This window comes from Heptranchias perlo, chromosome 27, assembly GCF_035084215.1.
Source record: "Heptranchias perlo isolate sHepPer1 chromosome 27, sHepPer1.hap1, whole genome shotgun sequence".
Taxonomy (NCBI): Eukaryota; Metazoa; Chordata; class Chondrichthyes; order Hexanchiformes; family Hexanchidae; genus Heptranchias; species Heptranchias perlo.
In genome coordinates, this window is record NC_090351.1 from 37,097,521 (window position 1) to 37,154,683 (window position 57,163).

General features: G+C 46.8%; 1 protein-coding gene across 1 annotated transcript; it reads left to right on the top strand.

Annotated features, from left to right (window-relative positions):
- The first annotated feature begins 357 nt into the window (after nt 1-357).
- Nucleotides 358-49,524, top strand: LOC137344596 (major facilitator superfamily domain-containing protein 4A-like). The gene is made up of 10 exons (XM_068007672.1): nt 358-828; nt 21,257-21,455; nt 25,777-26,019; nt 30,326-30,485; nt 37,975-38,090; nt 39,550-39,723; nt 41,555-41,702; nt 43,631-43,701; nt 44,538-44,661; nt 45,428-49,524. Exons 1-10 carry the CDS (start codon nt 602-604, stop codon nt 45,478-45,480), a joined length of 1,515 nt encoding a protein of 504 aa, XP_067863773.1. The 5' UTR covers nt 358-601; the 3' UTR covers nt 45,481-49,524.
- Nucleotides 49,525-57,163: the final 7,639 nt, after the last annotated feature.

The following is a 57,163-nucleotide window of genomic DNA, read 5'->3' on the forward strand; positions in this document are numbered from 1 at the left end:
ACTCTGTGTAAAAAAAATCACCCTGGCATCAGTCCTCAACTTGCCCTTTCACCAGTTTTCTGATGTGCAACATGAAGAAACATTAACTATTCCTCTTGCGGTTAACTGAACTTGCAAACATTTTAAGGCAACTTTGAACCCTTGACCAATACTTTACTGAGAAACCCTCTCACTAACTCCCTCCTCCGCGGTTGGTAAACGATTAATTCAACGTTTCTCCCGGGGATATGAAACGACCCAAAGTTCATCCTGAAGCAAGCTCTAGAGGGGGCGGGGGGGTGGAAAGAGTTAATTACCTGCTAAAGGAAGAGTATATAAGTCGAGAATTCGGAACCTCCTTCCTATGTTTTAAGAGGTGGAGCTGGACCTGTGCAGAACAAACCAAGACCGCACTGCACCTTCCTGCTTCCAAGACTCCGTGCCAAGCGGGCACTTGCAAATTCTACCAGAGCGTTGGCGCACAGCCGCCTTGTGTTGAATTGACTTGACTTTAGTTGAGTAAAGTTTACTTGAGTTGAGTTTAGTTGAGTTGAGTTTACTTGAGTTTAGTTTAGTTGAGTTGAGTTGAGTTGCCCTCTGTCGCTCTCCCTTTGGCTCCGAGATGTTGGACGATCGCCGATGGGGCCTCTTTAAGCGCAACCTGCAGCCCACCCTGACCCTCTGGAGCGCTTTCTGCTCCTTCGGGCTGTGCATGGCTTTCCTCGGTCCCACTTTGCTCGACCTCCGCTGCCAGACCCACTCCAGCCTGCAGCAAATCACCTGGGTCTTCTTTGCACAGAACTTCTGCGTCCTTGTCGGAACCATCATTGGTGGGATCTTCAAGAAAACGTGAGGCATTAACTGAATTCACATGGACTTGAACGCACTGTTTAGTTCCTGCTTCTAGCTCTCTCGTGTTTTGATATATTTTCTCATCCTTACTGTTTTCTCTCTCTCTGTGGACTTGGCTTTTTGCCATCTTATGTGCATTCGCTTATAATGTTATGATCTACTCATTCAATCAGCCGAATTGCAGTTCCCGAATCAGTCAAGTTTTTATTACATGGTATTTTACCAACATTGTTGGGTTGGTAAACGTTGTGGGGTTGGTAAATTCTGTAGGACAGTCTGTTTTATACTAAGGGCTTGGGGATTTCTAGTCATTAAGTCAAACACCGTTTTCAATTCTTTTTTTTAACCAGTGTTTTATTTTGGGATCACACTTTGCAATATTCAGTCTTGTTTATTTCCCCCCTAAACCAGTGATACTGGGAGAATGAAGTAATGTAGGTTACCAGGATGGATGTCGTCTTAGGGGACCGCTACAGTCTGTTTAATCTCCTTTGCCACTTCCTCCACTCGTGTTATGGAGACTATTTTGAGTGAGTTCCATAGAAGGCATGTCCTAGAACTCAGATACTGGCAAATGCACACATTCGGCGATGTCGGGAGCACAACTGAACGTAGGACAGGAGCAAGAGAGTTCTACACCTGGTTTGCTGACAGTGTAATTCTCAGGAAACTGAGTCGCACTGAATTTGGTTTATACCTGGGCGGGCGGGTTCAATATTCCGTTAAATTTCAGGGGATTCCCCTTAGTTTCAGTTGTAAAAATCGCAAAGGACAGAATGCCCAATTCTGTAGATGAAAATATTGGATGTTAAAAAGCTCAATAGGTCAAAAACCTTAACAAAAACGGTTTTCACTTTTAATCCTTTTTACTAGTTAAATATCAAGGATTTTCTTTCAACATGAGTTTTTAGCTTTTATTTTATTTAAGGGGTATAAATATTTTTATATTGTTTTGATGTGGGGCTGGCAACGAGCGAGGCAAAGTTTGAGAAGCGACCACAGGTGTTATCTCCACTTTCAGCTGAAGGGGCCACATAAGAGTGAAGAGACACTTATGTAAAGTTCATAGAATTTTACAGCACAGAAGGAGGCCATTCGGCCCATCGTGCCTGTGCTTTAAAGGAGCAGTCCCACTCCCCCTGCTCTTTCCACATAGCCCTGCAAATCTTTCCTTTTCAAGTATTTATCCAATTCCCTTTTGAAAGTTACTATTGAATCTGCTTCCACTATTCTTTCATCCAGTGCATTCCAGATCATAACAACTCGTTGCGTTAAAAAAGGGCTATGAGGAAAGAACAGGGGAGTGGGGCTAATTGGTAGCTCTTTCAGAGAACTGGCACAGACACAATGGGCCGAATGGCCTCCTTCTGTGCTGTATGATTCTAGGATTCCTCATCTCCCCACTGGTTCTTTTGCCAAGAAAGTTAAAGAAAACTTCTTTTCACAAAATAGTTAGGGATGAGGAAGGCCATTTCGCCCCTCTAAATATCTCCGTCCAGAAATACTGTTGTAGTATCTCACTGTTTCTTAAATGATTCTGAGGTTTTCATCTCCACCACTCTATTCAGGAGTCCATTTCATGCTATTTCATGCCTGTATCACTCTCTAATGTGAATAATAACTTTCTGTTATTGGTCCAGAATTTAGCTTTTAGCAGCTTGAACCTGTGACCCCCTTGTCGCAATTTAATTTACCTTGTCCATTCCCATAACCTTATACAATTCTAAACAATTACCTCTCAGACGCCTCCTTTCTCGGCTGATAACCCTAATTTTCTCCCGTCTTTTGCTACACTGCTGCTTCAACCTTTATAGACAAGAGGGAATTGTAGCCCAAGTTTCCTGTGACTTGTATGAATGATGCCAGTTCGGGGTTGTTGGGTGGGTTGATTAGTCTGATGGGGTGAAAAATCAATTTAAAAAAAAACCGATTGGCAATCAGTTTTAAATCCGAGCACAGTTGAAGCATGGTTCAAAACGGAACAAGAAAGAACTTTAGTTGGTTGAGGTTTTGAGGCAGTATTTGACTTAGAAAGTAGGGATTGTCGAGGACGCCCAGTAATGTGCTTGCAGTACTGTGACTGGCTCTGTTTTTTGGCGAGTGCATTTTTCCTCTGAAATGCCTGCAGGTTTTGGAACCCCATGAGTTGCATAGAAAATGTCACAAATCTATTGGAAACATTTAGACAATGTAGAGCTTAAAGGAATTGGCAGATAAAACGTCCACTTTGAGAAAACGCATAACCACAATTTGTTATTGGACTCATAGAACAGCTGAAGAGTTCAGACAAGTGCACAATGAATAGTGTGTACATAATGGGATGGTAGAACAGAGAGGCATTAAAGAGAGGAACTTTTACTTTACAGAGTTGTACTTTATTTGTTAACATAGGAACAGGAGTAGGCCATTCAGCCCCTCAAGCTTACTCCACCATTTAATTAGATCATGGCTGATCTGGACCTCCACTCCATTTACCCGCCTTTGCTCCATGTCCCTTGATACCCTTACCCAACAAAAATCTATCGATGTCGGTCTTGAAACCTCCAATTGACCCCCACCATCCATAGCCTTTTGGGGGGAGAGAGTTCCAGATTTCTACTACTCTTTGTAGTAGAAGTGCCTCCTGATTTCTTGTGCCGGGATTTTTCTGTCCACCGACATTAACGGGCAGCAAATCGCTGGTACTGCGCCAGCGGTTTCCCGATAAGTCATCCAACGCACGCGAAGGCCCACCGGCGGTGCCAGTTCACCGCAAATGTCAAAGATCATCTGAGAAATGACAGTTGTTTACTGGAGACTGATGCGAAAGCTAACGAGAAGTTGAAAAACGTTGCAGAACCCGCCCAATTCAGCCACAATCAGTGCAGTTTTTCACGAGGGACGCCTTTATTTAAGAGCCTTTATGTAAGAACCTGTCGAGCTAGTCTCTTCGCCCTACAGCTCTTGCACTGCACATCTGGACCATTCACCTGACAGCCAGAGTCGTTCCTTTCTGCTATTCGGGTTTGCAATGAGTTACCAGACTGTGTCCTGTTTCATAGAATAGAATCATAGAATGGTTACAGCACGAAAGGAGGCCATTCGGCCTGTCGTGTCCGTGCCAGCTCTCTGCAAGAGCAATCCAGCTAGTTCCACTCCCCTGCCCTATCCCCGTAGCCCTGCAAATTTATCCAGTTCCCTTTTGAAAGTCACGATTGAATCTGCACCCCCTCAGGCAGTGCATTCCAGATCATAACCACTCACTGTGTAAAAAAGATTTTCCTCATGTTGCTTTTGGTTCTTTTGCCAATCATCTTAAGTCAATGTACTCTGGTTCTTAACCCCTCCGCCAATGGGAACAGTTTCTCTCTCTCTACTCCGTCCAGACCCTTCATGATTTTGAACACCTCTATCAAATCTCCTCTCAACCTTCTCTGCTCTAAGGAGAACAACCCCAGCTTCTCCAGTCTATCCACGTAACTGAAGTCCCTCATCCCTGGAATCATTCTAGTAAATCTCTTCTGCACCCTCTCTAAGGCCTTGACATCCTTCCTAAAGTGCAGTGTCCAGAACTGGACACAATACTCCAGTTGTAGCCGAACCAGTGTTTTATAAAGGTTCATCATAACCTCCTTGCCTTTGTACTCTATGCCTCTATTTATAAAGCCCAGAATCCTGTATGCTTTCTTAACCGCTTTCTCAACTTGCCCTGCCACCTTCAACGATTTGTGCACATATACCCCCAGATCTCTCTGTTCCTGCACCCCCTTTTAGAATTGTTTCTTTTTTTCTCGCTTCTAAGGACAGTGCAAACGGATCTTTCTGGGTAGATTATGGTAAGTGGGGATACAACAACAACTTGCATTTATATAGCGCCTTTAACGTAGTAAAACATCACAAGATACTTCACAGGAGCGTAATCAGACTAAAATTTGAGGTTGAGGCATATAAAGAGATATTACAACGGATCTTGGTCAAAGAGGTAAGTTTTAAGGAGCGTCTTAAAAGGAGGAGAGAGAGGTGGAGCGGTTTAGGGAGAAAATTCTAGAACTTAGGGTCTAGGCAGCTGAAGGCACGGCCGCCAATGGTGCGGCGATGAAAATCAGGTTTGCACAAGAAACCAGAATTGGAGAAACGCAGAGATCTCGGAGGGTTATAGGGCTGGAGGAGATTACAGAGATAGGGAGGGGAGAAGCCATTGAGGGATTGGAACACGAGGATGAGAATTTTAAATTTGAGGCGTTCCTGGACCAGGAGCCGTTGTAGATCAGCGAGTAGAGGGGGTGATGGGTGAACGGAACTTGGTGCGAGTTAGGATACGGGCAGCAGAGTTTTGGATGAGCTGAAGTTTACGGAGAGTGGAAGGTGGGAGGCCGGCCAGGTGAGCGTTGGAATAGTTGAGTCTGGAGGTAGTAAAAACATGAATGAGGGTTTTAGCAGCAGACGGGCTGAGGCAGAGGCGGAGACCTGAATACAATCCGTGCATGACGTCTCGCTGCTTTCCCTGCTCCATCTCGAGTTTGAGCTGCAAGGAAGACGTGTGCCAGGAGATAACGCCCTGCTGTGCAAATATTTCACTTTTGACAGAGCTATCTCACTCCCCTGCTCTTTCCCCATAGCTCTGTGTATATCCAATTCCCTTTTAAAGTTACTCTTGAATCTGCTTCCACCACCCTTGCATTGATGTACGACCTTTAATGATCTCAGGATGCCCCGACCAGCTTCACGGCCAATTGAGAATTTGGCTATCATAATGTATCCCCACAGGGGAAAAGGAATATACCTCAGGTTCTCTTTTAATGCCTCGGCTGGTCTCTGCGGAGCTGAGCCATACAGATCGGGAATACGGCAGGTTCAATTCCTCTCCTCTCTGCCCCACCCCCATCCCGGTCTGTGCTGAATTGGCCAATATCACCTGAGACGAGGCCACCTGCGGTGGAATAGCCTGCCCACACTCGCTCTCATAAAGAATGTATTAGGGTGCTGCCAGCACCTGTGGAACTGTACCCCCCTCTCCCCCCACACCATGAGGAGTCGGTCGGTGCCTTCGGGAAAGGAGGGGAGAAAATTGAACATTGTGGGGCAAGATAGAAAAGTTCTCAAATATATTAAGTAGAAAGTTTGCTCCCTGAAACATCCACCTACGCATCTTGGAGCTAACACTACAATTGGCTCAGTGGTGTTTAGTGGAACTGAGGAGGAAGGGGTGATGGGGGGTTGCGGCGGGGGGGGGGAAGTGAGAAAACAAAATGGGGAAAGAATACTAGCTCTAAACAGAACATAGAACCTTTACAGATCAGAAGGAAGCCATTCAGCCCCTTGTAGCGGGCCATTCGGCCCATTGTACCTGTGCCGGCTCTTTGAACAAGCCATCCAATTAGTACCGCTCCTCTGCTCTTTCCCCATGACCCTGCAAATTGTCCCATAGTTCAACCTTAACTGGAATAACTGGAAGTAGAACGATAGGACAATGGGGAGAGAGAGATGAACTCATATGTGGAGCAAACTAAGTGTGGCCAGAATAATAATATTGCCAGAATCATGGATAATGCTGTATCAATTATTTGTTTTGCATTTCTATCTGTCTTTGCAACAAAAAACTTAAATAGAAACATGAATTTTCTGGTGCAGTTATTAAGGTGGTGACTTAACTGATCTGAGCTAGGACAGCTGGGGAGAGGGGGGAAATCGGCTAAGGTTCCTGTTGCCGGTCTGTGCCTGGTAACACCCCTGCCAGAACGTACAATGTGTGTGGAAGTTGGGTGAGGCCAGCATCAGGCTTTGCCGCAGTGCACCCCATAGTCGAATAGCCATCTAATCTCCGCTGCCTAGGTTCACACATGAACAGTGGCCATTGGGTCGAGGTACTGGATGGTGCCCAGTGTTTGTTGGTCCTATTTCCCGGTGTGACTCAGCAACCTCAGGAGAAGATGGGGTTAAAATCGACATAAGAAGTAATTTGATCATTTTTTGTTTGTCACTTTGCGAGTGGTTATCCGACAAGGTGCCCAGCAACTCGTGTTGAAGTTTGTCATGGGATGGAGACATGCCAGAAGGGGCAGATATCATTTATCACTGTGGAATCCACTTGGAGGGCTAGTGGTTGAGGCAGGAACTATGTCAACATTCAAGGATTAGGTTGCACAGGTGGTTGAAGGAAAAGCGCACAATGGGATATGGGAACAGGATGGGTAAATATGATTAGAGCTATTTGCTTGCGTGGGGGGGGTAAACGGCGACACGGACCGGTTGGGCTGAATGGCCTGACCCTGTGTTATAACTCTGGTCTGTGGGGGAGACCAGAACTAGGGGCCATAAATATAAGATAGTCGCTAATAAATCCAATAGGGAATTCAGGAGAAACTTCTTTACCCAGAGAGTGGTTAGAATGTGGAACTCGCTACCACAAGGAGTAGTTGAGGCGACTAGCAGGGGATGCTAGATAAAAACCATGAGGGAGAAAGGAATAGAAGGTATGCTGATAGGGTGAGATGAGCTGGGGAGGGAGGAGACTCGTGTGGAGCATAAACACCAGCTTGGACCAGTTGGGCCGAATGACCTGTTTCTGTCCGTTCATTCTATGCAACTTTTATGTATTTCTATATATCATGGTAACTGCCAATGAAGCAAAGACAACAGTTTAACCAATCTGTTCATTGCACTGTGCTTTTGGCAAACACACTCCACAACCCCAGTGTTCTCACGTGGCATCCTGCTGGACAGGCTGCCCTCATGCCTTTAACAGAACCTGGTGTGTGTTGGAGCATCTATGCCATCACTGGTCCTCAGGCAGCTTTTAACACTGGAAACATAGGAACTTAAGAACAGGAGTAGGCCATTCAGCCCCTCGAGCCTGTTCGCCATTCGACTAGATCATGGCTGATCTGTATCTTAACTCCATCTACCCGCCTTGGTTCTGTAACCCTTAATACCCTCGCCTAACAAAAATCTATCAATCTCAGTTTTGAAATTTTCAATTGACCCCCAGCCTCAACATTTTTTTGGGGGGAGAGAATTCCAGATTTCCACTCCCCTTTGTGTGAAGAAGTGCTTTCTGACATCACCCCTGAACGGCCTAGCTCTAATTTTAAGGTTATGCCCCCTTGTTGTGGACTCCCCCCACCAGAGGAAATAGTTTCTCTCTATCCACCCTATCAAATCCTTTAATCATCTTAAAAACCTCAAATAGATCACCCCTTAATCTTGTATATTCCAGAGAATACAAGCCAAGTCTATGCAACCTGGCCTCATAATTTAACCCTTTTAGCCCCGGTATCATTCTGGTGAATCTGCGCTGCACCCCCTCCAAGGCCAGTAAATCCTTCCTGAGGTGCGGTGCCCAGAACTGAACACTGTACTCCAGTTTATATCTGGAACGGAGTGGGGGACATTTAGAACAGAATGAATTTGCAGACGAAAGCAAAGTAGGAGGGCTATTGGTATCAGAAGAGGCAGTTCAGAAACTGCAGAATGAGTTGGATAAGATGTTCAAGTGGGTGAGATCAAATTTAATGCAGATAAGTGGAGCCGTCACAGGCATGATGGGCCGAATGGCCTCCTTCTGTGCTGTAAGATTCTATGATTCTACGCTAAACATGTCCAAACAATGCAGAGCAGCAATCAACAAAAGCAATAGGATGTCGAGCTATGTGACCAAAACAGTAAGTCAAAGGAGTTAATAATCAAACTTCATAGTGCCCGAGTCAGACTGCATCTTAAATATTATGCCAACAAGAGAGACATTCAAGTGCTGAAGGCAGTGCAGAGATGAGCCACAAATGAGGCTGTGCTAAGCATCAGGGGTCTGTATTACGAATAAAGACTGGGCTTTCATCTTGAAAGGCGATGATTCACCTGTGATCTTATGGATTTTCAAGGGTGCCTCAATGGGGAGGGAGTTGGGGGAGGATGTTGAGTAAGACAACATTACATAGAATTTACAGAACAGGAACAGGCCATTCGGCCCAACTGGTCTATGTCGGTGTACAAGGGGGCAGAAGTTATGCTGCAGCTATACAAAACCCTGGTTAGACCGCACCTGGAGTACTGTGAGCAGTTCTGGGCACCGCACCTTCGGAAGGACATATTGGCCTTGGAGGGAGTGCAGCGTAGGTTTACTAGAATGATACCCGGACTTCAAGGGTTAAGCTTCGAGGAGAGATTACACAAATTGGGGTTGTATTCTCTGGAGTTTCGAAGGTTAAGGGGTGATCTGATCGAAGTTTATAAGCTATTAAGGGGAACAGATAGGGTGGATAGAGAGAAACTATTTCCGCTGGTTGGGGATTTTAGGAGTAGGGGGCACAGTCTAAAAATTAGAGCCAGACCTTTCAGGAGCGAGATTAGAAAACATTTCTACACACAAAGGGCAGTAGAAGTTTGGAACTCTCTTCCGCAAATGGCAATTGATACTAGCTCAATTGCTAAATTTAAATCTGAGATAGATAGCTTTTTGGCAACCAAAGGTATTAAGGGATATGGGCCAAAGGCATGATCTTATCAAATGGCGGAGCAGGCACGAGGGGCTGAATGGCCTACTCCTGTTCCTATGTTTCTATGTTATGCTCCACACAAGCCTCCTTCCACCCTACTTCACCTATCAACATATCTTTCTATTCCTTTCTCCCTCATGTACTTATCTTGCTTCCCCTTAAATGATATTTGCCTCAACTACTCCTTGTGGTAGCAAGTTCCACATTCTAGCCACTCTCTGGGTAAAGAAGTTTCTCCTGAATTCCTTATTGGATTTATTAGTAATTATCTTATATTCGTGTCCCCTCGTTTTGAATTTATCCCCAAGTGGAAACACCATGTACGAATAGCTTACATTGGGAGCACCTCCTCCCCTTAAACACAGATTTGCTTTCTCTGTTAATAAAAAATTAGAGAGCTTAGGCCTGGTAAGAATGTATTTGTTTCAGGTACAGATTCTTGCTCCACATAAGTTTCTGATGCGAGGGAACCTGTTCCTATTGTTTTCTGAATCTAATGCGTTGATTGTTATGGTAAGGAAGTTTGGAATGTTGGACTATGATATCTAACTGTGTCATGATGAACCTTTATAAAACACTGGTTCGGCCACAACTGGAGTATTGTGTCCAGTTCTGGGCACCGCACTTTAGGAAGGATGTGAAGGCCTTAGAGAGAGTGCAGAAGAGATTTACTAGAATGAGTCCTGGAATGAGGGACTTTAGTTACGTGGATAGACTGGAGAAGCTGGGTTTGTTCTTTTTGGAACAGAGACGGTTGCGAGGAGATTTGATAGAGGTATTCAAAATCATGAAGGGTCTAGACAGAGTAGAGAGAGAGAAACTGTTCCCATTGGCAGAAGGGTCAAGAACCAGAGGACATAGATTTAAGGTGATTGGCAAAAGAACCAAAGGTGACATTGGGAAAAATGTTTTTACACAGCGAGTGGTTAGGATCTGGAATGCACTGCCTGAGGCAGATTCAATCATGGCTTTCATAAGGGAACTGGATAAGTACTTGAAGGGAAAAAAATTGCAGGGCTACGAGGAAAGGGCGGGGGAATGGGACTAGCTGGATTGCTCCTGCATAGAGTCGGCGCAGACTCGATGGGCCGAATGACCTCAGTGCGTGCTGTAACCTTTCTATGATTCTTTGACTCTAATTGGTAGCTATGACTTCCAGGAAGCTCTCTGTGCTGTGCAATCCTAGTGTTTCCACACGTGGTTTAGGAAATGGCTCCTTTGTATCTTTTCTAGGATAAATGAACAACGGCTAGGTGAATTTATACTGCCACTTTTTTGTGAACTTTGGTGCTCATCAAGGTGAGTGATGTCAGTGCTAAGGAACGGAACTCTTTTTACGTCAGGCACTCAGTGTCCGTATCAATCGCTCCCAGGTGAAAGAAAGAAAGAATTGCATTTATTTAGCGTCTCTCACGACCTCAGGACGTCCCAAAGTGCTTTACAACCAATGAAGCACTTCTGAAGTGTAGTCACTATTGTAATATAGGAATAATGCAGTTAAACTCACAGTAATGGTCCCTAATCCCTTCCTCAGCAACTTGCAATCTCAGAACAGTGCTCCATACTGTACCAGTTCCTTGTTCTATTTCCTGTACCAGTCATCTTGGAGCGAGATTTGTCACTTAGAGCTGAATTAAGTGGCATTTATTTTTATTGTGGAACTAGGAACTAGATTGTGACTGGTCAAATTCATTTCACATAGAGACCTGCATAGCCAGGAGACAAAGGACACGTTCATCCCTGGGCTGGTTTTGAACGCAGATTCCAGAGGTAAAATTCTGGTCTCTAACCCAGTGAATTACCCCAGTCCTCAAAAAGTTGAGTACTTGAAGGGAGCCATTTGTGACACACAATCAATTTTTTTTCTCTATCCACCCCCGCTTGAATTTTCTCTTAATGGAAATTGATTGTTCCACATTTTCTGGGAAAATTGTTACATTTATTTGCGCACCTACCCACTAATTCTACAGGTAACACTTAGCAAGGGGAAACAATTATCTATTTACTGTTGACCAGTTACTAATTAGTCTATAGCATGCAATGGTTTAATTGCTGTTTTGTTGACCAGATCGAACGAGGCATACTGGTTTTTAAATTAATCCTCCGGATTTGGTGCTTGATAGCAGATGTTCATCAATGCGTCACAAAGGTCTAGGCTTAACATAATCGATATCATGTTCTCATTAGTGAGACTAGCACATGCCAGTGAAATTCTAAAATTGGAAACACAATGAGGGGCTTTATCATTCTGGAAACTGAGCTGCATCTAGCTTTATCCCCGTCACCTCCAATTCTCTCCCCTCTCTTAAAGCGTTAACCCATGCTGGGGTACCTGATGGCATTAGCCTCCCCAGCTATTCATTACATGCGAGCCTCGAGGGTTGGCAGGCTAGTCAATGGTGGCGCAATCACAGCCGACCCCAATCTTTACCCACCCAAAGTCCACACAGCACGGGCCACTGAATCGCAATCAGGAGCAGGAGTTCTTAAGGATTTCCTCTCCCCACCCCCTCCCCCGTTTCCTTAACCCGGGAATGTTCTCTGAAAACCTCTCCCCATATCTCCCTAGCTCAAGGGTGTCGAGGACAATTACAGTGTCACTACTCCCATCCCAGCTGAGATTGGCTTACGCAGCACATTCAGAGGGTGGTTCCTGCTTTACTTGGCCGGATTCCACACTAGATAGTTCACTTGCCAATTGGGCCGAGGAGTATCATTATTTGTGACAGTAATGTTCCCACAAATGAAGTGCTGGCATGTGTTAATCTTCTAGCTGCCCAGCTCCGCATTGTACTCAAGACACAATTCTTTACATTTAATCAGACTAGTACCTGTCACGGTTTACTGACTGCAGGCAACAGGCTAATTCTAACTGTAATAAATCTTGAGTGGTGAAGTGTACATGCCCAGTGTCTATGTTAACTGTTTCCTTGCCAGCCACAGTGTAAGTTAGAAGCAAGGTAATGCTCCCTACACGACCCCCAACAACAACTTGCATTTATATAGCCTCTTTCACGTAGCGAAACATCCCAAGGCGCTTCCCAGGAGCATTAATCAGACAAAATTTGACACCGAGGCACAAAAGGAGATATTAAGACAGGTGACTTGGTCACCGAGGTAGGTTTTTTAAGGAGTGTCTTAAAAAGATTAGGGCCTAGGCAGCTGAAGGAAGGCTGCCAATGGTGGATGAAAATCGGGGATATACAAGAGGCCAGAGTTGGAGGAGCGCAGAGATGTCGGAGGGTTGTAAGGCTGTTGTTGTGCCTCAAACCCCTCCCAACCAACAACATCCCTCCAGTTCCACGTGTAGAACAGCACCAATTACGGCGCCAATGTGTTAGTTCCATTCCCCACCAACGCTCATGGTCTGTCAGTGAGATTGACTATTTAGTGCGAGTTACTGTTGTTTTATGGGCATCACGCTCACCAGGAACGGCATAGAAATACATAGAAGTTCTAACACAAAAACAGGTTATTTGGCCAAACCAGTCCGTGTCGGCATTTACCCTCCTTGCGAGCAAATAGTTCAAAACAACTTCCCCTCCTTATTCCCACATTCCTTCAAGCCCTTTTCCTTCATCCACCTATCCAAATTAATCTTGAATGTTGACATTGTTTCTCCTCATGCTCGTGTTCAAATCCCTCCATGGTCTCGCCCCTCTCTATCTCTGTAACCTCTTCCAGCCATACAAAGAATTCTGTGTCCCTCCAACTCTGGCCTCTTGCGTGTCCCCCACGTCCTTCACCCCACCACTGGCGGCCGTGCCTTCAGCTGTCTAGGCCCTAAGCTCGGGAATTCCCTCCCTAAACCCCTCCACCTCACTACCTCTCTCCTTCTCCTTTAAGGCCCTGCATAAAACCTACCTCCTGTCCTAATATCTCCTTATGTGGCTCGGTGTCAAATATTGGCCGATTACACACTTGTGAAGCGCCTTGGGATGTTTTGCTACGTTAAAGGCACAATATAAATGCAAGTTGTTGTATCTAAGATTGACCCTAAGATCACGCAGCCTCTTAACTATTTCTGCTCAAGCCTTTGTCTGGCACTCACTGGTGTGATCGGGCTCCCCACAGACTGTGTCCTAATGCCAGCTGCATCCTGAAGTAAGTGCTTATGTTGCCTTGTGCCAGAATCTTCTCTTCCAAACAATACCAATGTCACATTGTACAGTACAAGTCAAATTCTATACAAATTCAATACCCATTTAATCTGTTTAGGGAACAGAATAGATGCAGGTTTGAAATTATGTTGTGTCAATTTTTGTTTGTCTCATTCAGAGTCAGACAGTTTCTTTTCTCCACGCTGGCCTACCACCCCCTACCGAAAAAAAAACCTGACTAAATATAACATATCCTTCAATTGTCCTTCAGGTGATGTGTGTGCAGTTCCCAGCTGATAATGGGTTTGTTTTCGATTGTTTATTTAACTGCGCATGACTTAACAAATAAAGTAATAATGTGCTTTCCATTGTATTCCTCATAACCAGCGCTGCTGTTAAGGTTCATGATGTTCAAATGTCACTTCAAACTGTGAATTCAGATTTTAGAAAAAAATTCTGGGAAAATCTTGTTGAATGATGCGATTGTTCGCTGTAATGAGTCACTGTTGTGGAATTTCAATGAACGCTCTAACAATAGCAGGTTTTAAAGTATTTCTGTACTTTGTGAATCTTTCTAACCCAGTAATCCCTTGTGAAATTACAACTCCTTACAGCTGGGATTTTGTGGGAGAGGGGGAACAGTGGATGGTCAGACAATTAAGAGTCAAAAGGTCATGGGTTCAAGTCCCACTCCAGAGACTTGAGCACAAAATCCAGGCTGACACTCCCAGTGCAGTGCTGGGGGAGCGCTGCATTGTTGGGGGGGTTGCCATCTTTCGGATGAGACATTAAACCGAGGCCCCGTCTGCCCTCTCAGGTGGATGCAAAAGATCGCAGAGCACTGTTTCAAAGAAGAGCAGGGGAGTTCTCCCCGGAGTCCTGGCCAATATTTATCCCTCAACCAACATCACTAAAAAAACAGATTATCTGGTCATTACCACATTGCTGTTCGTGGGACCTTGCTGTGCGCAAATTGGCTGCCGCGATTCCCTTCATTACAACAGTGACTGCACTTCCAAAAGTACTTAATTGGCTGTAAAGCACCTTGGGATGCCCAGAGGTCATGAAAGTCGCGATAGAAATGCAAGTTCTTTCTTTAAAAGCGTTCCCAACATCTGATCGCCCAATTTTAACAATTGCTGTTGCCTGGAAGTTCCGTGAGGTTGGGGGGAGGGGTCTCCCAATCTGCCGACGTTTCTCCAGCGTCTCCATCAATTTCCCGCTGAAGTTACGTCAGGAGATGCGGAAATTCTCATCCCCCTCCCTGTGCCTGTGCAAATGGCGTAGCTGAGGAGGAAAATCGAGCCTGTCGCAAATGTCTGAAATTGGCTATTGTTTTACCCACTAGCTCTGGGTTCCTGCCTGCAAAAAGGTTCACCCGTCTACCTTAAGAGTGAATGGGTTCTTTACTGCTCCAGTGTTTTATTACTGGATGTTTCGTATAAATACACAGCCTGAAGCATTGACCTGGTACAAATTGGTTTGCACTTCATTATCTCAAGGGAAAAAACAGTTTCCTTCTGAGTTGTGATTTTATAACACCAGAGGTTATTGATCTCTCGTATTAAGCAATATTACGTAGAACTACATAGAGTTTACAGCCCGGAAACAGGCCGTTCGGCCCAACTGGTCGATGCCGATGTTTATCCTACTCCCACTGCTCTTCATCTAACCCTATCAGCATATCCTTCTATTCCTTTCTCCCTCGTGCTTATCTGGCTTCCCCTTAAATGCATCATAGACTAATTGGAGATTGATTGCTATGATTAGTCAACAATTCTATTATCTTCGTATTATGCAACTACCAGGGGCGAACAAAGTGGATGTGGCTTTTTTTTAATCTAGCAATTCCCATGTTCCTATGTAACGGCTTGATTAGTGTCTAAACATTGCTTAATTTACCTTTGGCAACCATTTCTAATATAATTACATTGCTACTCCATGTCCCACCTGAACGTAATTCACTGAAGAGTAATCTATCAGAGAGGACAGAGTGGATGAAATTCCTTTTTCGGATCCTGTACTGCACACCATCCCAAACCATGGTATTGAGACACTAGTCTCAGGCCTCGATTGAAAGAGGGTGTTGGGTGATAGTAGGACGGAGAAAGGGGTAGATTCTCCTGCTTCTCGGAAAAATTCCAGATTTTGTGCAGAGACCGCAGAAGCTGGGATTGTTCTCCTTGGGGCAGAGAAGGTTAAGGGGAGATTTAATAGAGGTCTTCAAAACTATGAAGGGTTTTGATAGAGTAAATAAGGAGAAACTGCTTCCACTGGCAGAAGGGTCAGTAACCAAAGGACACAGATTTAAGGTAATTGGCAAATGAACCAGAGGGGAGATGAGGAGAATTTTTTTTAACACAGCGAGTTGTTTTGATCTGGAATGCGCTGCCTGAAAGGGCGGTGGAAGCAGATTCAATAATAATTTTCAAAAGGGAATTGGATAAATACTTAATAAGGAAAAATTTTCAGGGCTATGGGGAAAGAGCGGGGGGAATGGGTCTAATTGGATAGTTCTTTCAAAGAGCCAGCACAGGTGCAATGGGCCGAATGGCCTCCTTCTGTGCTGTACGATTCTATGATTTTATGATTGTACTTGTGCGAGTGAAACTTTGCATTTGATATTTTGCTTTGCTTGTTTGCTTTGCAATATATTCTAAATTTGCCGGACTTCGAGCCATTGTAGGTCAGCGAGCACAAGGGAGGTGAGAGAACAGGACTTGGAGAGAGTTAGGATAGGAACAGCAGAGTTTTGGATGAGCTCAAGTTTAGGGAGGGTGGAAGATGGGAGGCCGGCCAGGATCCTCGGCTTGATTGAAGTAGAGAGAGGGTGAGAAACCACAGAGGAGGGAAAAATAAAACAAATGCAACAAATCAGAACACAGAATATTCATTAGAACTTTTAAGATTCATAATGGGAGAGTCAAATTCATCCTGTCACGCTGGCGTTGGTCAAACCATACATGAGTCTGCATCTCGAGGAGATGAGGGAAAGAAATTAGAAGAACAAAGAAGGAAAGCTGAAAAAATCCCCTGTTAACAGCAGCAGGTCGAGCTCCCACAATCACTCGACAGTTCCCTTACATTCCACCTGTATTCCCCGACACTGTTCATCTTTTGATTTCACATCCTCCGACACAAATGATCAGGCTGATGTTACTGCAAAAGAAAATAACAGAGCTGTATGGGGAACAGGAAAAGATTTAGTGTGTGAAGGAGTCGCGCTCGATCACAGACACTCTGCAGTCCACATGGGGCCAGGCCCCTCTGTACACAGCCAGCACACGCAGGGTAAATCAAACTACAGAAATACTGGATCGTGTTCTTAGACATTTTAATCAAACATATATCATCAAAAATGAATTGGACCTTCGAAACATGTTTGTTTTAGTTAATATTCCTGGAAGAGAAAACTGTAATTTTAGTATTGTCACTTGGATTTCTGTACAGTGAGAGATTGTGTGAAATTCTCATACTGTGGACAGTTATATAGATTTAACACTTCCAAACTATATAAAGAAAAGAAAGATAGACTTGCCTTTATATAGCACCTTTCATGGCCTCAAGACATCCCAAAGCACTTTACAGCCAATGAAGTACTTTTGAAGTGTAGTCACTGTTGTAATGTAGCAAATGCAGCAGCCGATTTGCACACAGCAAGATCCCACAAATAGCAATGTGATAATGACCAGATAATCTATTTAAGTGATGTTGATTGAGGGATAAATGTTGGCCAGGAAGAATTCCCCTGCTCTTCTTTGAAATAGTGCCATGGGATTTTTTACATCAAAAGATAGCACCTCTGACATTGCAGCACTCCCTCAGTACTGCACTGGGAGTGTCAGCCTTGATCATGAGCTCAAGTTCTAGAGTGGGACTTGAACCCATGACTTTCTAACTCACAGCCGAGATTGCTACCACTGAGCCAAGACTGACACCTATACATGTCTTTATTTATTTTCTTTTACCCTGCCTTCTCTCCTACACTTTTCAAGGGTGATACAGTCCTGCACTGTGGGTCTCAGCCCTTCCCCCTGGGTTTCTCAACTAATAACGAAGTTAATCACTATATAAATTGAGGGTTTTATTATAATTGGACGTGTACTGAAGATGCAAAAAGGCTTTTATTTGAATAGAGAAATGGCACCAGAATGCAATGCATATATTGAAATAGACCACCAACAACAACAACTTGCATTTATATAGCGCCTTTAATGTAGTAAAACGTCCCAAGACGCTTCACAGGAGCCTCGTCCCATCCTGTCTCTATAACCTCCTCCGGCCCTACAACCCTCTGAGATCTCTGCGCTCCTCCAATTCTGGCCTCTTGCACATCCCCGATTCTCATCGCTCCACCATTGGCGGCCGTGCCTTCAGCTGTCTGGACTCTAAGCTCAGGAATTCCCTCCCTAAAACTCTCCGCCTCTCTACCTCTCTCTCCTCCTTTTAAGACGCTTCTTAAAACCTGCCTCATTGACCAACCTTTTGGTCACCTTATGCGATGCGGTGTCAAATTTTGTCCTGTGAAGCGCCCTGGGACGTTTTACTACATTAAAGGCGCTGTATAAATGCGAGTTGTTGTTGTATGGCTGCAGATAGGTTGACAAAAAAGTCCAGCCATTGTTTTCTCAGCCAGTACGAATTCAAGATGGCGCGTCTGGTGGAGTGAAAGCCCTGATCTGATTGGATATAGACTACGGCAAATCTTCCAACGTATAGAAAGAAAAAAAATGAAAGAACTTGGATTTATATAGTGCCTTTCACAAGCTCAGGTGCTTTACAGCCAGTGAAGTAGTTTTTTTGAAGTGTAGTCACTGTTGTAATGTAGGAAAGGCCTCAGCCAATTCGCACACAGCAAGGTCCCACAAACGGTAATGCAATGATGACCAGATCACCTATCAACTATGTGGCTTAAGTGAAGGTGAATGTCTGTGATTCATCTGAGAGTTCCGTGGGAACATGATAAGCACACCTACGCTATCACTAGGAACAAGTAGATAAGTGAATTGGGGACTTCCCATTGAAAAGCACCTACAAAATTCAAATTCATAGGTTTACCATGCTCAATAAAACCATGAATAATGTTGCATAATTTATCTGATATCAGCCTCCCACACATTGCATGCTTTTTACATACTGGTTAAGCCATTTAGAGTACTGCGTCCAGTACTGGGCAACGCACCTCAGGAAGGATATATTGGCCTTGGAGGGGGTGCAGCGCAGATTCACCAGCTACCTGGACTGAAAAGGTTACATTGTGAGGACAGGTTGCATAGACTAGGCTTCTATTTCCATGAATATAGATCGACAGGTGGTCTAATTAAGGTGTTTAAGATGATTAAAGGATTTGATAGGGTAGATAGAGAGAAACTATTTCCTCTGGTGGGGAGAGTCCAGAACAAGGGGGCATAACCTTAAAATTAGAGCCAGGCCGTTCAGGGGTGATGTCAGGAAGCATTTCTTCACACAAAAGGGAGTGGAAATCTGGAACTCTCTCCCCTAAAAAGCTGTTGAGGCTGGGGGTCAATTGAAAATTTCAAAACTGAGATTGATAGATTTTTGTTAGGCGAGGGTATTAAGGGTTATGGAACCAAAGGCAAGTAGATGGAGTTAAGTTACAGATCAGCCATGATCTATTGGATAGTGGATCAGGCTCGAGGGGCTGAATGGCCTACTACTGTTCCTATGTTCCTCCGCGCAGGCGGGTAGAGATCCGAGATGCTGTATGGGATCGATAATATTCCACATCAACTTGTTCGGACGGAATGCTCCTGTGGAATATTAGTGATGAGACCTCTCTCGATGCCTTCCAGAGAGCGCTGTCTTCTGGGGCTCTGTTCCTTGTGTGTAGACAATCAAAGATCCATCTGAACATCACTGGCAGAATCAGGGTTGTTTAGTCCTACAGTGAGTCAGTGCTAGGCTTTGACCCAAGATACTCCTCATACATTCTCAATGCCTTCCTGTTCTTTCAGTAATCACATAGGGAACACAACAACAACGACTTGCATTTATATAGCGCCTTTAAAATAGTAACACGTCCCAAGGCGCTTCACAGGAGCGATTATCAAACAAAATTTGACACCGAGCCACATATGGAGATATTAGGACAGGTGACCAAAAGCTTGGTCAAAGAGGTAGGGTTTAAAGGAGCATCTTAAAGGAGGAGAGAGAGGCGGAGAGGTTTAAGGAGGGAATTCCTGAGCTCAGGGCCTAGGCAGCTGAAGGCACGGCCGCCAATGGTGGAGCGATTAAAATCAGGGATGCGCAAGAGGCCAGAATTGGAGGAGCGCAGAGATCTCGGAGGGTTGTAGGGCTGGAGGAGGTTACAGAGATAGGGAGGGGCGAGGCCATGGAGGGATTTGAAAACAACGATGAAAATTTTAAAACTGAGGCATTCCCAGACCGGGAGCCAATGTAGGTCAGCGAGCACAGGGGTGATGGGTGAACGGGACTTGGTGCGAGTTAGGATACGGGCAGCAGAGTTTTGGATGAGCTCAAGTTTATGGAGGGTGGAAAATGGGATGTCGGCCAGGAGAGGAATGGACACATATCCTTGTTACAGTTGACTGTAGCGTGTCAGCACTCTTTCATATATTTTCAACTTAAATATATAAAAGATACCTGCGCTTATTGCAGTATGCTTTTAAATTTGGCTATTGATATTTAATTTACATTTTTATCTTTAGGGTATGGATCACTTGTGTCAGCTACTGGCCCATCTTTGATATGTATTAATGACCTGGACTTGGGTATAGAGGGTATAATTTCAAAGTTTGCAGATGACATGAAACTCGGAAATGTAGTAAACAATGTGGAGGATAGTAACAGACTTTAGGAGGACATAGACAGACTAGTGAAATGGGTAGACACATGGAAGATGAAATTTAACAGAGAAGTGTGAAATAATACATTTTTGTATGAAGAATGAGGATAGGCAATACAAACTAAATGGTACAATTTTAAAGGGTGTGCAGGAACAGAGAGACCTGGGGGTGCACGTACACAAGTCTTTGAAGGTGGCAGGACAAGTTGAGACGGCTGTTAAAAAGGCATATCGGATCCTGGGCTTTATTAATAGAGGCATAGAGTACAAAAGTAAGGAAATTATGCTAAACCTTTATAAAACACTGGTTAGGCCTCAGCTGGAGTATTGTGATCAGTTCTGGGCACTACACTTTAGGAAGGATGTCAAGGCCTTAGAGAGGGTGCAGAAGAGATTTACTAGAATGGTGCCAGGGATGAGGGAATTCAGTTACATGGAGAGACTGGAGAAGCTGGGGTTCTCCTTAGAGCAGAGAAGGTTAAGAGGAGATTTAATAGAAGTGTTCAAAATCATGGCTAAATAAGGAGAAACTGTTACCAGTGTCAGAAGGGTCGGTAACCAGAAGACACTGATTTAAGGTGATCGGCAAAAGAACCAGTGGAGACATGAGGAAACATTTTTTTTACGTAGTGAGTTGTTATGATCTGGAATGCGCTGCCTGAATGGGCGGTGGAAGCAGATTCAATAATAACTTTCAAAAGGGAATTGGATAAATACTTGAAGAGAAAAAATTTTAGGGCTATGGGGAAAGAGCGGGGGAATGGGAACAATTAGATAGCTCTTTCAAAGAGCCGGCATGATGGGCCGAATGGCCTCCTCCTGTTCAGTACCTACTATGCTACTATGATCTGCTTCTAGAATATTCACTAGAACTCCTATGAGTTTGTTTTTTTTTGGGAGGGGGATGGGGAGAGGGCTGTTCGTATATCTCTACAGTAACACCCGGATCACCCCGTTGTTTGTAATCCGCCCCTTATCCAGTGCCCCATGTGTTTTAATAACCATTTCTTCTTCATTCTCTTCAATAGGTTCTCCTGCTCCCTGAGTGCTCTGTTCATCTCCACTCTACTGATTTCAGTTGTGTTTTCCATCATCCCTTTCTGCAACAACGTGATCATCCTCGCCTTTGTCCTCGCCGTGGCTGGGCTGGCCATGGGCTGCATAGACACCATCGCTAACCTTCAGCTGGTCCGCATCTATCAGAAGGACTCGCCTGTCTTCCTGCAGGTTGGCAAACACTCGTTGGGCAATGCCAACGTTGTAGATGTTGAGATGGTTTGATTTGACTCGGTCGGATGGTCCTCTGTAGGAGCACAAGCACGTACTCAGGTTGTCTTCAACCAAGTGCGGGAACAGGCAGCGACTTTTAACCACTAAAGATGGAGTCATTACATTCAGACCACTTTTCACAATCAAACCATGAGCTTTTTAAGGGGCCCTACAACCGGGTCATATATATTTTGCACCTTATCAAATATCCCAAAGTGCTTCATATGCAATGGGCTACTTTAAAGTAGTCATTGTTGTTATGTAAACAAATGAGGCAGCTATTTTGTGCACAGCAGGATCCCACAAAGAACAATGAGATGAACAAGCAGCTAATTTGGTGTTGGTTGAGAGAAGCACATGGGCCAGGATACCTTCATGAAGCCTTTGGCCAATTGTATTTGTTTGTTTGCAATTGTATGGTCCAATGAATCAGTATTGGACTGAAATGTCAGCCTGGATTTTGTGCTCAAGTCTCTGGAGTGGGGACTTGAACCCACAACCTTCTGACTCAGAGGCGAGGGTGCTACCCACTGAGCCACGGCTGACACACTGATGCCAATTGGCACAACAGCAGATGAGAACCTAAGTGGAAGCAGAAGGGGATGGCGTAAATGCTTGATGAGCACATGCTCGCATCCTGACTGGCCTCCCACCCTCCGTAAACTTGGGCTCATCCAAAACTCTGCTGCCCGTGTCATAACTTGCACCAAGTCCCATTCACCCATCAGCCTTAAAGCTGTTGAGTGTACCTTCTTACTCCGGCCATATACAGCTCGACGCCCACCAGCCCTGGACACCCATTATATACATAAGGGATTTGCATCTGGTGCTGACTTGGTACAATGGTGGGAAAATGACCAGCTCAGCACAGTTAGGTCACTTCTGCGCCATTATATTATCAAGCTCCTGCCTACTTCAACCTTTGGTAGATCCATTCTGCAACTTTGCCTGCTCAGGAACAGTAGTGCCTCTGCAGTCCTTCCTCCCCCTCATATTCATGGTCAGCAGAAATAAAGGGGCCACCCATCCAACTGTAATTGTACATTGCTCAAGTGTACAAAATGCTCTTACACTCCTAAAGTATACGACAACAATAGCAACAACTTGCATTTATATAGCTCCTTTAACATAGTTAAAAAACGTCCCAAGGTGTGTCACAGGAGCGTAATCAAACAATACTTGACACCGAGCCACAAAATGAGATATTAGGATAGATGACCAAAAGCTTGGTCAAAGAGAGAGGTTTTAAGGAGCATCTTAAAGAAGGAGTGAGAGGTAGGGAGCTGGAGAGGTTTAGGGAGAAAATTCCAGAGCTTAGAGCCTAGGCAGCTGAAGGCACGGCCGCCAATGGTGGAGCGATGAAAATCGGGGATGCGCGAGAGGCCAGAATTGGAGGAGCGCAGAGATCTCGGAGGGTTGTAGGGCTGGAGGAGGTTACAGAGATAGGGAGGGGGGCGAGGCCACGGAGGGATTTGAATGCAAGGATGAGAATTTTAAAATGGAAGTGTTGCCCGACCGGGAGCCGATGTAGGTCAGCGAGCACACGGGATGATGGGTGAACGGGGCTTGGTGCGAGTTAGGATACAGGGCAGCAGAGTTTTGGATGAGCTCAAGTTTACGGAGGGTGGCAGGTGGGAGGCCGGCCAGGAGAGCATGCGCTCATCAAGCATTAACTCCATCCCCTTCAGCACTTTCCGATCTTGCGAAAGGAGCAACTACTTAAGTTGAACAGTAAAGCCCATCAGCTCTTTGGAAAGGAGATAACGATGGCGAGGGAGCTAAACCTCTCAGTGCATTGCACTCACCTGAGGGGAAGGAATGGCAGGAAATTATAGTTTGTGTATGAGCTGGACCACACTGGCTGAAAGTGGAATAGGTGTGTTTGACTTTCATTGTGGAGGTTGCAGGTTCTAGAGGACACATAAATTAACTCTAACGTGCCTCTCTTCCATCTAAATGTCAAATCCTTTTGAGCTCATAGCTTATTTGGAGCTTATTACCATGATTGTGAATGGACTATTTTAAAAGAAGTAGCCTGGGGATAGTAATGGATCTTAATTTTACTTGACCCCCTCAGTCAAGGACAAAATCTGTAGCTTATTAAAGCTACAATAAAAAGGACCAGTGCACAGACCTGAACTTGGGCTGCTATTTTATTTTCTTCTTTCTCCATGCTTTGAAATTCTGCTGAAGGGCAATAAGTGCTTTGCTTGATTCCAAGCAAAGCAGAACCCAATTCAGAGGTCTTTTTATTTTGAATAAAAAGCAAATTGCTCAACCCATCATCTCTATTTGTTTATTGTCAGCAGATTATATAACTCCACACCTTGTTGCAAATTCCTCAATGTCCATCCAATTTTTCCGGTCAGATGTTTTATAAAAAAATAAGTTTACCCTCTACTGGGAGAACAAGACTGGAATTTAAACAACCCGAGTAGTGCTAGGTGGATTTATACATTGTTTAACTCCATACTCTTGAGTTCCTAATCGTCACCAAGTCACTGGCACAGAGACCCAGAGCCCAAAGTTTCAGTCTGGGCCAAAGCATAATTGAGGTATACTTCTTGATGAGGGACTGGAGAATGGGGCTGAACCAGGTCGTACAATGGGCTGTGGTCCATTTTTCTAGCTCCTGGTATTTCCCAGTGGGTAGGAGAGAGGGCATAGGCAGATTTAAGGGGGTTCGATAGGGTAGACGTGGAGAAGATGTTTCCAATTGTGGGGGGCGTCCAAAACTGGGGAAAAATATAAGATAGCCACTAATAAATCCAATAACAAATTCAGGAGAAACGTCTTTACCCAGAGAGTGGTGAGCATGTGGAACTTGCTACCATAAGGAGTAGTTGAGGCGAATAGCATAGATGCATTTAAAGGGAAGCTGGATAAGTGCATGAGACAAAGGAATAGAAGGATATGCAGAGAGGAGGCTTGTCTAGAGCATAAACACCAGCATAGACCAGTTGGGCCAAATGGCCTGTTTCTGTGCTGTGATTTCTATGCAATTGTATGTAAATTTTTCACCCACCCCATTCCTCCATCGACATTGTGTCGGGGGAGTTCCTTGGCTACACCAGAAATTCTTTCCTTTACACCCTTAAAAGATTGTAGCAGAATTTATGCCAGCTGAGAACGGGCGTAAGTCCCAAAGAGGCCCCAAAGAGTGCCCCAGACATTGCCAGAGAGGTTCGATCTGCACCCACAGTTATGGCTCCTGTTGGACCAGATGATTCTTTGGAGCCATTTTTTTTTCTTCAGCCCAGGAAGGGCCTCTTGGCGTCCATAACGGAGCAGCTGAGTGCCAGGGCACCATTTGAAGAGGAACAGGGGAGTTCTCCAGGTGTTAGGCCAATATTCATCCCATAACCAACAACACTAAAGCAGCTTAACTGGTCCCTTATCTCATTTGCTGTCTGTGGGATCTTGCTGTGTGCCAATTGGCTGCTGTGTTAACCTACATAACAGTGACTGGACTTCATAAGTAATTTACTTCCAGGAAGCTCTCTGTGCTCTGCATCCCTGGTGTTTCCACATGTGGTTTGGGAATTGGCTCCTGTGTATCTTTTCTAGGATAAATGAACCATGGCTAGGTGAATTTATGCTGCCTTTTATTTGTGAACTTTGGTGCTCATCAAGGTGAGGGATGTCAGTGCTGGGGAACAGATCTCTTTATGTCAGGCACAGTGTCAGCGTCAATCGCTCCCAGGTGAATGAAAGAAAGAAGGAATGAATTGCATTTATATAATGCCTTTCACAATCTCAGGATGTCTCAAAGCACTTTACATCCAATTATATAATTTTGAAGGGTAGTCACTGTTGTAATGTAGGAAACACAGCAGCCAGTTTGCGCACAGCAAGATTCCACAATCAGCAATAGGATGATGACCAGATAATCTGTTTTCAGTGATGTTGATTGAGGGATAAATATTGGCCAGGGCACCGGGGAGAACTCCCCCGCTCTTTGAAATAGTGCCATGGGATCTTTTATGCCCACCTGAGAGGGCAGACAGGGCCTCGGTTTAACATCTCATCTGAGATGGCACCTCTGACACTGCAGCGCTCCCTCAGTACTGCACTGGGAGTATCAGCCTAGATTTTGTGTTCAAGTCTCTGGAGTGGGACTTGAACGCATGACCTTCGTGATCCACAGGTGCGAGTGTTACTGAGCCACGGCTGACGCTGTGGCTGAAACTCTTTGAGATGTCCTGTTGATGTAAATGTGCTTTCTTTCTTTCTTTATTGATTGGTTTGGAGTGATATCCTAATTTCTTTTTGATGACAGGTCCTCCATTTCTGCGTTGGTTTTGGAGCGTTCCTCAGCCCCATGATAGCAGATCCCTTCCTTTCTGAAACGAACTGCATACAGAACAACCTCACTGTGAACGGGACGCCATCCGACTTGACGCACATTCGAAAATCCTTGGTGCCCCACCACGTCATGAACGAGACCCGTTTTGTCCTGCCGACAGATGGGCTCGTCATCTCAGAAGTTTCGTACGCCTTCTGGATCATGGCCCTGATAAATGTAAGTAAAAATATCATGAAATAAGATCTTTCGTTTCTCCTCCGAGCCACTTCGGGTGGAATATTCCGGTTGCCGGTCACCCTCCATTACTCACGGGATGCACCCATGCTTCATGTGTAAATCTAGACATTGGAGTCGATCTTGAAGGTGCGTTCCTGATCCACGGGGCACGCCAGCCGGTCGTCTGTACCCGTGCCCCCTGATTTTGAGGCTCGGGCCCTGTTTGGAGCTGTGAATGTTAATTGAGCGTCACAAAGCAGCTCCCCGGCTTTGGCCCACAGGAATGTTGACCGGCTTGAACGACGCAGGTGGGTCCTTAGGGGAAGGGATGGGGGAAAGTTGGGGGGGGGGTGGGGTTGATGAGCCCAGGCAGGCAGAGGCCCGCAATATTTTTCTGGGGCCCGGTGGAGCAGTCCTGCACCTCTAGGCCTCACAACAATAATTTCAAACTCACTCCTTTTCGGAGCCTCTTTGAGACTATCGCCCGTGGAGTTGATCTGAGAGCGCACGATCGACTCCAACCTAAAGTTGCAATCGTGGCCTTGTGTTCATTGTAGGCCTGGGGTTAAAATTGTAGTTGGGCCCCATTGACATAATTGGAGCCCAATCTGCATATTTAAAGGTACCTTGCGGAGGGTGTCCTGCTCGCCCGTCAAAAAAAAGAGCGGGTTAAAATTACATCCCACGGGAAGGCAGCGGAATCGGAAGGGGATAAGTCGCTGTCCCGATTTTTACTGCCCGCCCACCCAAACAAAAGATACATATGACTCCCTGTGGGATTTCCGATCACAGTGCACAGGGATTTGATCTGCAGTAAACTCGATTTAACCTGACCAGCAAATTAAAAAAAAACATGCCCAGAAGTTTAAAATTGCTGGATCAATTGAAATTTTCAAGACTGAGATCGAGAGATTTTTGTGAAGGGATACGGAACCAAGGCGGGCAGGCGGAGTTAAGATGCAGATCAGCCATGATCTAATTGAATGGCAGAACAGGCTCGAGGGGCTGAATGGCCTACTCCTGTTCCTATGAAAATATAGAGACCCTCCTATGAAATCAAATGTGATGAAATTCCTAAATTGTCACAGCCTTATTAAGTAAGAAACTCTGAACGGAGCATTTTGTGTTTAAGGTGCTTCTCCTGATGTTTATTAAACAAAAATATCAGAGGAAGGATTTGCATTGATGTGACATCTCTCATGTTCTCAGGACATCCCAAAAGGCTTTTCATCTTATTTTGAAGCGTAGTCACTGTTGTAAGGCAGGAAATGTGGCAGCCAATTTGCACACAGCAAGCTCCAACAAACATCAAATGAATAAATTACCAGATAACCTGTACCTGACTCAGAGGGACTTAGGATCATATAGCACAGAAGGAGGCCATTCGGCCCATCGTGCCTGTGCAAGCTCTTTGAAAGAGCTATCCAATTAGCCTCACTCGACTGCTCTTTCCCCATAGCCCCAAAATTTTTTTACTTTTCAAGTATTTATCCAATTCCCTTTTGAAAGTTACTATTGAATCTGCTTCCACCGCCCTTTCAGGCAGCGCATTCCAGATCATAACAAGTTGCTGCGTAAAAATAAAATTCTCATCTCCCCTCTGGTTCCTTTTGCCAATGATCTTAAATCTGTGTCCTCTGGTTACCGACCCTCCCGCCAGTGGAAATGGTTTCTTGTTCCTTCCTTGGGTGTTGACACGATATTGAAACTGCTTACAAATATCAGCAAGAGGGATCAGAGCATTCAAATTTTTTTTTTTGTTGTTGTAAATACTTTAATCCTGTCAGTGCGTAGCTATAACCAAAAGCATCGCTTGAAACTAAGAGGTGTTCCGGATCTCATTGTTCAGGAAATGATTGTGTCATTCCTGGTGTGCTTGCCAAGGTGCAGCATAACCCAACAAGTGAAACCTCTTTCTTTCAATGTCAAATGTCCTCTATATCTGCTGTCAGTCAGAGCTGTGTGTGAAATTCATTTGCACATTCTCAACACGGTTCATTCTCCTCCCTCGCTCTCCCACTTGGCTTTGCTTCTTATTTGCAAAACTGCCGACAGCAACTTGTTGCTGCCTCCTCGCTCAGATCTGACCCCCTTTTGCTCATGCAGTTCAATACTGTTGTCCGATGGCCAAACACACGGGCTGCAGGAGTGCAGTCGGGTTCGGTGAGGGGGGGGTGACATCCCTTCAATTGGATAGAAGGCCTTCATTGTTCCACTACTGCTTCCGCTTGAGTTTGCTTCGTTTCGTTCCATTTTGTTCGAAGCAGTGAGTGGCATCCGTCAATCTCTGACAAGTGGTCCCCTTTCACAAGGAGGGCACCGCGAAAACAATTGGCCCACAAAAAAAATAAATGCTTGCGAGTTTACAATATTGTTCTATTCTGATAGTTAACGGTATGCCCAACGCTGCCCACCCTTCGCGAGACACTTGAAGCGAAACGGTGGACACCGCGTGAACCCTCAACGCAGTTCCTGGTGGACGTGTAATCGTAAACTGCGTTCCTGCAGTTTTAAGTTGTGCTCGCTGGAAAATCTGCTGAAAAGAGTCAGGGAGGAACAAAATGGAAGCACGTCCATATATGGGTTAATTGGGCTACAGCGTCGCTGATTGGCTAAGGGTGAATGATGGCATGGTCATGTGGTTGGCGCCTGGAGTCGGGGGGAGGGGGTACGTAAGGAGCTCTCCTTAAAAGGAGAAGGTCAGAACAGGGGCAAAGAACAAACGTTTTCAAGACATGGTCGCCTGTTCTCCAAAGTATTGGGGTAATATCCATCTTTTCTACTTACTTACGAACAATGACGGACAGGAAAAGACCCTCTGGTCCATCCAGCTTGTCCCACACTTTGTGTAACTCCCCACCCCCACCCGAAACCATGTGATCTCCTGGGAGAGGCGAGAAACCAGATTAAAAACCCCAGGCCAATTTGGGGGGGGGGGAAAGAAATCTGGGAAATTCCTCTCCGACCCCCTTAGGTGATCAAAACTAGTCCAGGAGATCACTCCGGCCCCGATAATTCTATGAATTACATTATCTACCTTTTGTAAGAGGTGATCTCCACCCCAGCCAGAAACAGGTCCAGCTCTCGCTTGAAGGGATTCAGTGAATCGGCAGTCTGATCCAGAGGTCCACAATTCTCTGGGGAAAGAACTACCTCCTGACGTCTAACCTCAATCTGGCCTTGTACAACTCAAAATCGTGATCCCCCGGTCCTCCCTAACCTATTTAATTGGATAAAGCTGTCAACTACTTGATTATTATTGATGCCACCGCATTGGTTGCCTCCTTGAACTGGTCTACAGGCGTGGACCCACAGCGCAGAATGGCCACAGACTTCCAACTCATTAGCTCTAAATTAGCAATCAGTGGAAGAATGTCACATTGGGGCTGAGGCACATTGTTGTGGCAGGGTAGAGAGAGAGAGAAAGTGAGCTTTGCTCAGCGTCAAAACCCCCGAGCTGTGCCTGACCTGCTAGTGCACGGTGCTGACAGGGGATATCTGAAATGTAAAGTGTTCTGCCCCACACCTTGGTCAGCACAAAATTCGCACAAAGATAAAGCCGGTCGGTCACTCACACAGGGGCAGGCCGTGTCCATTGGGTTGGGGAGAGGGACGAAATGTCTCCTCCATTGCTGAAACATTGTGAGGCAGCAACAGGTGTCTGATCTCAGCCACGAGGAGCGATTAGGTAGAGGCCTATGTGAGGGCACATGTAAAGGACACGAAATCCAGTTCAGATCACAAGGAAGTTCTATTGTCATCACCCCCGCCTCCCCCAAGGTACATTATTGTATAATGAGATATTGGACAGTGTGGGTGCACTCCTGAACATAAGACGCTGAGGCCACTTATGGGAGTGACCATCACTGCTATAGCCATGAGGTCCAAGAGGCCATTCTACTGGAGGGTGTTACAGCCAAGCCTGCCCTCTGCACGCTCACGGTTTCCAGCAGCAGTCACAGGATAGTGATCAGGGGGTGTAACAATAACTCAAAAATCCCCCCTTTCATACAGCACAGCAGGAGGCCATTTGGCCCGTCATGCCTGTGCCGACTCTTTCGAAGAGCTTTCCAATTAAAGACTCTTTGTCTCAGGTCCCCTAAGGGAAAGCCAAGCATACCTACTGTCACTCCAGCACAGAAGTGGGATTAAACCTGGGACTTTTATGGGCTGGTGCCGCACCAGGCGGGGATCTCTGATCTGCATGGCTCAGTACAGACGATGTATGTTACCCTGCAGACCCTTGGGGGAGTCAATTGCAACTTGTTTTAAAGTTTAACCCATGTTTTTTTTTCTCGCTTTGTAGCTGCCAGTGCCCGTGGCTGTACTTTTCTTGATGTGTAAACAGGGAGTCGGGGGCTGCTGTGGCAAGAAAAGTGTGCCACTCTTGCCAGCTGAGGAACTGCCCCCAGACCTGCAAATGGACAGATTGTCGCCAGTGCAGGAGAAAACAATCCATGCTAAAGGTGGGTAAAGTGTACGCATGAGGAGGTTAAACGTTATCGACATGGTAAGATGTGTGTGTGCACTCATTTGGGCGTGCCAGTTGTGGCTCAGAGGGTAGCCCTCTCGCCTCTGAGTCAGAAGGTCGAGGGATCAAGTCCAACTCCACGAGACTCGAGCACGTAATCCAGGCTGACGCTCCCACTGTAGGACTGAGGGAGTGCTGCACTGTCAGAGGTGCCTTCTTTCGGATGAGATATTAAACCAAGGCCCCATCTACTCTTTCAGGTGGAGGTAAAAGATCCCATGGCCACTATTTTGAAGAAGAGCGGGGGAGTTCTCCCTAGTGTCCTAGCCAATCCTTCAACCAACATCACTAAAACAAATTAACTGGTCATTATCTCATTGCTGTTTGTGGGATCTTGCTGTGCGCAAATTGGCTGCTGCGTTTCCTACATTACAACAGTGACTACACTTCAAAAGTACTTCATTGGCTGTAAAGCGCTTTGGGATGATCTGGGGTTGTGAAAGGCGCTATAAAAATGCAAGTTCTTCCTTTTATGTGTGAGAGACACAGAGGGAGATGTACACGGTTGATTACTCCCAGAGAGAGAAAAACACCAGAGCGCGTGGGGGTAGATTTTGACTTGGTGCGATAGTGTAAAATGAGGGTGATAGCGAATCGGCAGGCCCGTTTTACATCTCTCCCGATTGACTTCGACGGAAATGAAAATGGGGAGAGATGTAAAAACAGGGTTGCCGACTCGCCGTTTTACCCTATCGCACAAAGTCAAGCCTACCCCAGTCAGTCCAGGCCTCTCTCAGGCCCAGCTAGCAGCTTGTCAGTGCGATGTTGGCTGTTGTTATTCACTACTGTGGAACACCACCTACGATAGGAGCCTAAAGATGAGAACTTAAATACTACTCTTTGCCTTTAGAGCAGTCAATCTGTGGCAACAAGAATTCTGAACCAGTTTTCTATAACACACTAATCGTGCCTGTTAAATGTACGGTCTGAACTGCAAGATCCTATTAACCAGTCATCTTGGCCAATGCTACACTTATTGGCCCATTACCAGCTCAAATTACAACCCTCTCCTGTGTAGTTTGTTAGACAAATTTCAGCCCAATGATCTGTGAAACTTCTACAAGTTAAGTACCAGAGGTTAACTCCGAGATCTCTGCTCGCCTCCAATTCTGGCCTCTTGCACATCCCCGATTTTCATCGCTCCACCATTGGCGGCCATGCCTTCAGCTACCTAGGCCCTAAGCTCTGGAATTCCATCCCTAAACCTCTCCGCCTCTCTACCTCCCTCTCCCCCTTTAAGATGCTCCTTAAAACCTACCTCTTTGATCAAGCTTTTGGTCTCCTGTTCCTGACTCGGTGTTAAATTTTGTTTGATAAATGATCCTGTGAAGTGCCTTGGGACGTTTTACTACATTAAAGGTGCTATATAAATGCAAGTTGTTGTTGCTGCTGTTGTTGTTCTGGAAAGTTTCTCAGGCATTAAACCTTTTTTCCTTTCCTCCCCTCCCATCCTCTCTGATTTTCTTCTCTCTGCTCCTGAAAGGCACTGAGGTTTGCTGGGGTGTGGATTCAAGAGACTGAGGGCACCCTCTGCTACCTTGCACAAGTGCCTGTTCTTCACATGTGAGCCTGCGCAGTGTCTGTCAGCAAGCTAATCAACCATGGGGCTCACTGCTGCCAAACTCAACCCTGCTCTCATTCAATGTCCACACGCATTCTCTGTTCCGCAGGAAACATCAGCTTACTATCGGGAGCTGGAACCCCCTTTCCCCCTGCCCGATTCTTTCTCCGCACCCCCCCCCCCCGCTCCCCCCAACTTAGGTACCAAAGGGATAGACATTCCCATCCTTGCACCTGGGGCTTTTGAACCGCCTGGGCACAGCAGATGCAGGAAAGTCCAGTGGGGAAGAGGTCACGCCCCAGATGGAGCCCATCTCGATTTTCCATCTGTTAAATGGATGAAAGGAAAAGAAAGAACTTGCATTTATATAGCGCCTTTTACCACCTCAGGGCGTCCCAAAGCGCTTCACAGCCAATGAAGCGCTTTTGAAGTGTAGTCACTGTTGTAAAGTAGGAAACGCGGCAGCCGATTTGCGCACAGCAAGATCCCACAATCAGCAATGAGGTAAGTGAGCAAGTGATCTGTTTTTGCTGGTGGCTGTGAGGTAGACATTGACTAAGAGAGGGCGGAAACGCAGCCAAGGTCCCTCACGGATGTGTTCTACACCTCTCCCAATTTTCCCATATTAGTTGTGTCGAGGCAATGCAATTGGTGCAGGAACAGAAAAACCTGCCCCCTTTGTAGTACCCGTATTTGCTACTCCTGCGAACTCGGCCCACGCAGACGATTGAGTTTCGCCCCCGGCAAGTACATTTACCCAGAGAAACATCGAGCAACAATAAGGGTGCTTCAAGAAGTATCGGAACCAAAGCATTTGTAGCGACTATTCCTGGGAGGGAGAGGTGTTTCACCTCCCGTTTGTGTTAAAATGGCTCTTCGCATAATTGGACTCTGCATGTTAAAGAAACAACTTGCATTTATATAGTGCCTTTCACAACCTTAGGACGTCCCAAAGTGCTTTACGTCCAATGAAGTGTTTTTGAAGTGCAGCCACTGTTGTAATGTGGGAAAACACAGCAGCCAATTTGCGCACAGCAAGATCCCACAAACTGAAATGTGACATGACCAGATAATCTGTTTTTTTAGTGACGTTGGTTGAGGGATAAATATTAGCCAGGACACCGGGGAGAATAGTGGCCATGGGATCTTCTACGTCCATCTGGGAGGCCAGGCGGGCTCTCGGTTTAACGTGTCAGCCAAAAGACAGCACCTCCGACAGTGCAGCACTCCCTCAGTATTGCACTGGGAGTGTCAGCCTAGATTATGTGCTCAAGTCTTTGAAGTGGGACTTAGACCCATGACCTTCTGACTCAGAGGCGTGACTGCTCCCCACTGAGGCACGGCTAACACTTATAAGGAGACCCTGTTCAGCGCTGTGCCAGCGCGCTCCTCCCCCCGATCTGAATCACGTGTACGGTCCAATTTTAGTGTTGCAGCCAGCAAAAACTGGTGAGGCGGGAGTTGGACAGCAAACGTGCCTTTTCAATGCAGCAGGAAGGGTGAAGGAGGTTGATAATCTTGAAACCTGTTTGCAAAACACTGCAGGTGTGTTGTGTAAATAGCTGGAGAGAGTCTGCTATGTTTAAATAGCGGCACTCTTACACGCGGTCTAAGACACAGGGTTTGTAACCACGATTCCCCAAACAGTCAACCAGTGACCTTGCTCGTGCAATGAGAAGACTGGAGGCCCATTCAGGTCGGCATCGCAAAGAAGAGTGAAGACCAACGTGGTTCTCCTCTGCCGTTTTCTCCCTCCCTCCTTACTCCGAGGACAGAATCGGGGCCTGGCTGTGATGCCCCCTGGTGGTTGAACGGTTCGGCAGCACTCAATGCCAAGGCTCTTGCGCGGATAACGGGGACGCGGCCAAGTTGCGTGCGGGCAACTGTCGCCCTTGGGACCCGTAACCTCAGCGAGGAGCCAACACAGTCAGGAGGACAAGGGGGAGGCGAGAAAACTGATCAGAAAAGAGAGGGAGAAAAAGGACATTTTACTTTTAACCAGACGCATGAGAACTAATGAATGCTGCAGCCCTTGCGTTACTTCCCTGCAGCAGGGATCCCAGTAGTCCTAGAGCAAGTTTGGGTGCAGTGCTGCTCAGGAGCAGAATGTGTGCAAACGACTAGCGCTCATTTTTCCAGTATCCCAGTAGCCCCTTCATACTTTGGCTTTTCCCCCAGGGTAATCCATTTTTGATACAACTCTTGCCGATATTTCTCCCTCCCTAGCCCAGGAGTGCAATGAGCTAGGGTTGCCAATGCTCCCGGATTGCCCAGGGAGTCTCCAGACATGGAATATGAATCGCCCGGGCACTGCTACTAACAACCTGGGGGAAAAGAAGAGCTTTGAGCCTGCGTACCTCCTCTGTCTGCTCACAGGCGGCCTCCTGATTCAAAACTAGCGCCAAATCGCGAGCAAAGATATTCAATTATAGGGGACCCAACCCTCCTTCAAGGGTAAATGCGGTAACGTTAGCAAACTGCGGGCAAGCGTCATGTGATCAGGCATCACGTGATCAGGTGCCATGTGATCACACGTCACGTGATCAAACCTCCAGGAATATGTCCAACCAGAGTTGGCAACCCAACGCTCAGCCCGATTCTGGTGCCTCTGCCGATGGTCCCCAGCCGAGATGAACTAACCGGCTATGAATCGGTGCCTCACCACATGGGGCTATTTACCCACTGAGGTGTCAGGGCAGCCGGCCGTTAACTCACACTCCGCTCATTCCCTCCTGCGCTCCCGTCAGCTCCCGCTCCTCTCCTGATCAGGTTCAAGGTGGGCCGTGTTTCTCCTGCTTTCACGGGCGCCTGATGCTTGGATCGGGGAGTCTGTGAGCCAGCTCCCCAGGGTCTACGTTCCTGCCTCTGGGATAAGAGAGCCTGATTTTAGTTGTTTAAACCTGGGAGGCAGCTCACGGACGACAGCCTCCTGGAACCTGAACTAATGACTTAACAAATGGTTTAAAATGAACAAGAGACGGGAGAGAGAAAGGTAGCAAATGGTGGCTCAGATATTATAAAACACATTCACAGAGATGCAGCTACTGGCTGTAACAGCCCATAAGTGATTTTACATCACAACAGTGACTACACTTCAAAAGTACTTCATTGGGACGTCCTGAGGTTGTGAAAGGCACTATATAAATCCCAAATCTTTCTTTCTTTGTGATAACTAGTCTGCTGACATTGTCTAGGCTCACATGAAAAAAATGGCCACTGGGATGGGATATTGGAAGGCTGTCAGCGGAGCTATATCCCAAACCTGTACCTCCAGCATGAGTCGCTACCTTCAGGAGAGGAGGGAGAAGACGGGAAAATTGGGGAATAGAAAGAGAGGTTTAGAAAGAATTTGGATTTATATAGTGCCTTTCATGACCTCAGGACGTCCCGAAGCGCTTTACGGCCAATTAAGTAGTTTTTGAAATGTAGTCACTGTTGTAATGTAGGAAAGGCGGCAGCCAATTTGCGCACAGCAAGATCCCACAAATAGCAATATGATAATGACCAGAATCTGATTTTGCTTGAGAGATACATATTAGCCCAGGACACCAGAGAGAACTCCTTTGCTCTTCCTTGAAAAAGTGCCATGGGATCTTTTACGTCCACCTGAGAGGGCAGATGAGGCCTCAGGTTTAGCGTCTCATCCGACAGTTGGCACTTCCAACAGTGCAGCACTCCCTCAGAGTGTCAGGCCAGATTTTGTGCTCAAGTCCCTGGAGTGGGACCCACGAACCTTCTGACTCAGAGGCGAGAATGGCACCAACTGAGCGATTGCTGAGTTTGAGCCACAGCTCTGTTAAATGGACAGGGTGGAGATCCAATGGCATCCTGCTTACAGTAAACAAGTGGTGATGCCGTCTGGAATGACGATGTGTTAGTATCTCTGGTTAACAAATATTTTGCAACAAATAACATGCCGGGCCACAGTGAAATGACTACCCCACTTCTAGTGAAGATTTGGACGCCACTCTTCCATTGTTTAGCCCACAGAGAGCACCGACTGACTGTCAGATTGAACGGGATGGGTAACTACACCCTGAACTTGTTGACGATGCTGTTTTGAAATGGCATTGCCTCCAGTTGAACTGTTCAAGACTGGTTTATCCTGCGACTGCAAAAACATAAACTGCAAACATGTTATCGCTTTCTTGTCCCAGTCACAGCCGGAGAATCACCCATTTCTTCAAATCTCAGCCGCAGCTTAGAAAAGGCCTTTTATTTTTGGTGGGATCACGTTGACCCGTGATCGGCCTGATACTCTGAAATCTCGATACTGTCTAGATTTACTCATCAGAGCGATCCCTGTATCAGCAATGTGTCTAGGGGGAAAAAAAACTTGCATTTATATAGCGCCTTTCACGACCTCAGGACATCCCAATGCGCTTCACAGCCAATTAAGTAATTTTTGAAGTGTAGTTACTGTTGTAATGTAGGGATATGTGGCAGCCAATTTGCGCACAGCAAGATCCCACAAATACCTGTTTTTTTTTTAGTGATGCTGGTTAAGGGATAAATATTGGCCAGGATACCGCTGAGCACTCCCTTGCTGTCCTTCAAAATAGTGCCGTGGGATCTTTTATGTCCACCTAAGAGGACAGACAGGACCTCATTTAACATCTCATCTGGAAGATGGCACCTCCGACAGTGCAGCACTCCCCCAGTACTGCACTGCCAGCCTAGATTTTTGTGCTCAAGTCTCTAGAGTGGGATCTATCCACATCTGGACATGTGGTTCTGCCGATCTTCCACCTGAGCTGCCCCCATCTCTCTGTGAGCGCTGCCCCCTGCTGGGGGCTCCAGATGGTGGAATTGCTCCCAATATGCTCCAATTTGCACCCCTTTCAGTCCTGCTTTTCTTTTGGTGTCGGTGGGGTATTTTCTGCACTGCTTGCTTACATGTAGGTCTCACGCAGCCATTGGTAACCCCAATATGGACCTCCAGACACACTGAACACGGTATCTAGGGAAGGGGAAGATCCATTTATGAAGCCAGTGCAAATCTTGTGCTAGTTCATCATCTCAAAGTGCTCCAACCAGCAGTGACATAACTAGAACTACCAGTACTGCGCCCTGATGAGTTCTCCCCATTGTCCTGGCCAATATTTATCCCTCAACCAACATCACTAAAAGCAGATTATCTGGTCATTATCCCATTGCTGTTTGTGGGACCTTGCTGTGCGCAAATTGGCTGCCAAGTTTGCCTACAATAAAACGGTGACTACACCTCAAAAAGTACATTGTTGGCTGTGCAGCACTTTGGGTTGTCCTGAGGATGTGAATGATTGGTTGCTGTTCTTGCCTACATAGCAACAATGACTGCTCTTCAGAAGTACTTTATTGGTTGAGGATTTGAAAAGCGCTATATAAATGCAAATCCTCTTTCATTTTTCATGGTTTGGAACGACAGACTCTGTATCCGCCACTGGGAGTTGTTCACAGTTTACGTTGAGACAATATGAAAATTTCATTCCGCTTTACTGAAACCCTGGTGATGATACTGAATGACATTCTTGTCTTGCACTTCACAATCCTGTAAAACTGGAACATCTCCTAGCTTGCATGATTTGTTTAACTGACGTCCTGTTGAGTGTAACAGAGATGGGTTAGAATGTGGAACTCGCTACCACAAGGAGTAGTTGAGGGGAATAGCATAGATGCATTTAAGGGGAAGCTAGGAAAACACATAAGGGGGAAAGGGATAGAAGGATATGCTGATAGGGTGGGAGGAGGTGCGTGTGGAGCATAAACACCGGCATGGACCGGTTGGGCCGAACGGCCTGTTTCTGTGCTGTACACTCTATGTCATTCTATGTAACAGCTCCCTGCAATAACCCAATTGTTCATTTCTTTCCCCATTTTGCAGAGCCCGGTGGTGTCATCGACTGCCTCAAGGGGCTGCGTCTCCAAGAAGCTCCTTGCACCTTCTTTGTGGTCCACGTTATAGGCGCTGTCGTGCTTTTTATGACAGATGGGATTTTGGTAAGTTCAGTCTTCTTCGGTAGCTTGGGAGTTTAAAGCGAACCTGCAAAATGCCAAAAAAAATTTTTCCAAATGATTGGATTCCATAATTGAAAACGAGAGAGCAGATTGAGCTGCTGTTGCGGCTGAACGCAGCACATTGAGGAAAATTGGTTAACGAGGCTCATCACGCCTGCAATGGAGCCCGCCTGATTTACCTCCATGCCCTGTGCCCAGCCGATCCTTTATGGCCAAGTGCAGTAAGAGGAAAATCTGCCCCGAGACCCTACGTTCTGTTACATTTCAGCTTCCGAGATGATGCAAGAGTCCCCTCCCACTCTCTTTTACTAAAGAACCATTCCAGGGTCATGGTAGAATGGAGGGCAGGGAGAGGTCGTGGGAACCGCCCAGGAAATGGACGGAGAGTCGGTGAAGGAAGAAAGTTTCAAGTTACAGCCCCTTTTTTGACAGGTTATTTTTTTTGTCTGAACATTGGTTTGCTTTTTAAACGTGACATTTGGCACCAGCTGAAGGCATTGTTTTAACTGGGCCTGTTGCTAGCACGCTCTGTTCAGTTGGTAGGGTACATAACACATGTGCCTCATGCGTGCCAACTATCTTCTTTTGATGTAGGCATTCAGGGTCTGAGGGTCCAGTCCATGTCTCCATGTCTGTGGAGGAAGATCAGTGGGGACCACTTCCCGCTCAGCACCGTTCCCACCTGAGTCCTGTTGGTGCTGCTATAGGCCAGAGCAGTTGAGCATGGCTGCTCAACGAGGGGTGAACAGGACTTCTCGCTACATCAGGAGTTCCTGCCCACTGAGTGCAGGTTAATTCAGTCCCTTTTGGGCTTCCACTGATGTCCTGGAGCAGCACGTAGAGGGAGGTGGAGGACGGCAAGAGGGAGCGGAGAAGTGGGGGGGGGGGGGGGGGGGGGGAGAGGAGGAGTGTCCAAGCATGGACTGGGGGGAGGGAGAAAGGGGGAGGAGTGAGTGAATTTCAACTGGAGGGGAGGAAGCAGAGGAGAGTCCCTGTATGACTGGGGGAAGGGGAGGAGACTGGCAACATCAACTGGGGGAAAAGGGGGGGGGAATTCCCAGCATAGACTGGGGTGAAGGGGAATTCCGACTTGGAAATATATCACCGTTCCTTCGTCGTCGCTGGGTCAAAATCCTGGAACTCCCTTCCTAACAGCACTGTGGGAGAACCTTCATCGCACGGACTGCAGCGGTTCAAGAAGGCGGCTCACCACCACCTTCTCAAGGGCAATTAGGGATGGGCAACAAATGCCGGCCTCGCCAGCGATGCCCACATCCCGTGAACGAATAAAGAAAAAAATTACCAGCACGGACTGGGGAACGGGAGAGTGCCATTTCAGGGCCTGAACTTGACCTCTGTCTGTAGTGGTTGTTGACGGCGTAAAAAATAAAAGTGGAAAGTTTCCTGTTTACACACCAGCCCTGTGTTTTATCTCTAACAGGGAGAGTACTCTGGATTCGTGTATACCTATGCTGTCGATAAGCCCCTCTACATCGAGACTAGGGTAGCTGGCTACCTCAGTAGTCTCTTTTGGGCTTCCATTACTTTGGGCAGACTGGCATCTATTCCAGTGTCTGGAAAGTTGAAACCTGCGACCATGGTGTTCATAAATCTGGTGAGTATTTTAGTCACGCCTTGACTTATCTTGACTTCTACTGTCCTCTTTTCAACCTTTCTTTTCCACCACGAGCATCTCACGGCTGTGCCTGATTCTGACCGTGAGGTCTACATACAAACAGTTCCCGGGAGAGAAGTGATCAGGAGTGGAAGCTCATTTTTTTCTCCCGACACTAACTCTGTTGGAGGGTCTATCGTCACCCTGATCGGCTAACTCAGCGCAGAGCAATGATTTAACCTGGACGTTTTGGGTCTGTATCCTTCAGTACAGATGTCAGCCATGGCTCAGTTGGCAGCTCTCTCGCCGCTGAGGCAGTGGGTTCAAGTCCCACTCCAGAGAATGGAGCGCAGAAATCTAGGCTGACTCTCCCGGTGTGGTACTGAGGGAGTGCCGCAATGTCTGAGGTGCCGTCTTTGTGGATGAGACATTAAACTGAGGCCCTCTCAGATGAATGTTAAAGATCTCATGGCAGTATTTCAAAGAGCAGGGGGGTTCTCACTGGTGTTCTGGCCAACATTTATCCCTCAATCAAAACATCACTTAAACATATTGGGCTCGATTTTCCCGGGAAATTGCAGGTGGGGGGGCTCCGAAAATCGGGCAAATCCCGTTCCGGTTCGGAGCCCGGCTCCAACCCGCCGACTTCCGAGTTCCCCACTGACGCACCTGTGTGCAGGCGGACGACCCGAATCCAGATGTCCCGCCGGCAACTAAAACCAGCGGGATGATAGTTAAAGAGCCAAATATACCTTATTGAGGTACTTAAGGCACTTTACTTGTGATATATTAGGTTGTTGGACAATTTTTAACTAACCTGGGTGGCTTCCCCACGGCATCTGATTCGTGAAGGGCCGGATCAGGCAAAAAGAAACAAAATAAATTAAATAAAAACCCATTGCCTGAAGTTAAAACACAAAATCAGCCTACCTGTCCACCCTGCTCCGATGTCCGATGTCTCCCTCTCTGATCTCCCCCACTTCGCCCCCCTCCCAATGTCCCCCTCTTCACCCTCCCGATGTCCCCCCGATCTCCCCCTCTTCACCCTCCCGATGTGCCCCCCGATCTTGCCCACTTTCCTCCCCCGATGTTCCCCCCCCACCCCGATCTTCCCCTCTTTCCTCCCCCGATGACGTCTCGCTCTCCACCACCTCCCCCCACCACCGTTGCAGCTCCTGACGGCAGCCAACCTGTCAATCAGGCTGGTTGCCGGGCGCGAAACCCGGAGAGCACGTTAATCACCATCAATTACGATGCGATTGCGTCGGAAACGGTAAATTTTGTTTATTCGGGTTTGCCATGGGCACCTTCACCCCCCCCCCCAGCCAATGCCAACCTGCCACCATTTCAAAATTGAGCCCATTATCTCCTTGCTGAGTGCAAATTGGCTGCTGTGCTTCCTACATTACAACAGTAACTAGACTTCAAAAATACTTCACTGTCCGTAAAATGCTTCGGGACAGCCTGAGTTTGTGAAAGGTGCTATCTAAATGCCAGTCTTTTTTTCTTTACCATACTGTGAATTTATTCCCTTGGGCACCTCTGAAAGAGGCTGACAGATCTTCCCTGCATGTCCTGGGTTTCTGTTGGATTCCCGCCGTTCGCACTTTTATCCCTGCAGGGAAATGTCTCCCTCTACATTATCTGTGCATCTCGGTGCTTTGGCCATGAAACCCTCTCAGCCTTTCCGTTCTCCCTGATGTTGATGACATCCAATCCCCGCGATCAATTTAGCGAGAAACCCGGGTTTATATATCGTTTTGAAAAAAAAGTTGCTTCAGCGGGAGTCAGTTCTGACTTTTTGTGGGGTTTTTTCTTTGTCTTGTTTCAGGGTGGAATCATCGGTACCTTCGTCCTGATGTTGTGTTTCCCGGTCAGCATCGTTTGTCTTTACGTGGGGACAGGACTTTTGGGGTTTTTCCTGAGCAGCACCTTTCCCAGTATGTTGGCTTACACCGAGGACATCTTGAATTACAACGGTTGGTTGCACATTCTGCCAGATGCTGTGCTCTTAATTCCTGTAACTCTGCTATAGAACTTATATCCTCCTCTAAATCATATCAGTTAAGTGTTTGTACGATACCATCCCACAGGGTAATCTCCGAGCCTATATATAACACAGGGTGGGGTGTCCTCCATGCTGCCGGAATCCCGGTTAAAATGGTGGGGGGTGGGAACGCTGCGAGAACGAAGTGGCTGCTGTCCGATCACCATTTTAACCTCACCCCGCCCCCACCGTTACTGCTAGACGGGCTGAGTTAAAATCGGGGCTTCACATCAAGAGACTCCTCGCCCACCGAGGTAATCTCCTGATAGACTCCTCGCCCCCCGAGGTAATCTCCTGATAGACTCCTTGCCCCCCGAGGTAATCTCCTGATAGACTCCTTGCCCCCCGAGGTAATCTGATAGACTCCTTACCCCCCGAGGTAATCTCCTGATAGACTCCTTACTCCCCGAGGTAATCTCCTGATAGACTCCTCACCCCCCGAGGTAATCTCCTGATAGACTCCTCACCCCCCGAGGTAATCTCCTGATAGACTCCTCGCCCCCCGAGGTAATCTCCTGATAGACTCCTCGCCCCCCGAGGTAATCTCCTGATAGACTCCTTACTCCCCGAGGTAATCTCCTGATAGACTCCTTACCCCCCCGAGGTAATCTCCTGATAGACTCCTCACCCCCCGAGGTAATCTCCTGATAGACTCCTCACCCCCCGAGGTAATCTCCTGATAGACTCCTCGCCCCCCGAGGTAATCTCCTGATAGACTCCTCGCCCCCCGAGGTAATCTCCTGATAGACTCCTCGCCCCCCGAGGTAATCTCCTGATAGACTCCTCGCCCCCCGAGGTAATCTCCTGATAGACTCCTTACTCCCCGAGGTAATCTCCTGATAGACTCCTTACCCCCCCGAGGTAATCTCCTGATAGACTCCTCACCCCCCGAGGTAATCTCCTGATAGACTCCTCACCCCCCGAGGTAATCTCCTGATAGACTCCTCGCCCCCCGAGGTAATCTCCTGATAGACTCCTCGCCCCCCGAGGTAATCTCCTGATAGACTCCTTACTCCCCGAGGTAATCTCCTGATAGACTCCTTACTCCCCGAGGTAATCTCCTGATAGACTCCTCACCCCCCGAGGTAATCTCCTGATAGACTCCTCACCCCCCGAGGTAATCTCCTGATAGACTCCTTACTCCCCGAGGTAATCTCCTGATAGACTCCTTACTCCCCGAGGTAATCTCCTGATAGACTCCTTACTCCCCGAGGTAATCTCCTGATAGACTCCTTACCCCCCGAGGTAATCTCCTGATAGACTCCTTACCCCACCGAGGTAATCTCCTGATAGACTCCTTACCCCCCCGAGGTAATCTCCTGATAGACTCCTTACTCCCCGAGGTAATCTCCTGATAGACTTCTTACCCCCCGAGGTAATCTCCTGATAGACTCCTTACCCCCCGAGGTAATCTCCTGATAGACTCCTTACCCCCCCGAGGTAATCTGATAGACTCCTTACTCCCCGAGGTAATCTGATAGACTCCTTACCCCCCGAGGTAATCTCCTGATAGACTTCTTACCCCCCCCGAGGTAATCTCCTGATAGACTCCTTACTCCCCGAGGTAATCTCCTGATAGACTCCTCACCCCCCGAGGTAATCTCCTGATAGACTCCTCACCCCCCGAGGTAATCTCCTGATAGACTCCTTACCCCCTGAGAATTAGTGGGGGTGGCAATCAGGAAACTTTCCCTCCGATGCCTCTAGGCAATCGAACGTAGTCCAGGAGACCACATTGACCATGACTTATGTTAATTGCTACCTACCTCTTATCACACGCTATGATTTCACTCAATAACACTTTAAGGACTTGGCTGGATGCGCTTTATTTAATGTTTTTTCTTTCTCCTTTCATGGCAGGATGTGCAACAACTGTGCTGGTGACAGGGGCAGGAATTGGGGAGTTTGCTCTCCAGATGCTTGTTGGATCAGTGAGTATATCCTTTCCACAATGTTTATGTTTTTAAATAGATTCACATCGGACAAATTCAGTGGAGGTCTTTGAGTGTACCGATAGAGTAAATGCAGTAGATGTTGTTTATTGATTTTCAAAAGGCCTTTGGTAAGAAGCCATTTAGAAGGCTTATTGATAAATGAAGATACTTGGGGTTGAAGGAAATACAAGAACATTGGATGGGAATTTGGTTAAAAGACAGAAATCAGAGCAGTGGTTAATGGATGTTTTTCCAACTAGGGAGGTGTAAACAATGTTGTTCCCAGGGTTAGCAAAGCCTCCCAGGAATTAAAGATTAATATCTACCGCGAGCAAACCAGGAGAAAAAAAATCAGAGGCATAAAAAAAATCAGAGATGCGGGGGGGAAAAAAAGACTGTTTGACTGATGGTCAAGAATCATCCAATCGGATAATGGAGAGTCTGCTCGCTTTCTGATTGGCTGCGGGAAGGCGGGGCGCCGTGAGGATGGACCTGTTGGGCGACCAATGGCGGGAGTGCGGGAGCGTGATGGTTGGAGGTGGAAGGTCATGTGATGAAACCTCCTGGAATAAATCCGACCAGAATTGGCAACCATACCCAGGGGTCAGTGTTGGGACCATTGCTCTTAATATATATACTTGAGTACGGGGGACCCAATATCATAATTTGCAGATAATACAAGCGCTGGGTGTGCAGTTAACTGCGATCCACTATCTCTCTGCGCCCCCCCCACCACCCGAGGCTGAAAATAGCCCCCCCTCTGATTCTATTCCAGGAGCTATGAGCACCATTCCTTTAACATGTTGTCTAATGAATCTTGTCACTCCTTGCAGGTTATCCAGTCGCCCGAAACCGATATATTCCTTGTGTGTGGGCTAACCTTTAGCTGCCTTGCCCTCCTCTTCTACCTGGTTCTTTTATTGGTGCACAGATTACACAGTCATCAGACCATGGGAGGTGAGGATTTGGTTACTCGGGGCAGTGGGAGGGGGAAAGCCTGGTTCAGGAGCAGTGGACGTTGGGGCAGAAATTGGTCTGCGTTGGGACCGTTTTACGCCCACTGATTTACCGATGAAAAGGCCTGCGACCGATCTGGTCCCGCTGCTAAATTCGTGCGTTCCTTTCTCCAGGCGTCCCAGGCGGGTGCCTAAAACAGGGGTCACTCCCCTTAAGTATGTGCATTAGGGGCCTAACGCCCTTTGAAGAAACCCCGTCAAGAAATGTGTTGCCGATGAGCGGGGCAGGCGTCGAGCCTACCCCGATCAGGCTTCTTCAGCTGGTCCCCCTGGGCTGCCAACGAAAGGCCGGTGAATTCTTTTCTTTTAAACATGGCAGTGGAGCCGAAGGAGCAGGAGAGCTCCCCCATGACTCCACAGGGGTCGCGATCGGCCCTCCACCCCCACTGTAGCCCAGTCCAAACCCCCTCCCCCCCCCCCCCCTCCTCCCGGAACCTATCTGGGGTTCGCTGCCGGAGAGGCAGATGGCCCGAGATTGACGTCACGGCCTCTTTGGGCCAGAGAGTTCCAGATTTCTACTACCCTTTGTGTGAAGAAGTGCTTCCCGGTTGAAATCCCACTGGGACACCCTGAACCATTGCTTTACGGTGTCACTCATTTATCCCGTTGACCACTTTTGCTGTTGTCGGTCGCGGTTTGTGGCACCAAGTATGAAAAAAAACGCGACCCGTTTCCCAAATTAAACGTCTTTTTTTTTGTTTTCGCAGGTACTTTGAAAACAGCCACGATAGGGGAGTCACGGTTTTCATACCAGAGCTGAGGTTTCTAGAGCGACCGGTTACTGCAAACGTACACAAGTTCCGAATGGATCTAAAGCAATATTGGAATAGACTGATTGCCTGTACAGGCTCTTACATTGGACTTTACCAAGAAAAAATCCATACACACAGCTGCCCACCACCCACCCCTGCCCCCCTCACCCCCCCCCCCCCCCCCCAGTTTGAGAAGTGGCCCGGTCGCTTTTTGTCTACACCTCTGGTGAAACTGAGGCTCCGCAATGATTCGCGCAGATGCAAATAATCTTCGTAAGAGAATGACATTTGAAGGTATAACATACCAGCGTTCGTCGTAATGATCAACATCTCGTAGGACTCGAGTTGACTGCTTCACGGTTATTTTTTATTAAGTAGAACTGTGTTTTTTTTAAAAGCATTTGATTCGTTCAGGTAAACGATTCTTTCTGCTGAAATCTTTTTTTTTAACAAAAAATGTCAAATGTGACTCGCGTGTGTGAAGCCGAGAGCTTCGTTCCAATTTCACTTGCGGTTAAAAATGAAAGCCCTAAACTTGGGAACACCAGCGTCCGAGTGCTTAACACCATGAACGCCTGAAATTCCTCTTTGTGCTACTTTAGTGGAGACGTTAACCCTTTGAAAATAAATGGGTCGACTCCTCCCTTAAAGTTTATTTGTATTTTTGTTTTTTTTGGGGGGGGTGGGGTGGGGAATGACACTGGCAAGACAGTATTTATTGCTCACCCGATTTCTCCTGAGTCAACCACGTGTTGTGGGACTTGAGGTGTTGGGATGATACCCTGGAACTCCCAACCTAATAACACTGTGGGAGAACCTTCACCACACAGACTGCAGCGGTTCAAGAAGGCGGCTCACCACCACCTTCTCAAGGGGCAACTAGGGATGGGCAATAAATGCCGGCCTTGCTAGCGATGCCCACATCCCGGGAATAAATTTTTTAAAAAGGAGAGTCATGAGTAGCCCAGACCAGGTAGGAGGTGGCAGGTTGCCTTTCCTGTAGGATGTAAGGAATCTTACAACACCAGGTTATAGTCCAACTGTTTTATTTGAAAATCACAAGCTTTCAAATAAAACAGTTGGACTATAACCTGGTGTTGTAAGATTCCTTACATTTGTCAACCCCAGTCCATCACCGGCATCTCCACATCATTCCTGTAGGATATCAGTGGACCAGTTGGGTTTTTACAACTTTCATGGTCATTTGTTTCTGCTAGTGCCAGACCAAACATTATCAGGTTTATTAAATCTAGTTTCACAACTTGCCACGGTGGGATTTGAACTCACAGCCTCTGGGTTACGGGTCCAGTACCATAGGCGGAGAGAGGAATTTCTGGCAAGCACATTAACTACTTGTGCGTTGGCTTCCATCCATTCTCCCACTCGGGACAACAAAGGGAAAAAAAAAAAGGAAAAACTTGCATTTGTATTGGGCCTCATCACATTTCTCAGACAAATCTCAAAGTGTTTCACATACAATGAATTACTTTGAAGTGCAGTCACTGTTGCTATGCAGGCAATTCGGCAGCCATTTTGTGTACAGCACACAACGACTTAGTTAATTTATTTTTTGCTGGGATTGGTTGAGGGAGGAATATTGGCCAAGGCATTGGGAGAACTCCTCGCTCTTCATCAAAAATAGTGGCAAAGGGTCTTTTACATCCACTATTCGAAAGATGGTACCTCTGACAATGTAGCACTCCCTCAGTGCCCTATTGGAGTGGTAGTCCAGGTGATATGCTCAAGTCCTGCGTTGGGCTTGAAAGAGGACCAGGTTCTAAATTTAATGTCGCGGTAGCATCCCACCTCGTGGTGGGCAATGAATGGAGGCCCGAAGACATACAGAGCAGCTGGCCTGCTGAGGGCCAGAGACTAAGGGGAGTTGGACTATAGGAGGCTCCTGAGACATTGTATGAGCACTACTCTGCTAAAGGAACATCACAATTCAGTATCAATCCTGATAGTTTTTCCATGTCCGATTATCAGAGCGTTACTAGTTATGGGTGAATTGGACTGCAGCATCCCTTTTTCCAAAGATATATATTTATTTGTAATTGACTCACCACAAGAGCTTGGATTGGATTAGATCCCTTTGCAGGTCAAATATTAAAATTCATTTTCTTAATTGTTCGTATTCATATCAAATCCTTGTTATGAAGTCATAGGTTTCACATATAGTTAATCTCTCCCAAGAAAATGGAAAAGACACATTGGTACAATAGGAGAGGTTCTGCTGTGTGCTGGGGTTAAGGTACCTTCCTGAGACAGACCAGAAGGGGCTTAACTCTGCGTTTAACTTCTGCTGTACCTAGTCTAAAGTGAGCTCGATACTGAGACTGGATGTGAACAGAAAACAATAATTTCTCTGTCACTGAAATCCCTCATCTTGATAAGCAAAGGATTAAACAAAAACCCATATTAAACTACAGAAAAGGAAATAATGAATCATTCATTTTTCTTAACCATTCCCCTCTTTCCCCCCCCCCCCCCAATTTCATCTCCGTTTCTCCTGAAGGTGCCGACTCTTGCTTGTGCAGGGAATAGAAAATGTCCGCATCGAGCGCCCCCGGGTCAGGTACAGCGTCGCCAACCGCAGAGTAAAAGCCTCCTCTACTTTGCCTCAATGATGATGGACCCTGTCCCTAAACTCTGACGGTCACTCTCGATCATACCAGTGTCTCATTCCCATTTCCCACCAAGCATGAGACTGCCCATTCGTGCTGTGGCTCAGTGTCCACGAGGGACTGGGTTGGGACTAAACTCATTTAAGGTGAAGATCGTGTGAGAAAATTCTGACACCAGATGTCATCGACCCCCAACGTCAAGGGTGGTGGGTGGGGGGAGGAGGGGTAGATTTCCTCTGGTTGCTGTGGGTTGCCGACACTTGTGAGGCCTGTCATGACAAGCACCAACAGCCATTGCAGGTTGCTGTAATAGCACGGCAGCCGCCTGACGCTTGAGTTGATCAAACGCCCTCCATCGTGTTAAGCACCCCTATAAAAGGAAATCATAAACCCTTCCTTTAAGACTCCTTTAAGGGTCTCGCTGGCAATTGGGATCAGAGGAAGTCTTTGTGCTTTGTTTATGATGTTACCGACCAGGGTCAGTCGTCGCCCTCACGTCACAGATGAACCCTGAATGGAAACGGGGGATTAATCCAGCAGAGGGGCAACACGCTGAAGCAGCAGTGTGCTGAATGGCGAGGCCAGGACATAAAATTGATCGTTCGGTTCATGTCATCGATGTGAACCAGCTGTCTGAGAAAGTGTTTCTGCAGGCTGTCTCTTCACAGTTTCTGAGGTTAAGCGGCCATCTTTGGTTTTATTACTGCCCTGTGATATGCTTTTGTTCTTTACAAAGGGCCCCAGGAGAGGGGACCCTGCAGTTCCTGGCCTAAGCACTCTCTCAGCCTAGTAACTCCACAAGATGCACAAGGACAGACATTTGTAGAGGTGTCAAGGGCTGTTCATTTTTTGATCAATATAGAAGCTGCTATTTGAATTCTAATGGTTGGATTCCACAATTAATTTATTAGTCACTAGTCTGCCTCCCTCACTGCACAATAAGCTAGCTTGAAGAGTTCCTGCCTAGTTGCAAGAATTTCCTGGTGCACATGGGATGCCAAGGAACAGCCTACGCTGAGTTAATAGCTCGGGGAAAGGTTCCTACAGGATTCTTTGGTGGTGTCCTCATTATGTTCTCAGTCATTTGCCAATGCAATGACCAGCCTGCACAAACACCTTCCAGGACACTCGGGCAGATAATGTTGCCCTAAATAATGCAGCCTCTTTTTTTCCCTTAAACCCGTGCAGTGTTGCAGAAAGTTGAGATTTCAATTTTTTTTTTGCTTTCTAGACTGCAAATGAAATGCTTTATGTGGTTTTGTTATTTAAACCTGTTTTATGAAAACCTGTTTTGATCAAGTGTATTTTGAAGGTTGGACTTTGATCAGCTAATTAATCAGTGCACATGTACTCAGGATATGTTTGTGTTCTGACAACCAAAGAAATGTTAGATAATATATATTAAAGATACTATGAAATTCCATTTAATTTTTCTTTTTGTATAAATTTATTCGTTCAGCTTTTAATCACAAGGTCAGTTCAGATGAAGAAGGCCTTTTGGTCTATTTGATCTCATACTTCCACAATCCCATCCCTTCCCTACCATCCCAACCTTTCCATCCCAACCCTTCCATCCAATCCCTACCATCCCAACCCTTCCACCCCATCCCTACCATCCCATCCCTACCTTTCCATCCAATCCCTTCCATCCCAACCCTTCCATCCCAACCCTTCCATCCCAACCCTTCCATCCTAACCCTTCCATCCTAACCCTTCCATCCCAACCCTTCCATCCCAACCCTTCCATCCTAACCCTTCCATCCAATCCCTTCCATCCCAACCCTTCCATCCCAACCCTTCCATCCTAACCCTTCCATCCTAACCCTTCCATCCCAACCCTTCCATCCCAACCCTTCCATCCCATTCCTTCCATCCAATCCCTTCCATCCAATCCCTTCCATCCCATCCCTACCATCCCATCCCTTCCATCCCAACCCTTCCATCCCATTCCTTCCATCCCATTCCTTCCATACCAATATTTCCATCCCAACCCTTCCATCTCCTCATTACGCCATCCAGCTGTTTTTTAAATGGAGCCAGTGCCCAGGACACAACAACAACAATTTGCATTTATATAGCATCTTTAATGTAGTAAAACATCCCAAAACATCAGGAGCGTTATCAAACAAAATTTGACAATGAGCCACATAAGGAGGTATTAGGACAGGTGACCAAAAGCTTGGACAAAGAGGTAGGTTTTAAGGAGCACCTTAAAGGAGGAGAGAGAGGCGGAGAGGTTTAGGGAGGGAATTCCAGAGCTTAGGGCCTAGGCAGCTGAAGGCATGGCTGCCATAGGTGGAGCGATTAATATCAGGGGTGCGCAAGAGGCCAGAATTGGAGGAGCGCAGAGATCTCGGAGGGTTGTTGGCTAGAGGAGGTTACAGAGATAGGGAGGGGCGAGGCCTTAGGGGGATTTGAAAACAAGGATGAGAATTTTAAAATTGAGGCGTTCCCAGACCGGGAGCCAATGTGGGAGCCAGCGTGCGTAGAGATAATAGGAGAATGGGACTTGGTGAGAGTTAAGATACGGGCAGCAGAGTTTTGGATGAGCTCAAGTTTATGGAGGATGGATGATGGGGGGGCCAGCCAGGACAGCGTTGGAACAGTCCAGTCTGAAGGTAACAAAGGCATGGTTGAGTGTTTCAGCAGCAGATGAGCTGAGGCAGAGGCGGAGACGGGCGATGTTACGGAGGTGGAAGTAGGTGGTCTTGGTGATGGAGCAGATGTGGGATCGGAATCTCATCTCAGGGTCAAATAGGACACCACGGTTGTGAACAGTCTGGTTCAGCCTCAGAGTAGCCCGGGAAGGGATGGTGTTGGTGGCTAGGGAACGAAGTTTGCAGCGGGTACCAAAGACAGTGGCTCCGGTCATCCCAATATTTAGTTGGAGGAAATTTTTGTTCATGTTAGACAAGCAATGTGACAAATGAGAGACAGTGGAGGGGTCGAGTTTGTGAGGTAGAGCTGGGTGCCGTCAACGTACATGTGGAATCTGACGTGTTTTCAGACGATGTTGCCGAGAGGCAGCTTGTAGATGATAAACAGGAGGAGGCCAAGGGTAGATCCTTGGGGGACTCCAGAGGTAACAGTGTGGGAGTGGGAAGAGAAGCCATTGCAGGTGATTCTCTGGCTACAACTGGATAGATAAGAGCGGAACCAGGCGCACGATGGAGGAGAGACGCTGGAGGAAGATGGTGTAGTCAAAGGCTGCAGACAGGTCAAGAAGGATGAGGAGGGATAGTTTACCACGGGCACAGTCACATAGGATGTCATTTGTGACTTTGATAAGGGCTGTTTCAGTATTGTGGCAACTGCGGAAACTTGATTGGAGGGATTCAAACATGGAGTTGTAGGAAAGATGGGCACGGATTTGGGAGGCGACAACACGTACAAGGACTTTGGAAAGGAAAGGGAGTTTGGAGATGGGGCGGTAGTTTGCAAGGACAGAGGGGTCAAGGGTTTTTTGAGGAGGGGGTGATGATGGCAGATTTGAAGGGGAGGGGGACAGTACCTGAGGAGAGGGAACCGTTAACAATATCAGCTAACATGGGGGCCAGGAAGGGAAGTTGGGTGGTCAGCAGTTTAGTGGGAATAGGGTCGAGGGAGCAGGAGGTGGGTCTCATGGTCAAGATGAGCTTGGAGAGGGCATGAGGGGAGATAGGAGAGAAACTAGAGAAAGATGCGAGTTCAGGGCTAGGGCAGGGGGGTACCTTAGGGGAAGGTTGGCTTGGTGGGCTCGGGGAAGGGAGGGAAACGACAGAGGCAGCTGAACGGATGGTTTCAATCTTAGTGACAAAGAAGTCCATGAGCTCCTCGCACTTTTCGATGGCAGTGAGGGTGGAGGGGGCAGGGGAGAGGGCTTTAAGAAGACGGTTTGTAGTGGAGAAGAGAAGCGGAGGGTTATCTTACTTTGGCAGAGGAGAGCAGGACCTGACAACCCTGATCACCTTCTCCATATAGAAATAATTCCTGATGTGTGTCCTAGATTTGGCCTTCACAACCCTGCCCCGGTGGCCTCTTGTCCTACTGTCCTGGCATTAACTGAAAGTATTGTTCCCGGTTTATTTTCTCTATCCCATTACGTAGCTCATACACCTCTATGAAGTAGTATGGTGTTTTCTAATGAGGAATATTCTGATGTACCATCCTTCAGGCATCAGCTGCCCTGATCATCAGGTCACAAATCGTGTGCAGAAGATTCATCCTGTGTGCACATGTATGTGTGAGTACACGCGCGTGTGTGTGTGTGAGTTCACGTGTCTATACAACTAGTGTTTTCCTATCAGTGGCTTTTGCATGGTCATGGCGTGGTAAGTATACCTTGCAAGGCTCCCAATCTATCTGAGAAGGTGCTGCCTCCCAATGTTTCAGGCAGCGTCATAGTTCCATAGCCCTATCTGCAACAGGAGGTTTATCAGCAGCACTGGCGAACGGCATCAGGACAAGTAATTTGGGATCTTCTCGGATGATTTGCTGTGGGGAAACCTCCTCTCCAGAACATCCAGTCAAGGCTCTCACAGTTGCCATTCCTGCTCTTGGGTGAAGCTCCAATCAATCAATATTGAAATTGGCTCTCAACCACTAGGCTGAGGACAATCTATCCCTTTCCTTCCATTTCCCCACTCCCTCCATCTATGCTCGTGATTATGTGGTCGAACGAGTTCTCGGGTGAACGTTCTGTTCCCAGGCTCTTCTTGCGTATTTGGAGTGGAACAGAGATTAGCCTTTTAAAAAAAAATGATTACACTTGCCTTTTTGAATTGATGTACTGCAATCATCCCATTTAGCTCAAAAGTGATTTTGTCAGTAATGAGTGAAAATGAGCCCTTACTGCAGTTCCCACACTCTGTTCCAGTCCTGCCTCCCTCTGCTGTCAATTGAGAGGCACGTCTGTCAATAGGGCTGACTTTACTTGCTACTATTCTCCTGCACGGATAATGCTCCCTGTCCAATCTTTGAATCGCCTGCACTGTCAGCTGCGGTGGATAATCTTTCTGCATAACTCCCTGAGAAGCTGCAATCATCACAAACATCTAAGCTCCCTCGCTGGCACCAGATGGGCCCACGAGACCCTGAGGGAATCAAACTATTTGAGCAAAAAAAAGAATGTGCCAAGAAAATCTGTAGGTGGGAAGAGGGATAGAGTTGTGCTGCTGATTTTGATTAGTGGGTATGGTGGTGTAGTGGTTATGTTACTGGCCTCCTAATCCAGTTGACCATGAACTAATTAATCCAGTGACTATAAGTTCAAATTCCACCACAGCAGTTGTGAGAATTTAAATTCAGTTTTTAAAGAATCTGATATCAATAAAAAGTGACCATGAGGCTGTTGGATTGTCGATAAAAACCCACAACTGGTTCCCTAATCTCCTTTAGGGGAAGGAAATCTGCTATCCTTACTCGGTCCGGCCTATAGGTGACTCCAGTCCCACGTCAACGTGGTTGACTCTGAAGTGGCCTCGCAAGTCACTGAGTTGTATCAAATTGCTACCAGCAGTTCCAGAAGAAGGCCCACCATCACCTTCTCAGGGCAACTAGGGGGATGGGCAATAAATGCCGGCCTTGCCAGCAATGCCCACATCCTGAGAATTATTTTCTTTTAAAAAGTAAGAGCCTGGTCACGGCAGGGCTAATCTCAAACCTCACCCTCACTGCTCCTGCCTGCTGGGAGCGTGAATCGGAAGAAACAGCTCGGTGAGCCCTCATCCCCGCGGGTTTCCAAATTAAAACGAATGGAGCAAGAAACACGGACCACATGTGTACAAATTATCCAACCTGGATCCCGTAAACCTGGAGTGGTGAAGAGGATTTATCTGGGAAGTGGGTCCAGATCTGGGGCGAAACAACTCCTTCTAACAAGTTAATATGCACAATGTGCAAACTCTTGTCTGGTGGATTTCAATCTGATACAAAAATGGAAAAAGAAAACTAATGGGTTTTATGGCAAAAGGTATAGAATATAAAGATTGAGATGTTATGATGAATCTATATAAAACCTTAGTAAGACCACAGTTGGAGGGCTGTGTGAGGCTTTGAGCTCCACATTATAGGAAGTATATCGAGGGTACTGTGCAGATTCACTAGCAAGCTGCCTGTTATGAGAGAACACAAATACAAAGAAAGACTTGAAATATTGGGGCAGTTTTCAGTAGAACAAAGGAGATTATGGGGTGATTTAATAGAGGTGTTTAAAATTATGATGGGATAGGACAGAGTGGATAGCAACAAACTGCTTCCAGAATTCCAGAACGAGATAGGACAAAGATATAAGATTCAACGTAAGGGAAATGGGACAGCAAACAGGAGAAACGTTTTTACACAGAAAGTTGTGAGACTGTGGAGTTGGCGATTGAAGCAGAGGCCGTGTCAACATTTAAGAATAGGTTAGGTAGAGTGGTTGAAGGAAAAGGGGATAAAGGGATATGGGATTAGGATACTGCTCGTGTGGAGGATAAACACCAACACGGTTGGGCCAAATGGTCTGTTTCCATGTTGTAATTTCCATGCAATTCAAAGTGAACAAGTTCTGTATCTAGCTACACCTTTAATCAAGTCCATTTCTTGATCACGTCATTGATGCTGGTTCAGCTGTTTAAAGCACATTGTAGTTAAATGCCAGCGTTACTCTTTAACTTTTTTGTCAAGAACCACAATCCTGACCAAGGGCGTCTCTGAGGAATGCTCTAACACCAAGCACCATAGAATGACGACATGTGGGTCTGTGCCCTACACAATGGATGCTTGATTTCAATCATGTCACTTTGAGCATTGGCAAGTGGAGGCTGGCACTGCCCAACATGAAGAGGAAAAACTACGGAGCAACAGTTCCATTTTGGTTGGGCCCTTTCAGTTGCTGGATGTAAGTTACATAGAATTTACAGCACAGAAACAGGCCATTCGGCCCAACTGGTCTATGCCTGTGTTTATGCTCCACACGAGCCTCCTCCCACCCCTCTTCATCTAACCCTATTATCATATCCTTCAATTCCTTTCTTCCCTCATGTGTTTATCCAGCTTCCCCTTAAAGGCATCTATGCTATTCGCTTCAACTACTCCTTGTGGTAGCGAGTTCCACATTCTCACCACTCTCTGGGGAAATAAGTTTTTCCTGAATTCCCTGCTGGATTTATTTGGTGTAAAGTTAGTATAGCTCTGCCCCCTGATAACATTCTCTTCCCTTCCTTTGCCGGTGAGCAAGAGGCAACAGTCAACACTCCAAAGACGGACAGAGCACGGATGAGTGCCTCATGGCATACATGGAGCGGTAAAATGCCACGTGCCGTTAATGAAGGGCAGGCGGGTATCAGCTAAGGCTGAGGCCTGTAAGTTGAGCACCGCCGTGAATTGCCGCATTTAATGCTCACAAATTATAGAATATTTTTGACTCAGCAAGTTATTATGATCTGGAATGCGCTGCCTGAAAGGGCGGTGGAAGCAGATTCAATAGTAATTTTCAAAAGAGAATTGGATAAATACTAGAAGGGGGAAAATTTGCAGGACTATGGGGAAAGAACTAGCTGCGCCTCTAGCCAAGCTGTTCCAGTACAACTACAACACTGGCATCTACCCAACAATGTGGAAAATTGCCCAGGTATGTCCTGTCCACAAAAAGCAGGACAAATCCAATCCGGCCAATTACCGCCCCATCAGTCTACTCTCAATCATCAGCAAAGTGATGGAAGGTGTCGTCGAAAGTGCTATCAAGCAGCACTTACTCACCAATAACTTGCTCACCGATGCTCAGTTTGGGTTCCGCCAGGACCACTCGGCTCCAGACCTCATTACAACCTTGGTCCAAACAAAGAGCTGAATTCCACAGGTGAGGTGAGAGTGACTGCCCTTGACATCAAGGCAGCATTTGGCCGAGTGTGGCACCAAGGAGCCCTAGTAAAATTGAAGTCAATGGGAATCAGGGGGAAAACTCTCCAATGGTTGGAGTCATACCTAGCACAAAGGAAGATGGTAGTGGTTGTTGGAGGCCAATCATCTCAGCTCCAGGACATTGCTGCAGGAGTTCCTCAGGGCAGTGTCCTAGCCCCAACCATCTTCAGCTGCTTCATCAATGACCTTCCCTCCCTCATAAGGTCAGAAATGGGGATGTTCGCTGATGATTGCACAGTGTTCAGTTCCATTCGCAACCCCTCAGATAATGAAGCAGTCCGAGCCCGAAGGCAGCAAGACCTGGACAACATCCAGGCTTGGGCCGATAAGTGGCAAGTAACATTTGCACCAGACAAGTGCCAGGCAATGACCATCTCCAACAAGAGAGAGTCTAACCACCTCCCCTTGACATTCAACGGCATTACCATCGCCGAATCCTCCACCATCAACATCCTGGGGGTCACCATTGACCAGAAATTTAACTGGACCAGCCATATAAATATTGTGGCCACAAGAGCAGGTCAGAGGCTGGATATTCTGCAGCGAGTGACTCACCTCCTGACTCCCCAAAGCCTTTCCACCATCTACAAGGCACAAGTCAGGAGTGTGATGGAATACTCTCCACTTGCCCGGATGAGTGCAGCTCCAACAACACTCAAGAAGCTCAACACCATCCAGGACAAAGCAGCTCGCTTGATTGGCACCCCATCCACCACCCTAAACATTCACTCCCTTCACCACCGGCGCACAGTGGCTGCAGTGTGTACCATCCACAGGATGCAATGCAGCAACTCGCTAAGGCTTCTTCGACAGCACCTCCCAAACCCGTGACCTCTACCACCTAGAAGGACAAGAGCAGCAGGCACATGGGAACAACATCACCTGTACGTTCCCCTCCAAGTCACACACCATCCCGACTTGGAAATATATCGCCGTTCCTTCATTGTCGCTGGGTCAAAATCCTGGAACTCCCTTCCTATCAGCACTGTGGGAGAACCTTCACTACACGGACTGCAGCGGTTCAAGAAGGCGGCTCACCACCACCTTCTCAAGGGCAATTAGGGATGGGCAATAAATGCTGGCCTCACCAGCGACGCCCACATCCCATGAACGAATAAAAAAAGTGGGACTAATTGGATAGTTCTTTCAAAGAGCCGGCACAGGCACGATGAGCCAAATGGCCTCC

What these genes read in the sequence shown, in the direction of transcription:
- LOC137344596 (XM_068007672.1), top strand. Translation starts at nt 602, where the DNA reads ATGTTGGACGATCGCCGATGGGGCCTCTTTAAGCGCAACCTGCAGCCC. An exon ending in GAAAACAATCCATGCTAAAG is followed by an intron (nt 30,486 to 37,974) that starts GTGGGTAAAGTG and finishes CCCATTTTGCAG; the next exon opens with AGCCCGGTGGTGTCATCGAC. An exon ending in GGACATCTTGAATTACAACG is followed by an intron (nt 41,703 to 43,630) that starts GTTGGTTGCACA and finishes CTTTCATGGCAG; the next exon opens with GATGTGCAACAACTGTGCTG.